This window comes from Sinocyclocheilus rhinocerous, unplaced genomic scaffold, assembly GCF_001515625.1.
Source record: "Sinocyclocheilus rhinocerous isolate Xijiao unplaced genomic scaffold, SAMN03320098_v1.1 scaffold275, whole genome shotgun sequence".
Lineage (NCBI taxonomy): Eukaryota > Metazoa > Chordata > Actinopteri > Cypriniformes > Cyprinidae > Sinocyclocheilus > Sinocyclocheilus rhinocerous.
In genome coordinates, this window is record NW_015659967.1 from 562,698 (window position 1) to 627,198 (window position 64,501).

At 37.9% G+C, this 64,501-nt stretch overlaps 1 protein-coding gene across 1 annotated transcript; it reads left to right on the top strand.

Moving 5' to 3' along the window:
* The first annotated feature begins 16,244 nt into the window (after window positions 1-16,244).
* Window positions 16,245-30,961, top strand: nptx2a (neuronal pentraxin 2a). Its single transcript, XM_016533774.1, has 6 exons — window positions 16,245-16,317; window positions 16,379-16,849; window positions 19,150-19,366; window positions 21,566-21,810; window positions 26,579-26,758; window positions 30,254-30,961. The coding sequence occupies exons 2-6, from the start codon at window positions 16,424-16,426 to the stop codon at window positions 30,479-30,481; spliced, it is 1,296 nt and encodes a 431-aa protein (XP_016389260.1). The 5' UTR covers window positions 16,245-16,317; window positions 16,379-16,423; the 3' UTR covers window positions 30,482-30,961.
* Window positions 30,962-64,501: the final 33,540 nt, after the last annotated feature.

Below are 64,501 nucleotides of genomic sequence, written 5' to 3' on the forward strand. Positions count from 1 at the left end.
TCATGCATTTTTTGACCTTTCGTTAATGCTTCAAGGCAAAGGAAACCAGTGTGCCCGCCACGCCATTATTTGTTGCGTAGTGACGGGTACAGGGCTGGACTGGGGTTAAAATTCGTCCCTGGACAAATCCAGCCTACCCGGCCCTCAAGGTCCCCTGTCAATGTTTTGCTGTGTTATAGGGCCTTCAATTGGAGTAAGTAAACAAATAAATAAATGAGGACAAAAACAAATAATGATATATTACTGAATTCACAGCAAATGCAACAAACTAATAGCCTACTGCATTTTTGTCACATAGAAATGCACTTGACAGTATAAGCATTGATTTTGTGCTAGAACATAGGAAATTTACTGCTAATAAATGCTGTCATCCTTTCCTCACCCTCATGTCTTTCCAAACCGGTATGACTTACTTTCTTCTGTAAAACAGAAAAGATATTTTGTAGAATGTTACCAAACCATTTTGGTTAACCTTGATTTCTGTATGGACAGACATTTCTTGAATTTCTCAAAATATCTTCTTTTATGTTCCACAGAAGAAAGAAATTCATACAGGTTTGGAATGACATGATGCTGAGTAGCCTAAATGAAGACCTCGAGTTCAGTATTTACACTAAATCTGCGCAGATTTGGCTTACATGAACTTCCTCAAGAAATTAATTGGTAAACATAATTTAACCCGCCAAATTGGCTAGTGATTTGACAGCGTTACCAGCCACAGCTGATTTTTACCTGCATTTGGCGGGTTGGCGGGTGTTAATTTCAAACCCTGCATATAATGTAAGCATTGAAAAGACTTTCCACTCAACATCAGTGAGTCAGCGGCATTAAATAGTGATATCACACCACACATGAATTTGATTACCCGATAATGACCACACGCTCACGCCTCCAGCCTGTACCACCACAAACACCTAACGCCCAGACATGTGTTGTGTGGGACGTCAGCACCCGTGTTATACTGTATGGGCTATCTATAACAGTAAAAGAACCAAAACCCCAGAAGACATTGAGCAAACAAATATAACAAACAATAGGGTAAAAACGACAAACTATTTCCATGTCGTCCACCTTTTTTTATGTAGGCTACAGACAGTTTAACTTAAAGATTCGCCATTAATAGACGCTGCTGCTGAACACTACTGAGAGACGCATAGACGCAGGTATTCACACGCACTTAATCTCTCTCCCTCTCTCTCTCTCTAATAACCGCATTAGACTGCATTAATAACTGAATTAGCCTGCATATCAATGGCTCAAGCTTCTGTTATTAGCTCTAAAATGACGTTTTGGAATTTGCAACGGAAGGTTTGGGATGAGGTGCGTAAAAAAATTAGTTCAACCCACACGAGATTTCAGGACGGAAACATGTCAAATGTCTTGAAACAAATCATCTGAACAATTGATGTGTGATTGTGACTCCAGGCCATTAAAATTATTAGAGAAATAATGCACTCCCGAGGTGGTTATGTGACCACGACTATATGGAATGGTCTTTCTCAGTTCATAAATTGATTTCATAAAATTGGTATCGAAAAAAGTATTGTTCAGGAACCAGTATCGAAGTCAAGGTATCGGTATCAGTATCAGTATCGAAAATTTTGGAATGATACCCAGTCCTAAAATGTGATCCTACTAATAATGATTTGCTCTTCATAAAGCTGATTGATGGACTTAATCACACAAACAGACTTAAGTTAAATTGTTGTTGTAACTCAAAGCAGGAATATGTATGGCAATAAACATACCAGCATGCAGGTGACCTTTAAGTTCAGCTCAAAAGGCATTCTTCACATTTGTGCCATCTGACTGAATCAGACCACTGTGATGCTGATGTATTTTAAATCCATGGCAGGATTCTTTGGGACAACATGTTCCTAACCTGAAAAATATAAAAGAGCTGCAAGTCACAAGATTTTTTAAGGTTCATGGTTTTTGACAGTCTTTCACTTCTTGAATGTAATGTAAATCCAAGACTGAAAAACAGACGTCTATATCTACAAAAATTGGGTGTTAAATTGGGATAGTTCAAGGTGAGTAAAAAATTAGCTAGTTCAAAAGCTAGTTCAAAACACATGCTATTTCATTTGAAGCATGTCAAATGTCTTGAAACAGATCATCTGAACAATGTCTTGATGTGTGATTGTGACTCCAGGCCGTTAAAAAAATTTGAGGAATAATGCACTCCTGAAGTGGTTATGTTGCCACGGCGCCGCGCCTACACTCTTAAAAATAAAGGTGCTTCACGATGCCATAGAAGAACCTTTTTGTCTAAATGGTTCCATAAAGAACCTTTAACATCTGAAGAACCTTTCGGTTTCACAAAAGGTTCTTTGTGGCGAAAGAAGGTTCTTCAGATTACAAAAACGCAAGAAAGAGATGGTTCTTTAAAGAACCTTTGACTGAATGGTTCTTTGTGGAACCAAAAATGGTTCTTCTATGGCATCGCTTGAAGAACCGTTTGAAGCACCTTTATTTTTAAGAGTGTATATGGAATGGTCTTTCTCAGTTCTCAAACAAATTAAGAACTACATTTGATTTTTATTGACGGAACGCAAGTGCTTATTGAGATAGAAAACACTGTAACGGTTTCCACTGATTAAGAAATATTTTTGTTTGCTTGGGTGGTAATATTAGGCCTATTATATTATATGGAAGGGGGGCCCAAAAATTTGTTTTGCCTATGTCACGAAAAGAGGTAAATTCGGCCCTGAGCACAACTGAACAACACTTTTGAAAACATGCATGTAGCAGTTGCCCATGAAGAAATACTGAAAACACGTGGTTCGCAGTGAGCCGCCACGGGACCTGAGCGATTATCAGAAGAGGTCTTGTGTAAGAACAGACTGCTGCTGTATATGTCAGACTGATGAATTATTAAAGCGGGAATGAGAAACAAATGGACCTACTAGCACGGACTTTCCAGAAAGTATCTGGAAACAGTTATTGTGTTTTAATAATAAATTATAAACTAGATGTTGACATTTTTTGAAGAAAATGTCTATCGTGCTTGTTGGTGCTAAACTTGCTGCCAGCGTATGTAGTCAGTTTGCATTCAAGTAAAAAAAACCTATCTATACCTCCATGATATTGTGGTGCAGAGAGTTTTATGGAGTTGCTGGGTGGTTGATGCTGTTTTGGGTGTGTTATAGGTGTCCCAAGTTAAAGAGAGCCCTCCCATTCAGTGTAAGTCTTTGTTATGCAATTAAGTGTACTTTACAGACAGGTGTATTTGATTAGGGTTGGAGCTTAACTCTGTGGGATAGTGGCCCTTGTGGGCCAGCATTGCCCAGCCTGGGTCAGAAAAAATACGCAATTCAGTGACCCACCCTTCATTGCCTCCCCAGTTACAGTTATACTGCACTCTAATTTTGCAGTTTTGCATCAAACTTTGAGTTTTTCAAGTCTAATGAAATGATGTTGGACCCAAAAAATTACACAGAGTTAGAGGAACTTGCTTTGTGGCATAAACAATGTTTTATGTTGATTACGGCAAAAAAATATGTTGTTCTGAATGATTTCAACATAATTGTTGAAATACTGAAATACTTCTCAAAAAGAAAAAAAACCCGATAATGCTGATGCAATGACAAAGTATCTGAAAAGTATGGAAGCATATTTCCATCACGGAATAAATCTCACAATTCAGACTTTTTTTTTTTCTCAGAATTGCGACCTTATATCGCACAATTGCGAGTTACTAACTGCAAGATGTAAACTCGGAAAAAAGTCGGAAAAAAAGTTGGATATCCTAGATATAAACTCACAATTGGGAGAAAAAAAGTCTGAATTATGAATTATAACATTACATTTACATTTATATTCAATCATTTTAATAATCTCTTATCCATAATGACTTACAAATGAGGCTAATAGAAGCAATCAAAACAACCATACAGCAACAAAATACAAGTGTGATAAGTCCCAGCTAGTCTAACGCAGTACACGTAGCAACGTTTCTTTAGTAGTTTTTTTTTAAAGTTTTTTTATATATAATAAATAAACAAAATAAGAAAGTCGATAGAAAAGAGATAGAATAGATAGAGCTAGTGTTAGATGGTCAAATTATTATTATTTTTTTAAATAAACAAAAAGAAAACAAGTAGATAGATAAGAGTAGATAGGTAGATAGATATATAAAACAAGTAAATAAGTAGATAGATAGATCAAACAAGTAAATAGAAAGATTAGAGAGTTCTAGTGTTAGAGGGTCAAGTCACAGTGTTGATAGAAAATATGTGTTTGTAGCCATTTCTTGAAGATGGATAAGGACTCAGCTGCTCGGATCGAGTTGGGCAGGTCGTTCCACCAGCAGGGGAACAGTTAAGGTAAAAGTCTGTGAATGGATGGCACTACAATGCGGTGTTCACTTGCAGAACGCAAGCTTCTGGAGGGCACACAAGTCTGAAGTAGTGAATTTAGGTAAAGGGGTGCAGAGCCAGTGTTAAATAAATTTGTAATGACCCTTTTTAGTAACACTTTAGTTTAGAGAAGACATATTCACTACAAACTAAGAGTTTTCCCTCAATAAACCACTAATTTGCTGCTTATTGATAGTAAGCAAGGTAGTTGTTGTCGTAGTTATGTTAGGTATACGGTATGGTTAAGGAATCTAAAATAGGGTCACACAGAATAAGGGCATTAATGTTTGCTTTATATATATACTGCAGAGTTTTGCTCCAGCTTTGATAAAAACACACCTGTCTATAGCTTTCTAACCCTTAGACTTTGGTTGGCTTGTTCAGGTGTGTTTGATTAGGGTTGGAGAGAAACTTTGCACGACTGTGGCTCTCCAAGACCGAGGAAGGCCACCCCTGAGCTAGTGTGTTTTGGGGGTTTCATAAGTGTTTACTGTCATAAGTCAAGAGAGTCCTCCTTTTCAATGCCCTGTCTAGGATTATTGTAATGTAAGTCTAAGATTATTAATTAATGTAAGTTTATATTATACAGTTAAGTGCACTTGAAATTCACAGACAGGTTGGTTGGAAATGAACTTTGCAGGAAAGTGGCCCTCCAGGAGCAGGGAAGAATTAAATCAATAAATTAGTATGTATTTCAGTTGGGGTAATAGATGCACTGAATTTCTTTTTAGAGCGGATACACTTTTCGAACCACACAACTGTTGCACAACTTTCCTCACTTCTACACACCACACTTTTTATCCTGTCTTGTTTACCACAGCCAGAAGCTGCCTTTCTCTGCTTCCTCTGCCATTTCCTTCAGAGACTCCATCAATGCCAATCCAGCAGTATACCAATGTCTTTATGTTACCCATAAAACCTCGACACCTGACCTCCACATACATTTGTATATACTCTTAAACATATATGCAGTATGGATCATATATTTAAAGGCACATATGTACAGCTTTAGAAATGTAAAAGAAAAGTGTGTGTCATAACACTTCAGATGGCAGATGAGTGCATAAACAGTTAAATTATGGTCTTTTACTCACACAGACTGTCATATGGACTTGAAGACTTTTTATTGCCACTTTTTGTTGGCCGTTGCTCTCCCACGGCAAACAAAATAAAATGGAAAAAAAAATTGCACTGTCAGTCAAAAGTTTGGAATTATTAAGTTTTTACATGCTCCTCATGCTCACCAAGGCTACATTTATTTGATCCAAAAATACAGTAAAAACAATAATGTTGTGAAATATTATTAGAACAGTTTCATAATTTAAAATGTATTAAAATGTCATTTATTTCTGTGACGCAAGGCTGAATTTTCCGCATCATTACTCCAGTCTTCAGTGTCACATGATCCTTCAGAATATTGTGCTGATTTAATGCTCAGTTATCAAGTATTAGTACTCAATTATCAGTAATGGTACTTATTATTGTCAAGTGTTTTTGCTGCTTAATATTTTTGTGGAAAATGAGATACATTTTTTCAAGATTCTTTGATAAAAAGAAAGTACATTTATTTGAAATAGAAATCATATACCCCAACATTTTAAATGTTAGTGTACAGTTTCCACAAAAAAAAAAAATATGGTAACACTTTATTTCGATAGTCCACTTTAGACATTCTATTAACAGTAAGTAACTTTGCAACTACATGTCAACTAGCAGTTAGTAGAGTATTATTAGACTGTCTGCTTAATATCTTCTAACACTTTCTTTGTCAACTTATTCTACTAACCCTAAACCTACCCTAACAGTCTACTCTGAGAATTAGTTGACATGTAGTTGACATATAGTTACAAAGTTACTTATAGTTAATAGAATGTCTAAAGTGGACTATCGAAATAAAGTGTAACCAAATATATATATATATATAATATATATTATAAAATATATATATTAGGTATTATTAAATATTATTGAATATTAACTGTTTTCAACATTGATTCTTGAGCAACAAATTTCTGAATAATCATGTGACCTTGAAGACTTTTTCATTCAGTTTAGCCTTGGAAAAACTGATAGAATACTTCAAAATGAGTTAAAATGATGTGGCAGCAGAACTTATACAGAAAAAAATGACCAATTATAATGCCAAATGAGGAAAATGTGCTAAATGAATTTGATGACATTGAACATATTTAATTCATTTTATAGCTTGAACACAATAACAGCAAACTACCAATTCCGTGAATTCAAAATTCTACAAATCCAAAGGAATTATTAAATATGCGTAGTTTGCATAGATGTTAATGTTTAAAATGCTTAGATTTGCTTAGGCTTAGGCACTGTTATAACATTAGTTGACTGTATTTAACATATGTTTGAGGTTAAAACCCATAATATGTGCTAAAACAACAATTTAATTATCAATACTTAATGAGATCACAGTGTTTAGGCAAAAGTTTCAGGTAACATTAAAGCAACAAGTAATACAAAATATATATATATATTACATATAAGTGTATCAACAATATTTCTCATACTTATTCTAATTAACCCAAGTATGAGCAGCAGTAAATCGTGTTGGACTAAGCTGAGACTACTAATGAATGATTTAAAGAAAGACTATAGGGAGCTGATGCAGAGGAACTGGTTCTGTCTGTTTAGTTGACTACAGGTCATGACTTGTGGTGTGGACATCAATATTTGATGTAAACCACAGAGTCAGTGACATAAATGTCAGCACACATGCCCCTCTGAGGAAGATATTTCACATTTTCAGGCCTCGGCGAGTATGAGAAAGTCTGTGGTTTTTGCCTTGTACTCAGAGAAATTGGTAATACTGAAAGTTCTTTATTGACGGCGCACTTCACATCAAAGCGTACTGGATTCTGCATGCTTTTGAAATGTCAATTTGATTTCATCCAAGTACTACTACCTCTCCTGTTATTTTATCTTAGGAATGGAAAACAAGATTCACAGGTGGACCATGATTATACATTATAGAGAAACAGGATTTATGTTCAGAGCGCTTTTGTCACGTCTGAATCTGCTGTATTCAATAGAAGAAATAGATATTTAGATACTCTAAGCTGTGTGTGTTCTTGAGATAAAATATTGCTATGGAGAATGCAGGTAATCTCTTGAAGTGCTGTATTTCAGCAATGTGTTTCATCTGCCTTCCCACTTATTTTCCTTCAGTGATTTACTGTGCACAATACTCGGATTTCACAGCAAAGAAAAATCTCTGCATGACTCCGGTGGCACCGGTGCCTTATAAAATATTTATATAAATTCCTGGGTTGCTTTTGTTGGCCAGTATTCTGACAACATTAGGACACTGTGAAGGGTTAGTTCACCCAAAATGTATTCACCATCGTGTCATTCTGAACCCATGTGGCTTGCTTTCTTCAGAGGAACACGTTTTGTTCACAATTCCATATATTCAAACCGCGGCTTGTCTGGTTATGAAACAGGAGGGTTCCCAAGTTATGATCTTGTTCATTTTCTCCATAGGGAATTAGGAGTTCAAGTGTGAACCTTTCAACACAGACTTACCACGAGCTCAGAGATTGGTAAAGAAATAGCTCCCCCAAAAGTGAAAATTCTGTCATCATATACTCACCCTCAAGTTATTCCAAACCTGTATGAGTTTCTTTCTTCTGCTGAACATCGAAGAAGACATTCTGGCAAACAGTTGCTGATAGCCAGTGATTAGGGAACACACATTTACTATTAATAAAGAGTAGTTCCTAAACTCCCTGTTTGCTGCTTATTAATAGTTAGTAAGGTAGTTTAGGTATTGGGTCGGGTTAACGGATCTAGAATAAAGTCATGCAGAATAAGACAATAATATGTGCCTAATTAGTACTAATAACCAGCCAATATGCTAGTAATATGCATGCTAATAAGCAACTATTTAATAGTGAGAATTGGTCCTTAAAATAAAGCGTTACTGCCATTGACTTCCATACCATTTTGAAGAATGTTGGTAACCAAACAGTTGAAGGTAGCCATTGACTTCCATAGTATTTTTTCCATACTATTGATGTCAATGGCAACCGTCAACTGTCTTATTACCCACATTCTTAAAAATATCTTATTTTGTGTTAAGCAGAAGAAAGAAACTCATACAGGTTTGAAATAACTTGAGATCGAGTAAATGATGACAGAATTTTCATTTTTGGGTGAACCATCTCTTAATCATATGCTTTTCTTTTTTTTTTTTTTTTTGAAGAAGAAATTGCAAAATACTGTAATGTTTTTTTTTATCTAAAATCAAGGACTTTTATGTACTGTCACCTTTCTGGTTTGATCAGAAATGTAATTCAAATTGATTCATGGAATGAGATTGTGAGTCAACTATCATGTTCCTTTTTTTTAAGATTTTCAAGTAGCTTCATGCTTCAAAATCAATTGTTGTGATGTTGTGATTCATCTTGGAGATAGTTGGTGTGGTTCATTACTTACAAATGGGAAAACTGCTTCCAGAAACCAGTCCAGTTCAAAAGTAGGTGTTCACTAGAATTAGAATGTACGTATTTCATAGATATGATTTTTAGTGAGTATTTAGTGAGAGTAATTTTGGTCTGTTTCTGAAGCTGTCGAACACTGAAAGAAAATTGTTGTAGAAAGTATTTTTTCTCTTAGAAACTGCTTGTAAATTTCACAAACAATTACAAAAAAAAAATAAAAATGGCAAGTAACACATTGAATTAAAGATGCAATTTTGAAGTAGAAAACCTGAAACAGTGTTTTCTTGTAAAACATCCTCCATCCTCAAAAAACAGTTTTATCTCCATCTTTAAATAGTCATTGTTTAAACTGTATAACATTAGAAGGCTAATGATATAAACAGCAATATAGCACATATGGACTATTATTTAGGAGCTTGACAAGCCATGGTCACTAAATACTTTTATTTTTATGGAAAAGAGCTGCTTGGACATTCTACTAAACTTCTCTTTTTATGTTCGAGGGAAAAAAAGAAAGTCATAAAGCATTAAAATCCCTACTCACCCTCATTTTTGGGGTGATGAATTCCTTTAAGAAAAGCTCCCAGACTTACACACAGATAAAACATTCAGCAAACTGCATTTTAGATAGATCTGTCCAAATGCTGAGCCAAACAAGATGAGCATGAGCTTTACACTGTGGCTTTAAAAGGAGAGGGTGATTAGAGACACACGGACCACAATCCATTTCACAACCCAGGCCAAACATCACAGAGCATAGAAAGAGCTAAGTCAGGGTGACATGAACCCATCATTTCAACTGTAGAAGGAAATCAATTTACTCCATCTCTATAAATATCTCTCTCTTTATCCCTTTTTTGTACTGACAACACTGAAGCTACCACTCAAAAGTATGTCACTTCTGCTCACTAAGGCTGTCTAAGTTTGATCAAAAATCAACCCAGTCTCATAAAAATACGTACCTCTGGGTACTTTTCTGCAACACCATTTTTACGTACACTGTAAAAAAAATTCCGTAAAATTTACGGTAGAAAACCGGCAGCTGTGGTTGCCGGAATTTTACCATAAAAAATACGGTAGCAACGTTTTAGGTTTTACGGTTTTAACTTAAATTTACAGTTAAATACCGTAATTTCATTAACTGATAAAATGTTATTATATGCACGTTTCGCCGCAGTTTCAAAGCGAAATGTCCACTGAGTGCCGCTAAAACACGGGTTCAATACGTGAACCCTGGCATGTTTTTATTACGTTGATATAGGTACGTATTGCTGTGTTTTTATTATGTTGCTTCAGGTAAGTATTGCTGCGGTTCAGAATTCAAATATCCAGGGACTGTCGCTAAAAGTTAATGCTCTATCGTGTTGGAAATATGCCCTACACCAAACCCAACCCTAAACCTACCCGATAGTGTTAACAAATGCAAAACTGATATAAAAACACATTTGTTGATGCAACCATGTCATTTGAACTTACTTATATGCAGATTTGAACCGTTTTGTCATAACATGATATTCTTCAAGTAATTGTGAGAAAATTACCACGGGATTCGAACCGGAGCTCCTCGCCTTTCAAGTACGTCTCCGTACTCTGTGAGCTACCGAACGTTAAACCTACCGTCGATGAAAACCCATTGATATGAAGCTGGATATGTGCGGTGCTAACGTTCAAAAGCATCAGTTTTCAAATCTCCCAGCATATTAAAATTGTTTTGAAGTCATAACATGATATTCTTCAAGTAATTGTGCGAAAATTACGCTTTATTAATCGAAACTCTGTAAATGTGTGTGAAAAGGAATAAAAGGTGTCGGAGTTTTACTGCCTCTAGTGTTCATTTCTTTTGGAAACTGCAGTGATATGTACTTATTGGTACGTATTTCGCGTCTCGTGAAAATGTGACCCGGGTACGTTTTTGCCATGAGACCAGGTTGCCAAAAATACAGTAAAAATAATAATATTGTGAAATGTTATTTCAATGTAATATATCTAGTGATATCTTTCTGTGGTGCAAAGCTGAATTTGTTGCACCTTTACAAGGTGTAAAGGCTCCGCCCTTTTCTGGAAAAGGGGTGGAGAGCAGCAGCTCATTTGCATTTAAAGAAACACACATGAAAACAGCATGTTTTTCACTCCCACCCAAAAAAGGGGCATTTACAGCATGGAATAATAAATGTTCTGTGGTGTATTTTCAGCTGAAACTAGGACTTATATTGCATTGTAAAAATGGCATAAAAGAACGCCTTTAATGTGTCATTACTCAAATGTATATTTGTTTTTTCTTAAACTTTCTTTAAAAAAATTACAAAAATAAATCTAACTGACTTCAAACCTCTGAATGATAGTGTATATGGGGGCAGCACAGTGACTCAGGGAGTAGCACAGGATAATTTATGACAGATATTCTTTCGTTCTTTCTTTTTTTTAGCAAACAGAAGCTGCCAATTACACTGAAAAAAAATGATACTACATTTTTTTTAAGGTAAGTGGTTGCAAACAATTTATTTTAGCTACATTTAAAAAAATAAAAACATGTTGAAAGTCGACTAAAGTCAACTAAATTTGTTTATTTAAATGTAGCTAAAATAAATTGATTGCAACCACTTTCCTTAAAAAAATTTAGTGAATTCAATGAATCTTTTTTTTTTTTTTTTCAGTGTATAGCGTTCCTCTAGACAGGACAGTATGTTGCTAGCAACGCCAGGTCATGGGTTCGAATCCCAGGGAATGCATGAATTGACAAAATGTATGCTCTGAATGCAATGTCACTTTAAAGCATCTGCCAAAAGCATAAAGGTAGATGTAGATTATTGGAATGAAAGCATTTGAATACACTGTAAATTTATGCATGCCACAAAATAGCAATGAAGCTTTTTTTCACAATACACTTCTTGTTGAAAAAAAGGAGAAGGCAACTTCTACTCACTACTGAAAAACTGCAAGAGTTACTTGAGTTGCTACTTTTAGTCACTTTCCAACAGTGCATACTACATAGTGTGGAAATAGTAAACAGCATATGCTGTTACGAGCACAGCCTTTTTCTCTCTCACACACACATGCGCTCAAACACACACACACTTCAACCAAGCTTGACACACTGTGCCCAAAAGCATTGCATCATGTCTTTGTTGAGATCTCTGGGTCTCTAATCCAAATCTCACCCAGCGCTTGCAGAACGGCAGCACCCTCAGGAACTAAAGGGTTATTTGATCTTGTTCTTTCTCAAATAACCCCGAGCAAATTCACATGTATATTGTAGGAATTCATCTTAAGAGCCTCTGTCAAAAGCCAAGAATGAATGTTTGAATACAAATCAGCATCTTTTAACAGACGAGACTGTCGCTTGAGTATTTACCTAATAAAATTGACAGTACAGCTGCTGGGGAGGATGATTGGCACAAAATCGCAACAGACAGGAGCCCGTCCCTGTCTACCTGTCAAAGTTTGGAAGATTTTTACTCAAGGGGACACATAGTTCTGCTGTAAATGAGAAAGCATCAGCATGTTGTGTGCATCTGTGAGTCCTGAGTCACACTTGTGACGCGGAGCGCTGATGATCATAGGTCGTGACAATACGCACGCGACACCACAGAGCTGTTATATGACACAGCTGAATGCCAACAGAATAATGCCGCAGATGTGATGTCAGATGGAAGACCTTGGGACTGCTTTTGCAGAGATGCATCACTAACTTTAGATGTTATGCGCTTAAAATAGATTTAAATACATTATAAATACATGCAGCTGATCTCAAGCAAACATTAAAGTAATAGTTGGTATATCATCAGACTTGACGAGGCGCTATAATTGAATGTCTTAAACATGAATGAAATATAAGAGCTGTTGTGGAGGAGAACATTTTCAGTGAATAATGGGTTATATCTCCGTCTCTTCTAAACACAGATTTATGGTATGTCTTCAGAAGACTTGGATTGTCATGCATATGTTTATGGCATTTTCATGTTGCTTTTTGCCATTTTTGAGCCGTTCTTCTTCAAAATATATTGGTGTGTTCACAGGAGAAAATCATACATGTACTTAATATATTTGGTGACATTTTCACTCAGAAAATGCTAATACATTTTACAAATAACTATAAACAGAGCTGAGTGGATAAAAAATAATATATTTGTGGTACACTGAAAAAAAAATATTGGTGTAAAAACAATTTGTACTCAGAAATTGCTAATAAATCTCATAAATAATTAGAATTGAGAATCGCCAACTAACACATTGAATTAAACATGAAAGACTGAAAAAGTATTTTCTTGTACGTACTCCAAATAATCTTTGTTTTATTTAACTTCGAAAAAGAACTTTTTCAGTGTAAGCTGTGCCATTGGGGCTAATTCTTACATGGGAATTACAATTAATTGTTGCTGCATTGTGTACACATTTACCAGTCTCTGTCAATAATTTAGTTTTGGCACAAGCTGAAAGACTTAGCGTCCTTTTTTGAGGCTTTGGAGAATAAGCTGTGTGAATACTAAGCTTACAGCAGTTTGGGTTCCAGTTTGGGTGGAGTCACAGGAGAGGTGGCAGCCGCTCGCTGCGTGTGTCTAAACGAACATGGAAACTGTCACCAAACCCGTGACCCGAGCCGCCCCGCACAGTATTACTGCCAGCAACAGGCCATTAAGCCTCTGCCTCTGAAGCCGCATAGGAGGAAGACAGTGGCCACATATAAACTAGGCGTGAAAAAAAACAACAACAACGGCAGAAGTTCATACAGTGGCCCCTAAAAATAATTGGAGACTTTCACTCTACATTACTCCCCAAACCTACATTACGTCCCAAAGCCAAAGCTACAATTTACTTTATTCTGTGGAACAAAAAAGAGGATGTTTTAAACAATCTTCAGGCAGACCTTTTCCATACAATGACAATACACTAAAAAATATATATTTTAAAATATAAGAATATTTTAAAGTTTGTTTGTTTTTTTGTTTGTTTTTTAAAGCACTTTTTTTACTCTCAAGTTATTTTATGGAAATTATTCATAGAAATTTAATATTAATCAAAAGTATTTATTTTCCCAAAGACAAAAAAGTTCATGGAAAGTAAATCGATAATTTATTATAAGACCATATCATACTTAATCAATATGTTTTCTTGTCACATAAATCAAAATGTTAATGTAAGTCAATATAATGTAATTTTAGCTTATAACAAGTTAATTTCAAGTCTAAATTAGCAATATTATTAACTATACCCTATAAGCCACACTTAAAAATTGCAACAAATACTAGGGGGCTTGAGTAAAACTTACTGTACAAATTTAAAATGTCTTTTAAAAAATTATTTTAAATGAATTACATTTAATTTATATTTCAATGACAGTTTTTAAATGTTTCCCCTTATCAACTAACATTTGATTTAAAACATTTGAGTTACAGGTTGACTAGCAAGTTTAAGTTATCGTCTGTAGTAACAAATTGTGCATTTGAAAAACGTCTTCAATACAACAGCTTTGTTACATATTTATTTTGTTTTCTTCCATTAAAAAAGAGCAAATGTTTTGTAAAATTGTGATTAATTATTTTAACTTGTAGCCACAGTTTCAAACAAGAGGTGCATCCAAATATGCGTACTTGTACACAATACGTTAGGTTGACCGTACATCCTTCTTTTCCCCAGACATGTCCAGGCTGGGATTTCTAAATTGGTCACACTTTGTCTTAAGGTCCAATTCTCACTATTAACAAAACGTTAACCACGACTTTTGCCTCAATGAACTCCCAATTTGCTGCTTATTATTAGTTAGTAAGGTAGTTGTTAAATTTAGGTATAGAGATGTAGAATATGGTCATGCAGAGCGTGTGCTTTATAAGTATGTAAAAAGCAAATATGTTAATAATATGCATGCTAATAAGCAACTTGTTAATAGTGAGAACTGGTCCCTATACTAAAGTGTTACCCCAGATTGACTCTAAAATGTCCAGGTTTTGGCTTTGTTTGTTTTGGGGTTAAGGGAACATTTAAATACTAATTTCTCACTACATATTACATCACAAGTGGAAAAAGTTGGTCAAAACCTACATTTATGTACAAACTGACCACCAACTGCAACTGTCAGAAGCCATCTTTATTTTTAGCTCTACGAATGCACAGGATTGTGAAGGATGCATCTATTCTGCCATTAAAAATCAATAAAATTAAAGAATCTTAGTGGACAGAATGTGACATGATCGCTGGATCTGGACAGGCCTTGTTGCCTTCCCACCTCTGTGTGGTGCCTGCAGAGGCAGCATTTTTTTTTTTCAACTTTTGGACGCAGCCTATATGAATGTGTATTTGCTTTGCTTTGACCATTCTCTGTAGATCCCACCTTCTCGCCACGACTGGTTGATTATGTACAACGCCTGCACACTACTGGTCAAACTGCTTTTCAGTTATTACCTTCAGCATTGAAGAAAACAGAGGACGTACTTCACCCTATTTAGTTTAAATATTGTGAGAAGTGTGTTCACTTCAAAAAAAAATCAACAAGAAGTGTACTTCAGTTCAAATACCAGAACGATGCTGTTATTTTAAGTGTACAGTGTATGGTATGTAATTTGACATGTAATTAACATAATAATTTAACATAATAGTTGAAGTCTATAGTGTGCAGTGTAATTGGGACACAGCTAAGTCCTTATTTTTGTTATTTTAGCAGAAGTACAAGACAAAAAAAATCTCTGTATGAGGGCATATATATTTATTTTGACAGTGGGGGACCAATTAAAAGGCTTAGAACCACCTTATCCAGAATTAACTTCACTTTTCTAAACCTTTTAAGTTTAACCAACTGTTGTCAAGGTGGTTTAACTTGACATATGAATCATCTTTGGACCCGAACATAAGGTGAGGAACGTTATCTCTCCAGAACACGAGGGTTAAATTGGCCGAGAAGCAGTTATTGGCTGAAATTGCAGGTTATTAATGAGCTCTCTGCATCTGCTCGGCGCACTGTTTATTCAACGCGACATTCACGGGAGGCCAGAAAAAGCCACGGCAATATAATTTACAAGCGTGACTCGCATCAAGCGCGAGTAAGTGACGTAGATGAAGCTCAGTCAATCCGCGCGCTTCTCCAGTTGAGCCAAACTGCGCGCGCCTCAGTCTCTATATTAATCCGGTAAAGCGCCGCTGTCCGTTCAGCACCACCGACTGTGTGTGAAGAGACTTAAAGCGCTGACAGTCGGCGTGTAACGCCAGAAACCGCTCTGGAAATCGCTCTTCGTTTGGACAGCTACTTGTTTGTGAGTGATTCTGTTAACCTGACAGGTAGTTAAATGCGTGTGACGCGTCTGTGAGAAGGACTCCAACAGTTTGTTTAACATATTCACTGACTGTGCGAAGAGAGCGGCACTCGGTTTGTACTGGGAAAAGCTTTGGATTTCCAGGCTAACTACAGCTAATCTGTGTTGTTTCGGTTTTGTGCTTGTTTTGAGTGATTTTTATTAGCGCGACGTCCTGGAGCTTTAGGCATTTTATTTAAATAACAAACTCAAATGTTTTTTTGAAGATCTTATTTTATTGTGGAACCTACGCTAAACGTCTTTTTAGTCTAACTAACTTGAATTTACTCCAGTTTTTAAGAGACAAACGGTCGTAATGAGAGCTCTTTTTGTGGCACTGCTGCTTTTATACGCGTCGGGGAGCGGGAAAGTGGCTGGCGCGAAGGGAAACCGCTTCGTGTGCACCGCCGTGCCAGCGGGCACCGACCTCAGTTGCCCGGTGGAACCGACCAACCGGGTCCAAAGCACAAGTCCGCAGGAGGAAGAGCTGCGGAATACTATCATTCAGCTTCGAGAGACCATCCTGCAGCAGAAGGAAACTATCGTCAGTCAGCAGGGCACCATCAAAGAGCTCAACTCCAAACTCGCGCGCTGCGAGGCGGACGCCAAGTCGCGGGGCAGCGCGCGCAGGAAGGATTATAGTAAAAACACGATGGGCGATCTGCCGCGTGACCCCACCGAGACTGTGGAGCAGCTGGGCAAGACCATGCAGAGCCTCAAAGACCGTCTGGAGAACCTGGAGGTGAGAGTTTATGCTGATGAGTGATCATGGGCACCTAAGAGCCATCTGTGATGCTTTTAAGGAAAATAGAGCTCTAATGATCTGTGAAAATTGGTCTTGCTTATTAGTGACGCTTGATTTACGCCTGTCAAAACAAGGTCATATGAGCCATGTTACGTGGAGGGAGGGAGGGACTTTTTCTATTTGAATTCACGATTTGAATGAAATATTAATAATGAGCTTTGATATTGTAGATGGGAAGTAGTGAGCAGATACAGACTTAGCAATTATTTAAAAGATATACTGAGAGTGCAAAGAACTTTGCTCGTCACTTTTAAAATAAAGATTCTTAATTGGCATCGATGGTTCCATTAAGAACATCTAACATCCACGGAACCACTAAAAGTTATTTATAGTGAAAATGATAAAGTTAGTTATTAAAATGTCCTTCAAGCTGCGAAAAAAAGCGGTTCTTTTAAGAACTGTAAACTGAACGGTTCTTTGGGGAGCCCAAAATGGTTCTTATGGCATCGATGCACAAACCCCATTTTGGAACCAAGAGTGTTTTAGTTGAAATTGCAATCAGTGACCACTGCGTTTTTCAATGACAATGCGGATAGCTGCACACAAAATACAAAAAGAGCAAATTATACATTCACAGAATTGCTGAAACTAAATGCACCAATTGACAAGGCTGTTGGAAGATTTTGGTGCATTGCTCAATTGACATATCACTTCTTGTTAATAGCCAAGTGGATATGGAATATTACCGATATGAACTACTTGAATTCATACAGGGTCACTGGATCAAAATGAATACTAATTTTCACTCTGGTGGGGTTAAATTAGTTTATTTCATTTAACTCTACATGTAATAAACTAATTTAACAAAAAATGGACCCACATGGTGTCTTCAACTACTATGTACAATTATTGTGTACATAAATGTTTTTACAGTGTGCTTATATTTAAAAATGCCTTCTTGTAACTACATCTCTAATTAATTCCTGTAATTACAACTACAGTATAATTTGGTAACACTTTATTTAAGGTGTCCTCGTTACACATTTTACATGTACTTACAATAACAATTAATTATGCATAATTATTGCAAGTAACCCTAAGCCAAACCCTAATCCTAACCATATAGTAAGTACATGTAGTTAATTAATATTACTCAGTACTTAAATGTATAATTACACTGTAACAAGGACACCTTAAAATTAAGTGTAACCTATAATATCACTGTTGACCCTTGTTCTTAACCCACCCTTAAAGCATACTAATAAACCTGTTCCTAACATTACATTCTTCACACCTCAATAGTCACAAGTGTTTTGTAGTACAGCACTGAATACAATACGTACATTGTATCTACAACATAAAGAGATATTTCTATTTGATTTAACCCATAAATTTTTTTTTTTTGTGCTCTGATGTCTTTAGCATTTGAGTCACATACCGTTCCAAACACCATGATGTAAATGAATTCCATACACTCTGTAAAGTGTTTTTTTCGCTTCTGTCCTGCAGCATCAGTGGAATAGTGAGCAAATCTGAGAAGACAATTATTGGCAGTATTGAGCATAACAACATTCCGTGTCAAATTAACCACATTTTGGAAACTTCCCCAGCTCAAATGTTTGATTTTGTTAATGTTTTTGGTAACACTTTATTTTAAGGTGTCCTTGTTACACGTTACATGTACTTACTATTATAATAACAATTAATTATGCATAATTATTGCAAGTAACCCTAAGCCAAACCCTAATCCTAACCATATAGTAAGTACATGTAGTTAATTAATATTACTCAGTACTTAAATGTATAATTACACTGTAACAAGGACACCTTAAAATTAAGTGTAACCTATAATATCACTGTTGACCCTTGTTCTTAACCCACCCTTAAAGCATACTAATAAACCTGTTCCTAACATTACATTCTTCACACCTCAATAGTCACAAGTGTTTTGTAGTACAGCACTGAATACAATACGTACATTGTATCTACAACATAAAGAGATATTTCTATTTGATTTAACCCATAAATTTTTTTTTTTATTTGGTATAAATTAATGTAATTAAGTTGATTCGGTGATTTTAAATTATATTTTTGACTTGAATAAACATTTAAATGTTACATGCATCTAAATATAATTTAATATTAAATATAATTTGATGGAAGTACATAGTAGTGGGACCCCCTTAAAGCGTTCAACATTAATTCAGCATCTCACAAATCCCCAGCAGTTCATTATGAACAATTTCTGGCTGTAACAGCATGAGGCAGATTAATATTTGGTGTCTTTTGTCCTGCAGCAGCAGCTGCGTGCCAACACATCAGGTGGGATGTTTCCCAATGAGCTGAGAGACCTGCTGAAGCACCGTCTGACTGACCTGGAGAGCCAGCTGCTGACCAGAGTGACCGAACTTGAGGAGGAAAAGAGCCAGCTGTATAACGAGACGACCGCTCACCGACAGCGCACCGAGAACACCCTCAACTCACTGCTGGAGAGGATCACCGAGCTGGAGAAAAGTACGGCTGCTATCAGACATGAATTATTCAGTCAGTCATGTCAAATGAGATAGAATCCATTATTTTCTCTTACTGATGTGGTGCCCTACCAGTTCAAAACATCTCTTTTCACCTGCTGTCCCCAGTATGGGATAGGTAGACTAGTCAAAGCCCTTTCTCACTCAATGTAAGCGCCATACACTTTGAACTCCACATGAAACCATTGCAGAAAGCGCCACCGAAGGGCAACGAGCTGGTAAAAAAAGCAAGCATGAGATATACACATATTCACAGCGAAAATATGTATTTGAGCTTAAAAGAGAAAAAAAAGTCCTGCCGATTGTTTTGATATATCACAAAACAAAAGCAGTCCTTGAGGGGAAAGCATACTAAACAAACATCGCATGACAGCAAACAAGGTATGAGAAAGTATTGGGGGAAAAAAACAATAAAACAAACATAAATAACTAAATAATTCAATAAATATCGTTCAACACTTTGAAGTCAGAAAGGGTCTTGAAAGACATCTTTGTTCTCACCAAGGATGCATTTACTTGATTAAAAATACAGTAATATTGTGAAATATTGTTTCATTTTAAAATAACTGTTTTCTGTTTTTATTCCTGTGATGTAAAGCTGAATTTTCAGCATCATTACTCCAGTCTATCATAGTTTTGTGGAAACCGCAATACTTTTTATAAAAAGCATTCATGTGAAATAGATTTTTTCTAACATTATAAATGTCTTTACTGTCCTACCTGATCTCATGAAGAAAACGTACTGTACCTGTGGCAACTTTTTCACAAGACGTGAAAAATGTACGAATAATTGTATATCACTGCAGTTTCCAACAGAAATTAACGCTACAGGTGGTAAAACAGCGAGCATTTGTGATCGTTTTTGTGCACAGTTATGATTACACCTCCATATGTTTAACTTTACGTCTGAAACAAGCTTTCTCGGTAGCTCAGCCGTCACAGAATTGGACTTAGACTGCAGAATCCTTGGGTACGAACCCGTCAAAAACCTCATGATGAAAGAGCTGAAAGATAAGAGATCGAAAAACAAGCTAAAACGGCATGCTCGCGATTGCATTTTTACATCACATTCGCTTTTGTTCATATTATCTGGTAGGTTTAGGTGTAGTACAGATGGTATGTTATTTTAAAATGTCACAGAGCATTAGACTTATAGCGCCACTCAACGGACATTTCACTTCAGAACTGCGGTGACACTTACAAAAGCAACGTCACATAAAATGTACCATATGTACATTCATCTGTTCCGGAGAAAAAAACGAATACTCTTTTAGCGCCACTCAGTGGACATTTCACATCAAATATGTCACGAAACGTACATGGCGCTACGTATTTCGCATCTTGCGAAAAAGTTCCCACAGGTACGTTTTTGTCATGAGATCAGGTTGTTACTGTCACTTTTACTTAATTCTAATGCTTCCTTAATGAATCAAAGTATTGTTTTTTAATCTTACTGACCCCAAAATTTTGAATGGTAATATAAACTAATAAACATGGGTAAATTTCAACTAAGGTGTAAAGTTATGGGGAGCAGTCCAGGCAAAGGCAGCATTGCATCCATCATGCAGATTGCTTGTAAATCATTGGCTGCACTTTGAAAGGTCACTGTTGAAACTTTAAACGCTTGACCAGCGCTCAACACAGCATCAGGGGAAACCTTTAGCTAACGCTTCACTGCATAAACTTCATTGCATTGGGCCAATTTTATGTTGAAAGATGAAACAAAGGTTTACAGATTAACAGATTTAGTTTTGTGTGAGAATGTCTGCATGTAAATGAACTTGCTATTTACAATCATTTGTTTGCCTTTACTGCTCCTTTTGTCCTTTTTGGATATGGGATTTATGCAGGTCCCATCTGTTAGAACTGGATGGCCATATTGTCCTGTTGTATTCAGAATTCAGATCAGTGTTAGCACAAATCGAGCCACTTTTGCAAAGCGACTGATTAACGCCAAAGCATCATCAGCAGCTACATCATTATTTCACCTTACATAGCCCCCCAGCATGTCATTTCATATTAGAACAATTACATGAGCCTGCGTTGATCGCTCATTTCATTCATTGAGCCTGAAAGCCTTACTCAGATTCAATTTGCCGAAATCAAATTAACACAATCTCAGGTCAGCAGTTTGCATCTTCCTGTCCTTCAATGCAAACCTCTCCCTCGATTCTCTTCGCAGGTAACAGTGCATTCAAATCTCCAGAGGACTTTAAGGTGTCTCTGCCTCTGCGCACCAACTACCTGTATGGCCGCATCAAGAAGAGCTTGCCAGAGATGTATGCCTTCACCGTGTGTATGTGGCTCAAGTCCAGTGCCAGTCCTGGAATCGGAACCCCGTTCTCTTACGGCGTCCCGGGACAAGCCAATGAGATTGTGCTGATAGAGTGGGGAAACAGCCCCATGGAGCTGCTCGTCAATGATAAGGTGAGCCTTTATGAGATACAGCAAAGCTATTCCTGTTTTTATTCATTGTGTTTCTTTGGAACAATGTTAGATTTCCCTAGTATTGAATGTATAACAATCTCATTAAATGAATAATTGTTTTGTTGGCAATGAAAACAAACTTGGCATTATATCATAGGTGCTTTAGTCTTAAAAATAACACTTGTCTAAATGTGATTCATAGAAAAATATGGTAGTTCATTTTAAATAGTCCCCAAAGATTTCTCAAATAAAAGGTTTTCACAGCCTGATTTTTATTTTAATAGAAATTACATGAAGGGGCTTGAAGGTCAAATACTAATTAAACTGCCATGTGTTGTGAGATTTCATCTAAAACTATTTTAAACTGCATGTATTGTATCAAATGTATAATTGTTGTGTAGTTTTCTTGAACTTATGTTAATTGAGAGGCTACACTGAATATTTGTACTTTTAAAAATTCATTTGTCACAGCTCAGGGCAACTACTATGCTCACACACACACATACACTATTTGTCATACATGCAACACAAAATTTCAAACAAGTTTTACCATGCATAGCTCAGAGACATATATAAAATTGGAAAATTGCTCATTACAAGGATTAAAGGATTAGTTAACTTCCAGAATGCAAATTTCCTGATAATTTACTCACCCCCTTGTCATCCAAGATGTTCAAGTCTTTCTTTCTTCAGTCGAAAAGAAATTAAGGTTTTTGAGGATAACATTCCAGGATTTCTCTCCATATAGTGGACTTCAATGGGACCAACGGGTTGAAGGTCCAAATTGCAGTTTCAGTGCAGCTTCAAAGGGCTCTACACGATCCCAGCCGAGGAATAAGGGTCTTATCTAGCGAAACGATCAGTCATTTTCTAAAAAAATAAAATCAAGTATGTATTTTTTAACCACAAATGCCCGTCTTTCACTAGCTCTGTGATGCATATCCATGACTTCACGCATTATGTAATCATGTTGGAAAGGTCACGCGTGGTTAGTACTTAGTCTGGACACTCCGGTTCAAAAAGGTAGGGTAGGGCAAAAAACTCCATATCATTTTCTCCTCCAACTTCAAAATTGTCTGTCTCATTGTTTTACCTTTTTTTGTAAAGGGCGTTTGACTTAGGCTAGTCTTTGCACATTCGCTTTGTAAACAATGGGTCGGTACAGAACCGATGGTCACCTACATCACGTGTGACCTTTCCAACATGACTATGTAATGTGTGAAGTCGAACTAGTGCAAGATGAGCATTTGTGGTTAAAAAGTATATACAGTTGTGCTCATAAGTTTACACATGCATTTTAACAAAATAAGAGAGCTCATGAAAATTGCATGTTATTTTTTATTTAGTGCTGTCCTGAATAAGCTATTTCACATAACAGATGTTTATATAGACTCCACAAGAAAAAAATAACTGAATTTATAAAAATGACCTCGTTCAAAAGTTTACATACCCTTGAATCTTAATACTTTGTGTCGTTTCCTGGATGATCCACGACTCTTTTTCTGTTTTGTGATAGTTGTTCATGAGTCCTGCGTTGGTCCTGAGCAGTTCAACTGCCTGCTGTTATTCAGAAAAATCCCCCAGCTCCTGCACATTCTTTGGTTTTCCAGCATCTTCTGCATATTTGAACCTTTTCCAAAAGTGACTGTATGATTTTGAGATCCATCTTTTCACACTGAGGACAACTGAGGGACTCATATGCAACTATTACAAAAGGTTCAAATGCTCACCGATGCTCCAGAAGGAAACATGATGTTTTAAGGGCCGGTGGTGAAAACTTTTTGAATTTGAAGATCAGGGTAAATGTACCTTATTTTATCTTCTGAGAAACATGTAACTGTCGTCTGTAGCCTCTGAAGGGCAGTACTAAATGAAAAAATATGATATTTAGGCAAAATAGGAAAAATGTACACATCTCCATTCTGTTCAAAAGTTTTCACCCCCCTCCCTCAGCTCTTAATGCATGGTTTTTCCTTCTGGAGCATCAGTGAGCGTCTACCAGAGGCCAGAATGTAATAAAGACTGGTAAGGCAGGCTTTTTTTTTTTTTTACTTAGGCCAGTAAACAACCGCTCAGAACACTGTAGTGCTTTTTGCACCAACACCCAAAATGCTGGCGGGGAAAGAGTTAATTGTAAAAATTAATATTTGTAGATTTTTACAGGATACTCCACTAGTTTTGAATACCCAGTTGATCCATTCATCAAAAATATTTGAAATACCATATAAAGATAAATCATGCAAAAAAAAAGTACCTAAAAAGTTTGCCATACTATTATTGGAAGACATTTTTAAAATGCATGAGGACCTTTGAAATTGGATTTTTGCAATTGGATTGTTTTGTACAACTTCAACAAACCCATTTCTTAAAGGTATTGCATGTTGACTATGCATGTTGGCTGCAGAGAGACACACAAACGATTTTCAAAGTTAGTTGATTAGCTTTCAGAGGCTATTGTTGCACAAGACCCTCGATGATTTCAAAGTTTAGTATTAAAGCACACATAAATGAATTAAATATGTCCTTCGTGGTTCTAAATCAAGAATATGAAACTGAGCTGCTTTTCTTTGGGGAAAATTAGCTTCCAATATCTCATCCGTAAATGAGGTTAGCATGTCTCAGTAACCATAGATGCTGTATCTCTGGATCATTGTGGAGGAGATTGCGCCATCACTGGTTTTTGTTGAGTGTAACCTGAGGGTCTTGAGAGAGCGAGATATTGGAAAAGAACGAATGAGCTCTGCTGCCCTGCTAATTCCCCTGATACCTCACTCAGGAAGTGTCAGTTTGGTATCTTGCTAATTGAGAGAGGCATCTTGCCCGGCAGCCCTGCACAACATGCATTATACATGTACAGTGTGTGCGTGTACTCATGTGTGTGTGTGTGTGAGTGTGTACGTCAAGCTGGAAAGAACAAGAAAGTGACGAGGATCGAGAGAGAAGCTGCCATGCTGAATGTGATTACCTGTCGAGTGTGTCTTCAGTGCTTTTTCCCACTCCAGTGAATGCATCACACCTCAGTGCTTCGTTACTTCTGTCTGAATGTTGTGTTTTCATACTTTCTTAACTTAAGTGCATTAAAGGCCTAGTCTCAAGGTGCAGTAGCTGTCAAACTCACTGTGCGTCTAGCTTGGAGATTAACTATATAAACTATTTTAAAGTATGTGGGGCGTCAAATACAACTTTATAGAGGGCAGTTTATGTTATGATGATTCATCCAGACACTTTATAGCCTCCCTTAAGCTGCGCACTAGACATTGAGCATGCAACATTTCTACAGACATTGCAACGGTCATAATATGACGTCAAACATAACACAATTGACAATGTAAAAATATGCAGTCTACTCTACTTTACTGCAACGCTGTAATCCAAACCCTAAGAGGTCACACGATGACGTGTGAAGACGATGTAAAATGAACTTGAAGGTCAGAGTTCCCTGAACTTAAACTTTGGAACGCAGCAAAATTCGCATAAGCTTGTGTTTCCTATCTCCCCCATTTGCATCTGTATGAATAGAAGTCAATGGAACAAAGTGCACTCAGGAATAGTTCAACCTAAAATGAAAATTTCCTGAAAATTGACTAAATTTGAGGAAATTTAGCATTTCATCAGTTGCTCACCAATGGATCCTCTACAGTGAATGGCTGCCGTAAATAACATCACAATAATCCACAAGTAATCCACACCACTCCAGTCCATCAATTACCATTTTGTGAAGTGAAAAACTGTGTGTTTGTAAGAAACAAATCCATCATTAAGACGTTTTAACTTCAGACCATTGCTTCTGGCCAAAATATGAGTCCATAATCCATAATATTGCTTTCTCCAGTGAAAAAGTAATCTCCTCTGAATCAGGAGAGAAATATGCACAGATCAGTCACCATGTACAAGCAAAAACTGTCCAAAACAGTATGAAAAACAAACATGTTGAGGGATTTTGATGTGAGAGGACAACAGGGGATTTTTTTTTTTTTTTTACTGGAGGAAGCTTTATTATGGATTATGGACTCATATTTTGGCCAGAAGCGGTCTATTTCCTGTTTTCAGTAGTCTGTGTCTGAAGTGCAGCTTACACAGAAGTCATTTCCAAACCAAGCAGCTTTCTGTTGGTCAACATGACAAATACAAGTGACTAACATTGCAAAATCTGTGTGAGGAAATTTTTCATCCTTGCATAAAATTCCAAATCATATGGATTACGATTGAAATAACTGTAATTCGCCATGCAGTTAAAAACTGCTGAAAAACAGTTTCTTTCACTTATTTTAACAATCTGAACAAACCCACTCTCTTGAGTGTTAAATTTGGTGCGTAACACCCTGTTGTGCTACGGACATGAATGTCACCTCAAATTGTGCAGCTTGTTGAGCAGAGGTGTGATATTATAGTTCTAAGCAATCAGACTCATAGACTTGCATGTAAGGAAGAACTTGAGTCATATCTAGGGATCGAGGCTGGACACTTTTGACAAGGCCAACCACCCGGAACAGCCTTAGCAACCACATAACAGCTCAAAACACCTTAGCATTGTGACAGCGACTAGCACACTTACACTTTTTCTTCAGCAAATCTAGTTATATTCTTTGATGGGAAGTGAGTTAGAGTGAGGCATTTCAGGATTATGTCTGTAGGGACACAATGGAGGAAACCGGCATACATCTACTGAATAATTACTGTGAAAGCAGTTACTTCTTCTTAAATATGCACTTTTTACCATCAGTTTCCACAGTAATAACCCCCTACGGTTTGGACCTTTCTGTCACAGGTAGCTCAGCTTCCTCTCTCCGTGAGTGACGGCCGTTGGCATCACATCTGCATCACCTGGACAACCAGAGACGGCTTCTGGGAGGCCTATCAGGATGGAGAGAGACTAGGGACTGGAGAGAACTTGGCCCCCTGGCACCCAATTAAACCTGGAGGAGTCATTATCCTGGGCCAAGAACAGGTGAGTGCATGAGGGTGAGAGAGAACGTAAAAGAGCTGATCCCTCACGAGGAAGACATGCAACGATAATAATAAGTCTTCACACGCGATGATGAGAAGACGTCACCTCTCAGCAGCACTGAGGGCTCAGGGACTTCTTGAGAGAAATGTTACATGTGACACAGATAGCAAGCACACAAAATCCACATGTGACACATAATCTGCTGGTCACCTACACTGAGCTACTTTGATCATTGAGTGCATTCACACGGCTTAACAGTGCATAAAAAAGCACAATCTGTGACCTCAATTGCAAGAAGTGATAGAATAATAGCTGTTAGCTGGGTCAAATCCAGTCACATTTGTTTACATAAACCTTTATAAAATACAGATTGTTTCAAAGCAGCTACACATTAATAAGCAGGAAAATATAACAGGGTGACTGTTGTGTAATTCATCAGTTATTAAAAAAAATTATATTTCAGCTGTAAAGCAGCTCTACAGAAGATAATAGTGTCATTATTCAGTTCAGTGTTGATTCATTTCAGTTCAATAAGTGTCGATGTTGCAGAGTTAGTTCAAATGCTGTTCTCATCTGATAGTGTCAGTGCAGTTAAAGCAATAATCCTGCTGAATATTAATTGTCTTTTAAACCCCTGGCCCATTCCTGTTGTGCAGTAAAATTGGAACTCTTTTCAAAATGAATATGCTTGTGTTGTAAGCTACATATTTATTTAAAATACTCTTTAAAATAAAGGTTCCAAAAGGTGTTTTTTCATAGTGATGCCATTGAAGAACCATTTTGGGTTCCCCAAAGAACCTTACAATAAACGGTTCTTAAAAAAACACTTTTCTTAGTGTGAAGAACATTCTAATAATCTTAAAGAACTTTTTTTCCACGGGGCGTCGGCGTCGACGCTTGAAGTAGGGTGTTTCTGAAGCTTGGTGCTGACGCGACCGTCATAGTGACAACAGTCACATTAGTTTTCTGGTGTTGTATGAACGCGATTGGCTAGCGTCTGCACCAGGGTATTTGCATAAGGCGATCTGATTGGCTGACGCCTGCGTTGGCGCTTGAAAAGTTTAAACGTTTTCAACTTCTGCCTCGAGCAACGGACCCATCGCGACGCGATGGACCCACAATTCATTTCGGCAACGCTTGACGTCACTCCATTCAAAGTAAACGAGTGGCGTTGACGCCGACGCCCCGTGTGAATGGGCCGTTAAGAACCTTTTGTGCAATGGAAAAGTTCCATGGATGTTGAAGCTTCTTCATGGAACCATCAGTGCCAACAAAGAACCTTAATTTAACTGCATTGCTCTGAAGGATTGACAGTTGTCTTATATTCAAAGTTCATTTTGATGTTTGATATGCTGATATTATCATACACATTCTGCCATTTTATTAAACAAATGGATTGTTTTAGAACTAATAACGACCAAACATCACAGAATTCATCAACTTCATTAGTAATGCTTTTACTGCTTTTGGCAGTGCATACAGGGTATGAATTTTAATCAGTTCCCTAAGGATTGAACCTACGTCCTTGTCATTACTATTCTCATACTCTACTAGTTAAGCTACAAACTCTAAAAAATGCAGTTATTTTGTATATTTTTTATTCTCTGCCAACAAAAATAGACCTACTATGGCCAAAGCATAAGGTGTAGAGTGCCGCCAATAAACGCACAGACTGAAAACCTGTAATAAACACTGAAATTTAGAAAAAAAGGAAAAAGCTATGTAAATCAACAAGATCTTACTGTCTGCATTTAAAGTATTTTTAATCAGCATTCTGACTGTTTCAGTTCCAGGTCACTACTCAACTGGTTTTAACGCAAGAAAAAAAAAACCTGCGTTCTTTATTTCAGGCAGTTTCAAAATCCTCTCTTTTCTCTGCTTCAGTTAGTTTTCTTATATTTAACAAACATATTCCTCAAAAACGGATAATCAAAGTGGTCTCGACACTCAAAGAACCGTTTGAACTTGCATGATATGCGTGATCTCATTCATGCCTCATTCCCAACCCAGCACCAATGGGCTACTGATTATGAATGAGTATCAAGCCAAACTGGGTCATATCAACTTGGCTTCCTTACGCAGCAGGCTAAACCCATGGATTTGGCTGATGTTGGGTTGACTGGCATTAAAGGAATATCAGATGTCTGTAGAATCACACCTAATGTGTTTTTATTCAGCCTGCTAGCTACAAAGTATGTAGACAGATTAACTAACTTCAGGTCTCAACAGAATTTCCCATGCAGAGGATTTTAGTGTAGTCTCCTGTGAGCTTCCATCAGTTAGCATTAGAAGGTTACATACTGTAGCAGACAGCAAGGCGGCTCATTAGAGTTTGGATCAGAGCAGAGTCCCAGTTTGCTGAGTTTTTAAAAACACTGATAGTCAAAGATTTTGGAAATGTGTAAAGCTACATACTGTATTTTCAAAATCAGCTGGTAATACAGTTTGTACGTTGCCTGAACAATTAGTTGATTAATAAATCTTTCCTGAAAGTGAAATTAGGAGGATCTTGGTTTCTAATGGTTCAACACAGGACTATGATCAAATTTAAAACGCAGCCCTTGTGACAGGACACTCAAAAACACAATGGCTTCTGCCTGAATGTGTATGACTTTAGATGCAGTGCTCTAAATCAGTGCTCTAAAGATATGAAAGCAATGAAATAAAACGAATGGGTAGCACTTTATTTTACAGTCCTGTTCCACATAATATGTACTTAGGTTACACTTTATTTTAAGGTGTGCTTGTTACACGTTACATGTACTTACTATTATAATAACAATAAATTATGCGTAATTGCATGCAAGTAACTCTAAGCCAAACCCTAATCCTAACCCTAACCATACAGTAAGTACATGTAGTTAATTAATATTCTACAGTTACAATTACAATCTATAATATTCTGTTAATAACTCAGTACTTAAATGTGTAATTACACTTTAACAAGGACACCTTAACATAAAGTGTAACCCGTATTTATTATACTGATGGCAATAACTAGGTACTTACACTGAACCTACCCCTAAACCTAAACTTAACCCATGTAGTTATTACCCAGTACTTTCTTAGGTAAGTAAATTGTAAATAAACATACTGTAAAATAAAGTCCATCCAAAAACTGACATATAAAATGTTTCACAGATAGAGGACAGTATGTCTGTTAGCACTACTATTCAAAAGTTTGGGGCTACAAGATTTTTTTTTTTAAGATATTGGTATTTTTATGCAACTAGGATGCATTACATTGATCAAAAGTGGATACTTATAATGTTAAAAAATATATCTATTTCAAGTAAAAGCTGTTCTGAAGTGTCACTGAAGTGACTCTGAAGACTGGAGCAATGATGCTGAAAACTCAGCTTTGCATCACAGGAATAAATTTCATTTTAAAATATATTCAAATAGAAAACAGTTAATTAAAATTGTAATGATACTTCATAATATTACTGTTTTTACTGTATCCCTAGTTTAGTGACGTGTGCTGTTATTCCACAGGACATCGTAGGTGGAAGATTTGATGCCACTCAAGCCTTCGTAGGAGAGTTAAGCCACTTCAACATGTGGGACAGAGTCCTGCGTCCTATAGACATCTCTGCTATGGCCAACTGCTCAGCCTACATGCCTGGCAACGTGGTGCCGTGGGTCGATGCCAACGTGGAGGTATTTGGCGGTGCCACAAAAGCAGCACTGGAGATTTGTGAAGACCGTCTCTTCGATTCCTAAGGACACGTCTGTCAATTTGGAAGCATTCTCGTTGAAGAGGTAACCCACGTCCCAATACTGCTCTGGGAACTTACAAAGATGGTTCAAAAGAAACACACGTTAAGAAAGGATTATTTCGTCCTCGATTCTGCTTTATGTTTGTTGAGACTTTGCTGTCAGCCTGACCAATAACTAAAATGACTGTGATTAATTAGAAAAAGAAAAAAATCAGTCTGCACATTCAAGGTGAAAATAGAGTATTTGTGGCTCTGGCTGAAGCGAAACTTTCTTGTTGATATTATATGTGCTTTTCTCTGTGTCGCGTCCTTCAAAAACTTCTTCTCTCCACAAACTCATGGGTATTTTAAGAACTGCAGTAAAAGATGGATTTTTTGCCATTTACGCTTTGAGCTTTTGTCATGTTGTGTATAGGCTGATGCCCTTCAAACCCCTGAAAAACTTCAACTGCATAGTTTCAACATAAGCTTTATTAAAACTTAATGAATGGGTGGAGAGGCATTCAGACAGAAGTGTCTTTATGTCTGTGTCGGTGATCCAGAGATTAGTGGAGGGAACATTCGCTTTTTAAAAATCTTCTTTAATATCGCCATCCCTCAGCAGCTGCCGTCTCCAGCAGATCTGACATCCAGAAACCTTAAAGTAGCAAAGCCGCCAAGGACTGACCTGCGGCTCTCTGAAGCTCCCAGGAGAAGGTCTGGCTGCAGTGGTTCACCTCGTCAAGTTTGATTTCATTCAGTTTGTGAATCCCAAATAGTGGTGTCTTTGAAACGTTTATGAAGGATTTTGACATGAACAGATCATGGCGTTATGAGATTAACTGTGAGAACTCGACCGGGAATGTGTGCTATACTTTTTTAATAATATTTCATTGAAAAAAAAAATTATAATAAAAATGTTCGTTGAGATGAAACTGAAATACTGATAGGCACTAATGAGGTTGACAGCGTTTGCACTTGTTTGAGCGCAACGTCAGGAAGTTTGTTTTATCTGACAGTTTGATGCTACAAATGGGTGAATCTCACGAAACCAGTCAAGGTCATATTTCCCTCCAAAATCAAAAGGAAAAATATATTTTGCATAAGAAAATGAAGCCTATTTTTAATCCCATTTTTGCATTGTAACATTATTTTAATTCAAATTAAGCGCATTTCCCATAGATTCTCATTAGCGTAATGCAAAATATATATATTTTTTATTGTGAAGTGTTTATGGTAGTCCTGGTAGTATGTGTAGTACTGCCTTCATTGCTTTTTTACGTAAATATAATTTTACTGTAATTTTCTTGAAATAAAAACAGTATTACAGTCATTACAATAATGAGAATCAACTCTGAGAACTCCAAAAAAAATAACAGAAAATGGGAAATGTGCTTATTATCATAAAAATAATGTCACAAAACAACAACAAAAAAGGAGTAATGGCCCTAAAGAACAGACCTGGAGATGTTTTCGTGAGATTCACTTGTGTGCTTTCTGATTTTATTTGTGCTTGATCTATTTAGACGACTTCAAACCATACATTTGTGTTGAAGTAGAGCAGTGCAATATATATATGGGGCACTTTATGTAAATGTGGTCCTCGGCATCGTTTCTGTGTTTTCACGTCTAAATGCACCGCTGGGCCTGTCGCTCTCACTCCGTCTCGCTGTGTTACATGGATGTTTTCATTTCATCTTTCAACTTGTTGTGCACAAAGGCCAGATCAAAGTCTGTGAAATTCACTGTGGTGCAGCGTTCTTACACAATAGACACTAATAATGCATTAGTGTGTTCCCCTTGTCGACACGTGTTTGTATTTGGGCTACAAGAGCTCTACCCCTCTGCACTGGAATGAGATAAAACTCTTTTGAATACTCAGTTTCTTTCATTTGAATGTAATCTACTGCTATTTTGTGTCATAAATGTACCTAGAGGAACAAAAATCTCGTATGTAAATGCATTTTGATCTGTTATGCTGCCTTCGGGTCCTGTTGAAATCATCATATGTTAAACTACAATGTCGTACTAGCAACCAATGGGAACCTCTGAATTTGGGAATTCAAGAATCATGGTGGAAGCTATGCGTCCATGTTATTCTGACCAAATCATAGTTATGAATATACATTTTGGATTTGAAGGCAGCATTAGGGCAGAATGTTTACTTGTTTATAATCTGACCTGATTTTGTTCAGAATGTAACATTTTTGTCCAAAATGAATGGCCTTTTCTGAGCACCGACTGTGCTTTCTGGGTTTTTCAAGGATTCAACCCCTAATGTAAGACCACGGCGTGAACTGGCAAGAGCGAGGAAAATAATAGACCAAAAAATGCAAAATCTCTCTTTCCTCGTATACAGAGCAACCTGGGGATGTTGTTCAGCATGAAGGAATGGTTGAATGTCTTTCTTCACCCAATAAATGATTCTGAAAACCACACATCAGAGTTCTGGCTCGGGGAATATTTGAATCTTTTACAGTTGCTACACAGTTCACTTTCTTCGTTAGGGTAAACAGGATTTCTGTTTATCTGCAGTGTGCTCTCTATCAGCTTCTTTTAATACTTTTTGAAATAGCCTACAATATTAAAAGCATATTAAACCTCCAAAAAAAATCACATGTCTGGCATTATTAGTTACAATTTTTGACACAATTTACACTACTTTTCAAAAGTTTAGGGTTGGGTAGATTTTTTGTTTGAGATTTTTGTTGAAAGAAATCTTTTATACTCAACAATACTCCATTTGTTTGATTAAAAATGCATAAAAAAATGCACAATTTAAAAAACTGTGATATATTTTAAAATGTAATTTATTCCTATGAGGGCAAACGCTGAATTTTCAGCATCATTACTCCAGTCTTCAGTGTCGCATGATCCTTCAGAAATCAGTCTAATATGAGGATATGATAAGAAACTTTTCTTAGAACTATCAGTTCTAAGTTCTCTTAATATGTTTTTATTAATATAAAAATATTTTTAAAATAATAATATTTAACCCGTGATCCTTTTTATTTTAACTGAATGTTCAAAAGACAGATTTTTGTAACACTATAAATGTCTTTTCTGACACTTTTAAATAGATTTAATGCATGCTTGCTGAATAAAAGTATTCTTTTAAAGAAAATTGTCACTGACCTCAAACATTTGAAAGGGAGTGTGTGTTAATCCCCTTTTTTATAAACCAGCGTTATCTGAATATGATTATAAAAGGGTACTTGCTTAAAAAAAATCAACTGTTTAATCCTCAAACCAAATAAGTGCCTGCGAATATAGAACACTTTCTGTGGATTAGCCAGAAATGGACAAATCTTCTAATGAATCATTGGTCTCATAATTTCCATAAGTAAATAAAAATGTGTTTGTTTCAGAAATGGAACAAAGAATCCATCTCTACATGATTGGTCCTAACCTGTCAGTCTGAGCTCATAATTAATTGTCTACTCGTTTTATTACCATCATGAGTTGGGGTTGAAACTAGGGCGATATGGTTGAACAAATGGACACATTAATGCAATATTCCATTCAATTCATTATAACAGAAATATCAATGTCTATTCAAAGCTGTAGATGCTGCCCTGCTGCTGGTTTCTTTTTCCCCTATTGTCTTTCCTCTGCAATGGGACTTGTGAAGTCTGGCACAGTCCATTTATCTTTAGAAATAAATGTTAAAAACCAGATAAACCTTCTTATAACTTTCCAGGTTTTTGTCCTGAAGTCACGTGCCACTGCCATGTCTCTTTGACATTTGGCACAACTGTAGCTGTTGTGGATAAAACCTCATATGATAGGTTGTGGGTTCAAACCCTTTCTATGTTGCACCTCTGATGTCTTCGAACTCTTCTCTAGTGAATGAGTGCACTGTAAAAAAACAAATTCTGTAGTTTTTACAAAATAATTTTGGCAGCTGTGGTTGCCAGAATAATTTTGTAAAAAATACAGAAAAACTGTAAACACATTTACGGCCAAAAACTGTCAATTTTACAGTATACGCAACTTACAAAGTCTGACAAAGTGAAATATAACTGGATTGACCTGTAATGAAATTGTCTTGTGTGCGTGTTTCTATTCTGGACATGTCTAGACTCTGCTTGTTATCTGACGCAGCACTTCTCAGATCACACAGAAGATGGGTTTTCTGGGAAGTTGTGTGGATTTTCTTCTCATAATGGAAGTGAGATGCTGTGCTGTTTTGTTGGCGTCCACAGAAGCCTTGAATAGACATAAATGGCCGTTTTTTCCGGTCCTCTGTTTTAGATCAAGTTGCTTCCAACAGCTGCAAAATCCTCATCCTGGCAAGACGCCAGGTGGAAATGAAAAAAATCTGCGGATTATGAGCAGAGCAATGTAGGTCGTGCTTTTCCGGGGCTCTCTGTTTTAATTTGCACTCTCGGGGTTGTCACTGGCATTAATTCACGGGTTTCCTTTTCCCAAGCCGTCACATTGTAATTGCTTTAGTGCTTTAACTATGGCAGAATTACACATACAATAAAAAAAACAAATGACAGGAGGAAGATACTGATGAAGCATTGTGAGTATCTGACAGCGCTATTGTTGGGTTCGGCTGCAGCCGCCCCATAGGAAAAAAGCATCACAAATGAGATGCTTTATATTATCTCAGTTTTTCTCCCATAAAAGATGTTAAATTGAGAAGCAATTATTAATGCTTGCGTCTCATTAATCTCAGAAATTTCTCCTGAGTAAACAACCCCATTAATCACACACTACTGAGAAGTGTCTCCTTTAGTGCTTCAGAAGAGATCTTGAGAGTTTCTCAAACTGCAAACACTGGCCAGGGAATTAAAGAAGCAACATTAGGTTTATACTGATTGAAAGTGCTTCATTGTATGGAATATGCACTTGTAGTGTACTTCAAATCTTAAAAGTATTTTTTAAACTGTATCTTTTAAACTGTATACATATAATACAATATTAATGAAATGAAAGGCCACATTAAGTGCACATAAAGAGATTTTTTTAATTACTTGATTTAATATTATATTTAAAGTTGATGTATTTTAATTGTAATCACAGATATATTTAAATACATGACACAAGTTTCAATATAACTGACATTAACGTACACTGAAAAATGGTGTAGAAACAGTTTTCACTCTTTTGAATTTTGGTAAATTTAATACTTAATTACAAAGAAACAAGTAAAATTGAATTAAACTGGAAATGTTGTAAAAAGACTGTAAAAGTATTTTCTTGCTAAACTTACTCCAATATTTTATTTTGTTTGTTTTCATTTTATAACTTCAAAAATATTATTTTTTTTACAGTGTATATTTTGGTTTACCATAAGTCCAACTTAAGTATCCAAAAAGCACTCTAAAGTTTATCTAATTGCATTTAAAGGGATAGTTCACCCAAAAATGAAAAATTAGCTCATGATTTACTCACCCTCGAGGCATCCTATATGACTTTCTTCTATCAGACGAATACAATTGGAGTTATATAAAAAAATGTCCTGGCAGTGAATGGGTGTTAAGATTTTGAAGCCCAAAAAAGTGCATCCATCCATCATAAAGTATACTCCACACAGCTCTGGGGGGTTAATAAAGATCTACTTAAGCGAATAAATGCGTTTGTGTAAGAAAATATCCATATTTAAAACTTTATAAACTGTAATCTCTAGCTTCCACTAACTGTCGTGTTCACGAGAGAGTGGCATTCCAGCGGATATTCTTTTAAAGTGTATATTGTTTCCGTATGCAAAAGTCTATTTCTTTTTCACAAGGGTCTATTAAATATATACTTCACAGGGAAAAAAAAAACTCTTTTCCATCTTCTATTAACCTAAATCACAAAGCACACGGCATATTTGGTATAATGCTAAATAAAATATGATATGCACACTATACATTGGGCACATATGGTGAGGTTAAAAATGTGAAACTACAGTCTTATTTCAAATGCTGTAAAAATCATGGCCACGGTTTTAATTATAATTTCCCTTCATTATGCATTCCCTACGCGGGACTTTACAGCATGGAGAAGGAGCACAAGTTCTCGCTGTTGCCTAGAGGTTGTGTTGAAGCTGAGAGTGGCCGAGTATGAACTAGTAATTAGCACGCACAGTTCTGTATCCATTTGGAAAAGGGCAAATTTGACAGTGGGTGGGGGCAAATTAAAATGCCACAGTTTCGGTTCCGCCCTCAGACAAAGATCTGTGAGTGAAAACCTGGCCAGCTAACATGTGTTTCTCTGTAATTACAGTCAGAGAGAATGTGGAGCAGGAGGATGACCTCTTCCAGGCACACAGAGTCTCCGCTCAACAATCCTGTTCCATGAAAACCTACTCACAAAAGCCCTTTCAGCTCAACAACTCTCATTAAATTATGAAACATGAATATCATATCCTCCCTTCTTCACAGCCCACAAAGCGCTCTTGCTCATCCATTCTTCGGTAACCAGCGTCTCCAAAAATGTAATCTTTGCTTTTTTTATTTTCCTTCCTTACATAATTTATGTTTTTGAAGTTTGTTGCTTACCCTAGGTGTTCTGTTCAAAACAGCTTGTGTGGTTACTATTCTGTTTCATGTTCAATTCACCCTCAGAACATCAAGTTAACCCAATTTAGATTCAGTTCAGGTATATAACAGTTCTGGTCTCACAAACACACGACTAGGTCCATTTTAATGGCAGATTCAAGACCAAACAGTGCAAATGAACATGTAAAAAATGGAAATGAAGCCTATTTTAGCACCACGATATTTTCATGATAATTAAGCTCAGATCCCCCTAAATTCCCATTACAGTACTGCATCCAGATGTTTTATTTCTATTTTATTGTGTAATGTAATTGGCACGAGGTAATTATCATTAGATTCTCATTTTAAAACAATAGTATTTAGTTGGGTTTATTATTTTGATTAGGTTAAAAAAAGAACTAAAAAATACAGCTAACTAACACAATAAAACACAGTAATAGCGTTTATAATTTTGTTCAGTATAAATGAAATGGGTAAGAAACAGGTAAGATTTCTGCAAAAAAAAAGACAGTTTGACTATTTGCATCTAAACTATTTTATTTAAATAATCATATTTTCAAAATGCATTTATTCAAATGCCTAGAATCAGCATAAATCTGTTTATTGTGAAAATGAAATTAAATGTATTCAGTTAAAAAGTATGAACATGGTTAAAATATGGCTATTAAACAAGCAATATTCAGGTAAAATGTATGAGATTGAAACCTAGTTATTGTGCATTTAAAACAGACTCAGTTTATTAATACTTTTACAGAAATAATACCTGTGTCTTACCGGTTTCATTTATGCATGCCTGACAGATATGTATCAGATTAATTTGTTCATGCTAAAACTGTAATCCAAATAGATGGATTTATCATATGCAATTCAAATACATAAACCGTATGCCTGAATATTTCTTGAGTGTGAAATAAATGCAAACATAGTGTATGAATACCTTTTTAAATAATTTTTTTTTTCACATTACAGTCATGAGAATGATATTTTCATGCATCACAGTAATGAAAATATAGGTATTGCCATGGAAATGAAGTAAAACATGCTCAACCATATTTTATTATTATATAAATAAAAGAAATTATCACCTGTAGATGATATTAGGTGGCAAAAAAAAAACATCAAAACTTGTACAATGTATGATTTTTTTTTTATAGAATCTTCATGCTTTCGTCAAAGCTGCTGTGTGTCATGCTTCAGTCAGCTGTCACAAGAGCTCATCTCCACAAATAGCACACAGCTAAAAGTATCATAGTCCATTTTGATATTCCAACTGACATTAATCCTGATTGCCGGATGTGGAATCCAGCCGCTGTGTGATTTCCCAGATGAGAACTAATCAGAAATGATCGGGGACAGATAAGGACATTACCTGGATTACGGATCCCCGCGAGGATTGCTCAGATGAAACGCTTCTTGCGTTTGACCTGTGCCCTCCATGTGTTTAAAGCCTCTCCGCCATGACATTTCACCAACATCAGACTCTCATCAAAGACACAAAGCCTGCCGATTCAAAAACGCTTGTTGTTAATGTCAACACTGTCAAAGCTGCTCAAACGAGTGTGATCTGCCCTAAAATGAGCTTGTCATTGTCACACTGCCACTGCCTTGGTGACTGAAAGACATTTGTTTCATAACTTCACTGAAAAAGCATCTTTATAAAGCCACTTCTTTCCTGCATAAGAGTGATGTGAATTAGATTTCTATATCTCTATTGATGAGAAAAATGAGAAGACTCTCTTGTAAACTCACAAGTTTTCAATGCATATAAAAATATGCATACGTAGCAAGTAGTACAATATTACATCAGATTTCTCGTCAAGAAATGCCAAATGAACCTCAAGCTGGCTGCACGACGTGGCCTTGGTGACTGAAAGACATTTGTTTCATAACTTCACTGAAAAAGCATCTTTATAAAGCCACTTCTTTCCTGCATAAGAGTGATGTGAATTAGATTTCTATATCTCTATTGATGAGAAAAATGAGAAGACATGTACTCTAAAATACACTGTTAATGCTTATTGACTCAAACAAAGGCAAAATAAAAATAACTCCTGATTATTTGTGCGTTCTGCCCCCAGGCTCGACCAAAAACAAAGCTCTGGCTATGAGTCGTGGTCATTTGGGAGTTTAAATGAATTAAAATCGAGCTCAGACAAAGTAAATATTTAACGCACTACACTGTTGTTACTACAGTAACAAAGAAAAGCCTGCTGAAGGTGACTTTGTGTTTGTGTAGAGATGAATATCAATGCCTACATGGGTCTAACATGAGTGAGTACCTGCTTTGTACAGCCTAAACTTTTTACTGCGTTCGTAATGCAGCGGCTCTTTCAGATCATCAGTTTGTATACGTAGTTGGGCTAAACTACTCAACACCTGCTGCCGCTCAATGCCTCTGTTCCTCCAGCTGCAGGACACCATTTCGTATATTGTTCATTATCAAAAGCCAAGCCTCTCAAAGACAACCCACAAGCCACATCCAACCCAGCAGCCTTCAACAAACTTATTTATGGTTTTTACCATTTTATAACTACCCCCAAAAGTCAGTCTTTAGGCAGCGATCTTTTAATTCAACATCTAATGATGGGGTGTCAAACTCATTTTAGGTTGAGGGACGGAAAATGTCCCCTTGTGTGGGCCGAATTGCCATTTGTTAAACCTTAGTTTGTTCACAGTTACATTAATATTAACCATACAACCTACAATATAATTTTCATGAAAACTAGGGAAAGTGTTATGTTAGGAGTGTGCAATATTTAAATAAAAATTGTATCTCAATATTTATTTATTTATTTATTGATAATGATATTAGACCATATTTTATTGTGTGTATTTTTGAGATAGTACCTTGGTTGGTTTAAGCATATCATGAATAAATAAATATGAAACTAAAACCACCAGTAGGTGGTAGCAAGTCCCTGTCCTAATCAGTGATTCATTGACTCGTTCAGTTAAAAGATTTGTTTAAAACGGCTGATTCGTTTAGAAACGTAGCTAGTGACTGTCTTTATAAATGGGCCATTCAATCATTTACTCAAATGATTTGTTCAAAAACACAGATTCATTTAGTAACAAAACACACAGCGTTGCTCGGAGATGCACAAATGTTCTACTCTAGCTGTTAAAAAAATTTTTGTTGGTGAAACTGAGCAAAAACAGACAATATTGTGACTTCAATGTAAATCACTTAATACTAACATATTGTTTGTTGAACTGTTGTATAAAATAAATTCATTTGTGATCGCGCTAATATTCGGGAAAACAACACTGTTGCTCGAGTGATATTACTTAACTATATCGTGACTTAAAGTGCCCCTATTATGCCTTTTCGAATATTACCTTTCATGCAGTGCGTCATGTAGCTGTATGTGAACATAAACTATCTGCAAAGTTGTGAAGCCGACAGTGCACGATAAATAAAGTTAATGTCTATCAAAAAAAAGAGTCGGCTCGCAAACGCCTAAACGAGTCGTCAGGAATTAGAATCTTATTCTGTTACGGCTGTACGTCACGAAGTAATACATTTGCATAATGTCTGCCCACGTTCTTCGTCGCCAACTTGCCCGCCCACAAACACAGTAAAATTTCCGTGTGGTTAACATCATGTCGATAAGATGCTGTATCCTACGCTGTGAGAGTAAATTTGTTTTATCACATCTTATAATTACCACAAACTTGTTAACACTCTTTGGGCACAAAAAGTATTCTCGTAGCTTCGTAAAATTACAGTTGAACCACTGATGTCACATGGATTGTTTTAATGATCTCCTTGCTATGTTTCTGAGCCTTGATCATGGTAGTACCCTTGCTGTCTATGGAGGGTCAGAGAGCTCTCGGAATGCATAAAAAATATCTTAACTTGTGTTCTGAAGATGAACGAAAGTCTTACAGGTTTGGAATGACATGAGGGTGAGTAATTAATGAAAGAATTGTAATTTTTGGGTGAACTATCCCTTTAATATTATCTGCAAGTACAGTTTTTTCAGTAACACTTTATTTTAGGGTCTCTTAACTAGTTGCTTATTAACATGCATATTACTAGAATATTAGCCATTTATTAGTAGTAATTAAACACATATTAATGCATTATTCTACATGACCTTATTCTGCATCCCTAATCCTACCCAATACCTAAACTTAACAACTACCTTACTAACTATTAATTTATTTTAATTAATTTATTAATTTCCCTCAACAATTTATTGAGGGAAAAGTCATAGTTAATAGTGAATAAGTGTTCCCTATTCTAAAGTGTTACCGTTTTTTCTCATAAGTTCATACAAGCACACATCTCTTCAGGGGTTCTAGTTGTATATATACACATGGGGTGTTCAAAATCCTTCCTTATTTATTTTTTGAGATTTGTGTTTTAAATCTCTGATATTTCAGTGTGGACTCAGACTTTCAGAGTTCACTGTATATGTAAATATATTGCAGCTCTTTGCATCAGTTGTGCTGTGAATGAGGCTCTCTTGGCTTCTGAAGCTGAGCCTCTGATCAAAAGCAAGGCCATTTCAGTAGCTAAGTGAATGCATTTGTCCATATACAGTCCTCTATAGAAGCAACAGCCAGCCAGTATGTTCCAGTAAGACGGCTCCAGGTCTACAGGATAGATGGTGCCATGTGTTCTTCATACGAGGGCTCAGGGGGGAGGTCAGTGACGGGTGCTGTTTTCTTCTGACACTCATTGATCTGTCCCTCTTGGTGTCTGATGACTGATCAGTGTGTCAGAAACCTGAGACAATATGAAGTTTCAAGGTCACCTTGGGAAATGCTTCTCACTTCAACTGTTTCTCAACTTTGCTTGTGGAGAATCCATTGCGAGACTCCACTGAAGCTGTTGTTGTGAGCATGAACCATCTTAACGAACCAAAATAAACCTTGACACAAATTCCCTTATCAAAAACCCCTAAAGGAATCCTGAGGAAATGCTGATCCGATTTTTGGAAGAGCTTGAATGAGAAAAGAGCATCCACCTGTTCAGAAAATAAGGCCAATTTGAGTTTATTTCTGACTAAACTTACTGCTACCAATACTGTTGTATTTTTTTAGTATTTTTTAGATATGGATAGATATAGCACATATAGCAAGCTTCCATATCCAGCATATATACAGTATATATATATATATATATATGTGTGTGTGTGTGTGTGTGTGTGTCTGTGTATAGTATATATAGTATGTATGTATAGTATAGATTGAGAACTGGATATGGAAGCTTATTTCCACCATAGAACAAAAATATATTTAAAAAAAAGGTTGTTGTGACAGAAATGTAAACTCTGAATTCGGAATAAAAAAGTCCGAATTTCAAAATCTAAACTCAGAATTCTGAATAAGAAAGTCAGAATTGTGAAATGTAAAACCAAAATTTCTAGAAAAAAGGCAGAATTGTGAAAAAGTCAGAACTGCAAAATCTAAACTCAAAATTCTGGATAAAAAAAGTCAGAATTGTGAAATGTTAACCACAAATTCCTAGAAAAAGGTCAGAATTGTGAGATGTAGACTCAAAATTTGCACATTTATAACTTGCAATTGTGAGATAAAAATTGCGAGTCTGAGAAAAAATGTAATTGTGAGATATAAACTCTCAATTGCGAGAAAAAGCCAATTAACTCTTAATTAATTAACAGTTAACAGAGTCGTTGCAATTAAGTTGTAAAATTAATGCAATTAAGCTTCCATAAAATAGATCCTTTTTACTCTTTCTCTTTTTTGTATTATATTTTCAACATGTTTAAAAGGCTTGTTGATTAATAAAAATTGTATTCAACTGCATTAACTGAAACAGAACATAATTATTTTTTGTTTGGTTTCATATATTTATTTATTTTTTCAGTTATCCAGCCATGTGTACTTGATTCAAAAGCAGAAATCTTGTTTAACCCTGTGACAACAGGTTCCAAATTATGGGAGAAATCCTGTTATTTTTCTTTTAAAACTTTTTTTTTTTTTGACAAGAACATAAGTAATTGAGGTTTGTTAGTCCAGAGTTCAAGGCAGAAGTTGCCAATCGATGCTTGTGAAGAGCAGATCTGACCTCAGAAAACCATGGTGTATCCTGTGAGCCTGGCTCACGGATCAATCAGCTGGCACCAGGAGAAGACATCAGTTAGTTTGAGACGCGATATGGGCCCTTCCACTCAGGAAAATACATTTTTAAACACAACTTTTCAGCACAGGTGAAGTTATTCCTCTGGCTTCATGCTTCTGTAGCCCTGTGACTATATATCCAGACATGAAACATCAATCCAAATCCTTTCCCTTCCTCGCTTTGACATTCTGTTGTACCCCTCTGCACTCCCCTGTGGCGGCGTGTTTGTAGATTGAGAATCAGGCAAGAACTGGCTTTGGAACCGGCCTTCGTCTCGACAGCCAATCAGCACGCAGACCAATGATCTCATTTCGTCTTGTATTTCTGCTCTAGTTGCAGCATTCCCTCCAGAGAGTTCCAGTCCCAGGAAACACACTCAAATACAATTCACATACACACGCACAGACACACACACACACGGAGGCGGACAGAGAGATCAAACGTGAAAACAGGAGCTCGTACGGAGCGAGGCTGCGCATGCAAAAGCAGTCTATTGGTTAATTTAGTCAAACTGTGATTTGTGTTTGTGGACAGGGTTTGCAAGCAGAAACACCTGCAGTGTCGTCCGCTCCCTTCTGCTCCACACACCTGCACTTCACTGATTTCACCTCAGACTGAGTGACACCTTCTGTGCTACAAGGAGAATATTTCATAACACATCAAAATCAAACATTAAAGGCAAGAATCCTTTTCAAATTCTGTCATCCTCACATAAATTTTATGACAAAGCCATGTGTGATTCATCTCCTGACGTCTTTTCAGACTCAAAGAATGATTTTGGATTGATAAATGGGTTTACAAAGCGCTAATTCTTCTAGCCATATTACAGATACGGTTTAACCAAAAATTTGACTTTGACTTTTTATAAAATGTAGATCTATCATAAGGAAATTATCAAAGTTCAATAACTTTTACATTTTCCAATAAAAGATAATACATTTTTTACAGGATTTGTTACATTTAATTACCCCTTAGCCGATATTAGCCGGGTTTCCATCCAAAGCTGCGAATTTAACTTATTTGTAAAACTGCAATATCGCATAAAACATTTGCGAACAAGCATCGTTTCCATCCAACAAGTCAAAGAGAACAAAATCGTCACTTCCTGATAAACTGGCACTATAAATCACTAAGAAAAGTAGGAGAATATAATAATTTTCATATATAATAAATTACTTGTGCCTCAGAGCGAGCAGACGAAACACAATGAATGCGGTCATTGCTTTAGGAGGTGGATGCTGCTGTTTGGAAACGCAGTGTGTGACGTAGTTGTGTTGAAAGCCTGAAACACACTGCATGATTTTGGCATCATGCATCATGAAACAATTGTGGCAATTTCTGTGATTGTGGCGCCTAATCAGTGGTCCTATGCCGTACAGTGCGCGAGGTTCAAAGACGGCCGTTGTCACGGTGTTGCGACCAAAGGTAGCCTGCAATCATTTTCTGACAGCGTCAGAAATACAGCATGATCATCGCACAGTGTGTTTGCTGCTACGACCCACGTCTACTGACCAGCCAATAAAAATGCGACATGAAATCAACGCGACATGATGCTAAAACATAAACCTATTTACCTCAAGCTCTTATCCCTTCCTCTTTCGCCGCTTCCACTTTTTTTCAGCACACACAAAAACTACAACTGTCATAGTGTGATTCATCATGCTCTTTTTGTTTACCACTAACGCATGCTGATGATGTTTTATTCTTCTATTGTAACGTGTGTCGTATCGTACAAGTCAATAGGTGTCATAGCGTACAGTCTACACACATGTCGTACCCAAGTTTATTAGATCCATGTCGCACATTGTGATCTGCAATGATCTTATAGGATTGCTAAAATCGTGCAGTGTATAGAAGGCTTAAGTTTGGGTGAGTAAGGGCAAAACACACAAGATATAGTACCTTCAATGCCCTGTAGATGGCGATATCACTTCTTTTGTAGCAGAAATAAACTGCTGCAGAAAAAGTTAGGTGCCATGCAAATTGTAAAGAGTAATTGCATTATAGTCATCTCAAATGTATTGGCGTAAAGAGTACATACAGTATACTTATTCAAAGTGTAGTCAAGTAAAAAGTAAAAGTTGCTAATACCTTGAAACTACAAAGTAGCCAAAAAGATACAGTAATTTATAGTAAACTAATTACATTTACTCAAATACTTTGCACCACTGCATCATTTATTCATCCCATGTCATTCCAAACCTGTGAGTTTCTTCTGCAAAACACAAAAGATATGTTGAAGAACCAAACCGTTTTGAACCCCATTGACTTCTATTGTATGGCAAAATAGATAAATACAAATTAAATTAAATTAAATTTAAAATACTCTTTATTTTTCAGAATATTTCAGAACACCGTCGACCTGCCTTCTTCCCATAGTGCATCCTGCTACAATCTCTTCTCCAGGTAAACAATGCACATGTACTCAGCCTTCACCTATCTAAAAGAAAACGTTTTTCATCAGTCCAGGCGACCCTTTTCCATCGCTCCATGGTCCAGTTCTGACACTCACATGCACGTTGTAGGCGCTACTTGCAGTGGACAGGGGTCATCATGTGCACTTTGACCGGTCTACACAGCCCCATACGCAGAAAAATTATGATGCACTGTGTTCTATGACACTTTTTATTCATGGCCAGCATTTTTCAGCAATTTACCCCAGCAGCTCTTCTGTGTTATCAGACTAGATGGTCTAGCTTAGGTGCATCACTGCATCACTCACCACTGCCTATCAGGACACTATAAGACTTGGCATTTTGGAGATGCTCTGACCCAGTCGTCTAGCCATCACTATTTGGCCCTTGTCGGAGTCACAGAAGTTTTCTCTTGCCCATTTTTCTTGCTTCCAGCACATGAAATTCAAGATCTGACTGTTCACTTGCTGACTAATATTATATCCCACCCCTGAAATGAATATTAGAAACACCCTCACAGCAGCATTAACTAGTTTTATTGCTAGACACAATAATGTATAACCTATGTGACATATTATAAAGAATATATTATATCCCGGGGCTCTGCTGAACATGTTTAGTTTGTGAACATGACCTGAAGACTAACTGCTCAAGTGGATATGCAATTTAATATCTAGATATTATTATAAGTGGTTTTCAGACATTATTTAATGCTGCACTTATATGTTATTATTCATATGACTGCAGAGTTGCGCCTGTGGCATCTCTATGGATTATTTGTCACATCTGATGAATTCATGCTTTGTGTTTGGACCCCAGACCTCTAAAGGACGCTATGAGATTGTGAAACTTTAGTAGCAATTATTAGGAATAATTCTGGTAGTTATTGTACATTGGTATGATTTTTTTGTACATTTTTCTCCTTTCTCTCCATTTTAAACATCTCTATTTTGCATAGACACAATCAGTCAATCTCCACAGCTCACATTTGTGCTCTTAGGCTAAATTCAATCAAATGATGATGTGACGTGGCTAATCAAATTGTTGCTGCACATGTTTTTAGATGAAGAAAACTGTGCACATGAATCCAGCTTTGAAAGCTGTGATTTGTTTTTGGTTTACAAATAATCATTCTTTTGCTGATTATTCTTCCATTCATTTCTTACGTCTTATAAGCAACTCTCTTGAAGGCATAAAGTCAGTACGTTTTTGAGGTGACTGGTTAATTGTGACGTCATTACATGCAAAAAATTTGGGTAATAATAGGCTACTGAATATTAATTAGGTCATTCTGATGTTACTAGGAAAACTTTCTGGTCCATCCGGTCACGTAACCTAATTAAAACTGATTCGATTTCAGCAAATCAGTGGGGTGCATGTCACGTGATCTAATTCATATTCATGAGTCACACATTTACTTTAGGATAAGATTCATAGGACTATGTACAATGATGCAGTTTATGTCAGACCAACTTTATGATTGCTCAGATATTGAACAGTACGTGACATTTTTTACTTTTTTGATAAATAAATTGTCCTTTTAAGTGCATATTTATATGTCTATATGTCTCTCTCTCTCTCTCTCTCTCTCTCTCTCTCTCTCTCTTATATATATATATATATCCCCCGCCGTACAGATCGCGTTCCGCATTCCCCTCGGTAAATCGCGTTCTGGGGGGGTTCCCCTCGGTAGAAATCTGACCGCGTTCCCCTCGGTAGAAATCACGTTTCCCCCTCGGGGGCCCCCCTCCATCGTCGGGCCCTTAGAATCATCCTAACCTTTTCCCCCCTTACGGCGCCCCTGCGGTAACATAAACATGCTATATTACAGTATAAAAATTATAAGAAATATTCCAGATGAAGTGGATTTGATATTTTATAGTAGTATTGTAGTTTCTAATGAATCTGCTCAATGAGCTTTGCCTATGTTTTGAGGTTTGCTTCAAAGTGTCTGATTCAAGCATCTGATTTTGTGTCTTTAGATCTGCAGAAAATGAATCGATAGATAGATAGATAGATAGATAGATAGATTTTAATAAATAGTGCAGTGAAGTACAACCCTCCACAAGGGTATTGTGTGTGTGTGTGTGTGTGTGTGTGTGTGTGTGTGTGTGAAAGATCCTGTTACACCGAATAACACATTATCATAGATGATGCTCACCTTATATAATGAGAGGTCAGGGTCAAACAGAGCCGTTCATGCTGCTCCATCACATGCCGTGAAATTCACAGAAGCCTCCAGGCACAAAAGCACCAAGGCCTCCTTTTTTACTGTGATAAAGAAACACACAGGTCAAAGTTCAAAGACAGAAACACTCTAGAGACCTTGATGCTCGAAGAAACTGAGGCATCCACAGTCAAACTACAGATAACCAGACAAATGATACGCATATAATAAATTAGATATTTTTAAGAAAGTATACTTGGCCTTTTACATGTCATTTGATCATTTGAGAAATTGCTCTTTGTAATACAGCTTTGTAATACATGTGCCTAATGCTTCCATGATAACTCTCATTCAGATGAAATTCACAGTAAGTCAGACTGAGAGAGTTGCAAATTTTATTCATATAGGCTACGACATACACACTGCAACTAAATACAGTTTTTGTTGTTGTAATGAGAACATTTATGTTCTGTAAAAACTCAAAAATATTTAGGCCTACATTTAAGATGTAAGTATTTGAATTGCATATAAAATTTTCATCCACTTGGATCACACACCATTTTAACACAAACTAATAAATATGTGATGCATATTTTGCCAGTTATACATGAATGAAACAGATGAGGCACAGCTAAGATTATCTATTTAAATAATTATTTATTTAATAAAATCATCTTCAGAATAATTTGATTTTATTTAAATAATCATCTTAGAATCAGCATAAATCTGTTCATTATGTTAATTTTTTGAGTGTGGTTTTTGTGCACTATTCATTGAAAAAATCTGTCAAATCTGACATTAAGATTTTCAGTGAATAGCTCCTCACACAAAAGTATCATATGATTTCATAAGTCCTCTTCATGTGAAAAATGACCAGTGCATTCTTCAAAGCATCTCCTTTTATGTGCCACAAAAAGAAAGTCATACTAGTTTGAAACGACGTGAGGGAGAGTAAATGACAGAATCTTTTATGACACTGGCTTAATTAGGAGTCGAGATGTGTCTCTTCTCCAGGAGGAGGTACTGGCAAATCACAGAGTCGGTGGTAGGTGTCTTGACTCATTCACATATTTTGACACCAGTCTGTCTTTCTCCACCGTAGTTGCTCCCACCAGCCCTGCGGTAATGAGATAAACAAAACACACCGCTTCTGTCGACTGCAGTTTACTAATAATTGTCAGACGTTATACTGTATGTCTCCAGTCGCTAATGCTGTTTTGGTCACTGTCGGCATCTGTGTTTGTTGTTTACAATCTCGAGAGTCGAGACCCCAAATTATGTCAGTCACTGCAGGATTTATTCTGTACACATGAAACCAAAATTGAAGCAATTTAATCCCTGCATTTAAATGTGATTGTCACTCCCACAATGTTGACGTGACCAAAGTTAATGTTAGCTCTGTGCCAGATATCTAAATTCTCATTATCTGAAATGAAACAGTAAAAGAAAGTGTCAAATTGCAGTACTAGGGCACTCAGCAGTGGCTAAATAGCCTCACTCAGCAGCCATAATACCCTTTTGCTAATTTCCAATGTAAAATGCAATGTTTAGAGAAAAAGAAAATTTCTACACTGTTTGTTTTAATAATATACATCCAATTTTGCCCTATATCATATATGATATTAACTATATATATATATATATATACAGAATTCTGGCATGAAACTCTATGTATTGGCAGTAGTAAGTCTTGGTACTTGCTCTGCAGCAGCAGCAGCAGCAGCATAGCAGATCTATAGAAAACAAACCTAAACTTATTTTTTTGCATCATGCAGTAGGGTCTATGTACAGTTTATTTCCCTGAGCTGCATCATCCCCAGTGAAATGTGCTGTCGTTTATATCACAATCAAAGTTTCATGTGACTGGAAAGCCTGGAGTTTAGCTCCAATCCTGACTGAACACACCTGAAACAAGCTAGTTAAGGTCTTTAGGATGATTAGAAACTGCTTAAAATCTTCAAATACAGAAACGGAACACCCCTTCACTAAAACAATTAAAAACCAAGACCAACTGATGTGTTGTTTGCTCACTTGACATTTCAGATTCCTAAACCCGATTCCTGCAGGAACTGCTGTATTTCAATATACTGAGATTGCATGGGCACTGACCTTATAGTGCCGATATTCAAAAGCATCTGGCTCAAAGGGTGGCTCACACTTCCTGATAATTCCTCAGAAGCAGAAACTCCAGATCATGATAGCTGCTCATCCACCTGTGACAATAGAGAAAGATGTACACAGTCTGTTTTACTCTTTTCTCACTCTGCTGTTACAGTCATAAATGATCTCATGTTACCATTTTACAGAGAACTCTGGGTGGTTTCGTACCTGCTGAGGAGCCGCTCTCATGGGAGCTGTTTGACACTCAGAGACTGAGACGTTGCAGGAAATGAGAGCGCGGACAATGAGGAACATGGGGAAGTTTTATGAGTTTAGTACACTACTGTTCAAAAGTTTGGGGTTGGTTAGATTTCTTTTTTCACCAAAGCTGCATTTATTTGATCAAAGTACAGTAAAAACTGTAATAATGTGAAATATTATTATAATTTAAAATAACTCTTTGAATATGTTAAAATGTAATTTATTGCTGTGATCAAAGCTGGAATTTTAGTATCATTACTCCAGACTTCAGTATCACATGATCCTCAGAAATCAGTCTAATATACTGACTTGCTGCTCAAGAAAAATGTCTTATTATTATTAATGTTGAAAATAGCTGCTTCATATTTATGCGGAAAAGGTGATACAGAAAGTCCAAAAAACAGCATTTATTTGAAAAAATATATTTTTTTGCAACATAATTTACAAACTCACCCGTACACAGAGGATTCTGTATATTTACTCCTGAAGTGTGTGGAAAAATGTATGATTATAGGCTAACGTATGTTTTATCAACTTTATTCACAATGCATCAGATGTTTTTATGACCTTCTCGACAGCTTTAAAGGTGGAATAATGGATGAATCCATATCCCTGGAACCATCATCACCAACATCCTTGATGTATATGTGCACCTGAAATAAACATGCATGTCGACTTTGAACCTTATAGATAAATGTGGATCAGTATCCTTTATCTTGCAGGACAGAACATCACCGAAGAACGAGTTTGTGTCATAAACGTTACTGGTAGGGGTACCATCACGCTGAGAGCGCATGATCTTTATTATTTTGCCCAGGTCTGGAAGATGAGGGTGCCCAGGGCATGTTCAGCTAAAAGAGAGGTTTAATAATACACAATAAAAGATAAAAGAGAGTTGATTGATTGGCTTTCATAACAGATGCTTTCAAATTACATTTTACATTGTTACCAGTCTGTCATTGTTACACAGTCACATGCATCTGATCAAATTCACTTGCATGTTTAACCAAATGTAAATAAATCCCAAGGAGAGCACAAAGTGTCCGTGCTCCTGCACACTCGTGTAACGGGGGAGGTTGATACATGTCCTGGGGCTCAGAGCCATGGGGGCACACAAAGATCACATGAGGGACCTCCTGAGCATGATCTCAACTGTGGATGCTTGAAGCAATAAACAAACCCCATTTTGTGAAAGATATTCAATTTTTGTGTAATTCAGTGTTTTTTTTTTTTTTTTAAATAGTTTTAGTTTAATAGTTAATAACAGTATAAAAAAGTGATACATCAGGCTTTTATGGCTCATATGGTCTGGCATAGTAAGAATGGAGCTCAAACTCGAAGAGGAAAAAAATTATTTAGAGATCCATAGTGAGCAAAAATATGGAGTTTGGTGCAGTTGCTGATATTTATATGGCCAAAATAGATTAAATTCTGATAGCTAGTAAATCAATTTGATTTTTATAATAACAGACTACTTACATAAAATTCATATAAATATCAGCTGTCACTCTATATCCTTCAATAATGTCATCATAATATGTTTTATGCTCAAAGCTCTGTAGTTTTTATTGTGGGGGCAAAACAGTGATGATCGAGAGATAAATAAATGTTCCTCAAAAGCCTGATGATCATATTTGATAATCACACGTTAACATGATTTTCTAAAACCTTAGTTGCTTCAGTCCAGCTAATGTTTATCTTAAAATATTACTATCAATATAAAAGCTGTTCTTACTTTCACTTATAAAAATCATGAAAGATTTCACAGCATAAAGACAAGCAAAATAAGGCCTTTTACTTGCTACTGTAAAAAAAAGCATAAACTATCAGACGACAGAAGGCATATAGCAGATTGTGTACAACAGGTTTTTCAGCAAGTTTTGATTATGTTTAGAGATGTTTGAAATTTGCATATCAGACATGATATAGTTTTTATACTTTGATATACTTTATGGTTAAAGCATGCTTACAGCTTTTCTGAGTATTGTTTGTGTAATGAACCTCCCTTTGCAAGTTTTTTTTTTTTTTTTTTTTTTTTTTGTAAAGTGGTGATTCATTCAGTCCAGAAGCTCTAGAATGTGAACGATCTCTCACGTGTTGGAGCCGCACGGCCTCATAGCTAAATATTCTGCAATAGAAAAGCCATTCTGTATTTGGCTGTAAAAATCAGATTGCTGAGAGGCTCTGCATCTGGTGGAGCAGAACTCAGCAGATGTCCTCCCATCCGTCTCCTCACCACTTACGACTTAACACTGGTATGAACTCTTCTCTGAAGCCCACTTTAACAGCGTATCAAAGATACGACTGCAACATTCAGATGATTAACTGGCAATAGACATAAAAGCTTTAAAATACCGACAGCAGTCAGTGGTTTTATTCCTTTTAGCTGCACATGAGCAAATGTTTCAAGTGTGGAAGAACCATTGGCTCTGAAAGCTCAAGGCTGTGCAGAATTTAATAACTGGGTTTTTTTCATGTCATTGTTTGTGTGACTATTAAGGTGCGATCACATTAGAGAAATTAAAAAAAAACTATTGTCCTGAAGTACAGTTCACACATAAGTCACTTTCAAACCAAACAGCTTTCTGTTGGTCAGTGCAGCCAAATTTGACATGACCAACTTGAACATGACCAAAATCGAGGTTACGTATGTAACCATGGTTCCCCAAAGGGAACGAGACGCTGTGTTGAACGCTTTGGAAATGCCCCCGGCAAGACCCCGTGCTGAAGCATGTGTGAAATCAGTCCAATAGAGAAGCGAGACGTCACGAGCGGGTTGACGTGAGCAACCAGGAAGCATAAAGGCGCATCCGGTCAATGCACATGTTAGCTTTTGCAAAAGTGAGTGCCTGCAGGGATGCAGGGAGTATGGCAGGGAGACGCAGCATCTCGTTCCCTTCGGGGAACCATGGTTACATACGTAACCTCGAGACATTCCCCTTCAGGAACTCGAGCTGCGTCGAACGCTTTGGGAACGAGAATACCCACTGTGCCATACGAGCGAGCCCCTGTCTGATGTGTGTCTGGTGAGCACATCAAGACAAGAGAACTTGGGACCCCGGGGTTGGTGTCAGGTCCAAACTGTAAAACTGGACAAATGTGTGTGGAGAGGACCAGCCCGCCACAACACAAATATCCTGGAGGGCCACGCCCACTAATAAGGCCTTGGAGGATGCCATGCTCGCACTGGACAGAGCAGATTGAGTCTTTTCTGGCCTGCTTCCTGGAAAGGGGGAGGACAGAAGGCTTGCAGTACTATGGGACCCGGCGAAGAGGTGGGCACCTTAGGGACAAACCCGGGTTTTGGGTAAAGAAACGCACTAACCATGCCCGGGGCGAACTCCAGGCATGACATTGTGAATGCCTGAATGTCCCCTATCCTCTTCAGCGAGGATATAGCAAGGAGGAAGACTGTCTTCAGCATGAGGAGCTTGTCAGAGACATCTTCAATTGGTTCGAAAGGAGCATTGCACAAAGCCTCCAGAACCACTGGCAGGTCCCATGAGGGCACCTCGGTGCGCTGTACTGGCCTCAGCCTCCGGGTGCCACGGAGGAAACGTGTAACTAACGGGTGCTTCCCCACTGATTGACCACCCAGAAGGGCGTGGTAAGCAGCTATGGCCACCACGTAAACCTTCAGAGTGGAGGGGGATAACCCTGCGGAGAAACGCTCCTGCAGAAACTCCAGAACTGTACCAACTGGGCAGTTGACTGGGTCTTGCAGTCGCTGTCCACACCAAGAAGTGAAAAGCTTCCACTTCAAGGTGTACAGTTTCCTCATGGCGGGAGCTCTGGACTGGAGTATGGTCTCATACCATCAGTTGATATGGTCTCATTCCTCAGTTGAGAGACTCAACTCAGGGGCCACACCCTCAGGGGCCACGCCCACAGCTTCCATAACTCCGGGCGGGGGTGAAGGATGGTGCCCCCTGCATGAGAGAGGAGGTCCCTCCTGATCGGAATCTCCAGCGGAGAGCCGTCGAGGAGGGACACAAGATCCGAGAACCATACTCGGGCTGGCCAGAACGGGGCTACTAGCAGAAGACAGACCCCATCCCGGCGTACTCTCTCCAGAATTCCCAGGAGCAGAGCAATTGGGGGAAATGCGTACAGACGAAGCCTCGGCCACGTCTGCACCATGGCTGGATGCGTGAAGGAGAACCAGAGCGGACAGTGTGTCGTTTTCTGCGATGCAAATAGATCCACTTCCGCCTTGCCGAACTCCCTCCAAAGTAGCTCCACCACCTCGGGGTGGAGCCTCCATTCCCCGGGCCTCAGCCCCTGTCTCGACAGGATGTCTGCTCCCTGAATAAGGTGGCCAGGGATGTAGACTGCTCTGAGTGAGAGGAGCTTTCCCTGAGCCCACAGGAGGATCTGGTGTGCCAGCCTGTAAAGGGGGTGCGAGCGCAGACCCCCCTGCCGGTTGATATAGGAGACCACCGATGTGTTGTTTGTGCGGACAAGCACATGATGTCCCCTTAAGTCTGGTAGGCAGTGTTTCAGAGCTCAAAACACGGCCAGCATCTCCAGGCAGTTGAGCGGCCACTCATGATCACCCCCCAGCCCGTGAGGGAGGCGTCCATCATTAGCATCACGCGATGACAAGGAGCCCCCAACATCGGGCCTTGAGACAGGAACCATGGTTTCTTCCACACGTCTAAGGCATGTAAGCATCGCCGCATGACCTTGATCGTACGGACCGGGTTGCCCCTCGGGGAAATACCCTTGGTCCTGAGCCACCACTGCAGGGGTCTCATGTACAGCAGACCAAAAGGTATCACGTTGGACGCAGCTGCCATCAGACACAACAGTCTCTGAAACTGTTTGACAGTGAGTGACTGGCCTTCTCTCACTCCCCTCACGGCTGTGAGAATCGCTTCGATACGAGCAGGAGACAATTGTGCCTGCATCGTCGTCGAATCCTACACCACGCCCAGATACAGTAAGTGGTCCTCTGTAATGGAGAAAGCAAATTTTTTTTGGCGTTTAGCTGTAACCCCAGCTCTTTCATATGGGCGAGGACGACATCTCGATGTCGAGCCGCCATCTGCTCTGACTGAGCTAATATCAACCAATCGTCGATGTAATTCAGTATGCGGATGCCTTGGAGTCACAGCGGAGCCAAGGCAGCATCCACACACTTGGTAAAAGTGCGGGGTGAGAGTGACAGGCCGAACGGAAGAACCCGATACTGGTATGCTTCGCCCCTGAAAGCAAACCTCAGGAACTTCCTGTGTTGGGGAAGGATGGATACATGGAAGTATGCGTCCTTGAGATCTATCGTGACAAACCAGTCCTCGGACCTGATTTGAGACACGATTTGTTTGATCGTGAGCATCAAACAATCGTGAACCGAAACCGTTTGATAGCGCGGTTCAGAATACGCAGATCTATGATCGGATGTAACCCCCCATCCTTCTTCGGAACGATGAAGTAACGGCTGTAGAACCCTGACTCTCTCTTGAGAGGAGGCACACGTTCTATGGCCTCCTTCCTCAAGAGAGTGTCTACTTATTGTTCCAATACCAGAGCCTGCTCGGGGCCCACCATTGTGGGAATGACCCCATTGAAGCGAGGTGGACGAGAACCGAACGGGTCTGCTTCTGGGTCTGGCGGTACGAGGAGCTGGACGGCTGGGACTGCTCTCGCTCAGCAGTCCCAAAGACCTGGTAACGGCGAGAGAGAAAGCGCTGGAATGCCGCCGCCTGTTTCTTCGCCTCCTGAAACCTCTCGACGACAATATCGACTGCGCCGCCGAAGAGGCCAGAAGGCGAGAGTGGGGCATCCAGGAGGAAGAATCTGTCCTTGTCTTGGAACTCGGTGTCGCTCCGTGGGTGTCCGCAGGTGTCGCTCCGTGGCCACCAATGCTGCCATTGAACGGCCAATGGCTCTGGCCGTTTCTTTGGTGGCCTGACGCAGTTCAGCGACTGCATCGGATTCCTCTCCCTCCCTCTCATACAGGTCTTTGAGCAGGTCGGCCTGGTACGCTTGTAACACCGCCAAAGTGTGCAGACACTCACCAGCCTGACCTGCCGTCATATACGCTTTCGAGGCCTTCAAGGATGAAGCTGAGGACGGGGAGAGATAGCTCGCGAGCGTCTGCTCCACTGCCGGCATCGCCCCATATCCCTTCTCATTCAGCCCCGTGATGTTGGAGTAATTAGACACGGTCGGGCTGAAGAGTCGAATATGGTTTCTCCCACGACCTTGACACCTCAGTGTTGAGATCGGGAAAAAATCTCCATGAAGGTTGCGATCTGGCTTTAAGGATGCGCTCGTCCAACTTGCTTTTAGGACGAGCGTCCTGTTTCTCGGCTGGCCACTTGATGTTTAGTTTGGCTACAGCACGAGTCACAACCTCCAAGAGCTCCTCGTACGTGAGGGACTGTAGCGGCGAGTCCACTGTCTCCTCCGTGTCTACGCTCATCACATCAACCTCCTCGGAGAAAGATAGATGAAGCGCCTGGCTCTCTCTCTGGGTGGAAGAAACCGCGGGGTGGGCTTCCAATCCCAGAGAGGGAGCCGTGGATCTAGCGGGTGAGGACCGAGATAAGGACGAGCCTGTCTCGGATCCCTCCACTAAATCCACTTGCGATCCCCGCGATAACAGGCCCTGCTGAGGCCCTGCTGTGCCTCAGCAGCAGCAGGGCCGGACCCAGCAGGATTGCGAACCTGGCCGCTTTTATCTAAGACAGCCAGGCGGGAGCGGAGCACACGGAGCGGGAGAAGCTCACAATCGTGACAGTCAGCCCCCTCGAGAGCTGACCGTGCATGTTCTGCTCCCAGACAGACGACACACAAATCGTGTGTATCCGCACCCGAGAGATAGCGACTTGAAACGCTGTCCATTCGCCACACTTGATTTGCTTTTACACTTAGGCATTTGAATTCTCGCTTTCTATACAGAGTAATTCCTGACTGACTGAGTGCTTTTTGCTTACACAGACACATACACAGACACGCTCGCTAAAGAGCAGAAGCTAACATGTGAGTTGGCCGGATGCTTCCTGGTTGCTCACATCACCCCGCTCATGACGTCTCGCTTCTCTATTGGACTGATTTCACACATGCTTCAGTAGGGGGTCTCACCAAAATTTATTTATTTATTTTTATATTAATTTATTAATAATATTTTGATTGGTCCGTTTGATTTATTCTGGACAGGCTCTGTTACATTCACCCAAAGTACAGATTATGCAGAAGATTCACTGAGGATTGAGAACTGATTTGATATGATCTGAAGAAAATCTTTTCAGAGCTGATCAAGCAAATCTTTGGCCTGTGTGTCATTATATAGTATGGATATATAATGCATAATATTAGAAGCAAATGTGCTGTTCACAATTCATAGCTTGTCAGATTTTATGAATCCTAATCTTGTGATGGAGAAGAGCAGAAGGCACAGTCTGTTTTACTTCAAAGGAATGAACCATGTGCCTCTTTCTGTTGTCTGGTGAATGAGGGTGGAGCTTTAATTGGCTGCTTTGTTTCATCTCTTAATATTGCCAATGACAAAGGCACAGATCACTTATTACAGACATTAAACATTCATTTTATTAATTTTCTACCATTTTCTAGCATGTTTGAACATTTAAATTTTTTACAGAGCATTTGGGGCTGCCTCAAAGACTCATTAAAGAGTATTGAGGTGGTTCATGCCAAAACCAGTGACGGATGCTGTAGAAAGTAACCTTTGTGTGACCTTTAATTGCCATTTATTTTCTCTGCTTTAAATTCAGTGACATTCTGTATGGATGGACAGATGGATGGTTACACAGACAGAGTGATTTTTCATCAAATGGGAGAATGTCTGATTTTCTGGAAAGTTCTATGAAGTTCTATAGCTTATTATAATGTACACTACACTGTTACATTATTGATTCCAACAAAATGTTCTCTTAATTCAAGAAAACAAAAATTCAGATTGCAGCCTTGATCTAAATAGAAATGCTGTCAAATAGGGTCAGCAGTTTTTTGTTTTTTTTTTGTCTTTGTTTTGTTTTTAATGTGATTGTAAAAATAATTTCACTGTATTCATGGTTTCTGCTGATGGAGAAATGGTCTAGATAATTACAGCAGCAGTACACATCATGGTGCCATCAGGATAAGGCTGTGTTTCCAATTTTGTTGATGCAGTGTAAACATATTATATAATATCAACTGTAATGTGAAAGCATTGCTGCATCTGGCTCTTAATCTACAGTTATTTTAGCTTGTATATTTACATATATCTTAACCATTTAAAAGAACATCATAAAATGCCATAAACATAAGAGTGACAATAAATCTGTTAACATTTCTTGTCAATGTCATGCACTGTCTCATGTAAATGCAGTCTTTATTCGTGATTGTGGTGGCCTCTTGTGGTAGTAAATAGAAACGCATACATTCATATTCATACGCATGCCAGATATTGGAGAAAAATAAATAGTATAATTAAAAGCATTCAGCTATATAGCTATATAATATATAGCAATTTAGCTATATAATAAGATAGGTACATTTATCTTCAAAATATGTTCCACTGAAGAAAGACACAGTTTTGGAATGACGGGGGTGAGTAGCTAAATGATGACAGAATTGACTTTTTTTATGGTGAACTAACCCATTAATGGTTTTAACATTCAACACAGTTATTAAAATTATAGAACTTCATCAACATACATAATTGTAAAACTATGAAAAGCCACGGATAACGCTCAAAATGATAAACGCAGCAAATTATAAATCGAATGTAAAATAATAATTTAGATACCATATGAAAACTTACGTTGCTTGATGAAGGCGAGATGTAATTTTAAAATTTAATGAGAGGTCTTTGCCGATGGCTGAGATGCAGCTGGGTTTATATTTACATATATCTTAACCATTTAAAAGAACATCATAAAATGCTTCATCACTTCATCAACTTCATCAACATACATAATTGTAAAACTATGAAAAGCCACGGATAACGCTCAAAATGATAAACGCAGCAAATTATAAATCGAATGTAAAATAATAATTTAGATACCATATGAAAACTTACGTTGCTTGATGAAGGCGAGATGTAATTTTAAAATTTAATGAGAGGTCTTTGCCGATGGCTGAGATGCAGCTGGGTTTGAGCGACTTGGTCGTCATGGAAACGAAGTTCAAGAGCACCGGTGAGCTACTCTCTCGTCCCTTAAACTCTAAAGAGAAAGGAAAAAATGAAATCGCATCATATGACCCCTTTAAGAGGCTGAACAGTGAATTTAACGTTTGGATTTACACATAGTCTAGGCATATTAAGAGCTGAAAAAAATAGAAATTTAGAATGTCATTAGAGTCTCTGTTGATGTAATGGTCAGGTTTCCAGATTAAAGACTTAAACTTTAATTAGAAATTAAAAACTGAATTAGAAAAAAATGAAGGAAGACTTCTATAAGCAATACAATGTTGTAAAATTTGTATCCTGAATCAAATCGCAGTGAGATTTCAGAATGAGATCATTAAAAACTTACGTTGCTTGATGAAGGCGAGATGTAATTTTAAAATTTAATGAGAGGTCTTTGCCGATGGCTGAGATGCAGCTGGGTTTGAGCGACTTGGTCGTCATGGAAACGAAGTTCAAGAGCACCGGTGAGCTACTCTCTCGTCCCTTAAGAGGCTGAACAGTGAATTTACAATGGCAGTGAATTTAACGTTTGGATTTACACATAGTCTAGGCATATTAAGAGCTGAAAAAAATAGAAATTTAGAATGTCATTAGAGTCTCTGTTGATGTAATGGTCAGGTTTCCAGATTAAAGACTTAAACTTTAATTAGAAATTAAAAACTGAATTAGAAAAAAATGAAGGAAGACTTCTATAAGCAATACAATGTTGTAAAATTTGTATCCTGAATCAAATCGCAGTGAGATTTCAGAATGAGATCATTACAGTCATCTATTACTTTGAAGTCACTAATCATCTGGTCCAATTTAATTGATATGCAGTTTTGGATTATTTGTTCAATGTTTTCAGTTATGTTTTAGTGGAACATCCTGCTTCTTCTCTAACAAAATGTGTGTATTTCCTTGTATTGAAGGATCTAATTTGAATTATTAACAACAACCATACGTATGACTTCAAGATAGCTAACAGGCATCTGCTTTGTACTTTATTCTGTTTCTTCATCTGTAGCATATTCTTCCATACAAACTGATCTCTCTCTCAATTTTTTATTTTATATAGCCTGTAACCTTATTAATTTAGGCCTACTTAATTACCCTTGTTTCATTTCTTCTTAAAAAAAATGTTCATCAGTATGTAACTTTATTTTTTATTATTTTCTTAAGGAAAGAGGTTACCTTTTTCACTTGAACACCTGCCCACCAAAATGTCTGTGCATGGCCCTGACAAAGAGCTTGAATGAGACTTAAATAAAGTACACTTAACTACACTTTTTAATAAAATGATGGTCATATTAGGTGTTTTTATTGAGAATACAAGTGCTTGCGATCACCACATTGCACATTTTAATTCATGTTTGTTACAGTAACTTTCGTTTACACACATTACAGACCATAATGCATGCCAATATAGTCACACCTGTAAACATAAGTGAAGCGTGTGTCATGCTGACCATATGAAATAAGGGGGGGCTTGGGACAAAAATGCCACCACTTCACAATTAAACTAAATCTATTCCGATAGACAGCAGCATTAAATTTAGATGTGCTCATGTTGCATATGCCTTTTTAATAGTTTTACAGCGTTGCGCATTATAACCAATCACACACGATTCCGTTGATATTATGAATGCAATGACCAATCAGAGGTGTTCAGGTGAGTCATCGCTGAAACGCCAGAATTTTGTTCAGTGCGCGCGCTGGCTGACTGGATTCTCTCATCATAAACAACAAATGTGGATGTGGATGTAGATGTGCGTACGATAGTAAGAGATTCATTCATCATACAGTTAGACAGCAGTGATTATTCAGCTTGCTTGCTTATTTATTTTTGTTTGTTTGTTAAACTAGTGCTAGACTGTAGAAGGCAAATAATGTTCTTCTGTATATAATTTATTCGACTGAATAACCATAGAAAACGAAAGCATTATACTTAGTAACTTAAAATGTACAGGTGCATCTCAATACTAATTTATTGAGATGCACCTGTATTTAATAAATTGTGATGAATTTAAACAATACAAATTCAGTCGTATTAAAATATTTTATGACATGACACCCATTTCTGGTACTTGCCTAAAAAGACGGGTTTATGATGTGCGTAGTTAATCGATTACAATAATATTTCGCTACTTTTAGCCTTACTCTGGAGTTGGTTTACCTCAGCCCGCCTATACCAGTAAACGATTTAAATCGACACTGATTAATAACAAGCACTGATTTATTTATGTATGTATGTATTTATTTATTTAGCGCCAAAAAATACAATAAAAGGCACAAGCTACAAGCTAGTTGCTCATTTAAGCCTTTCTCGTTTTGCACATTTTGCAGCCTATGGTTGTTACTCTTTCAAAATGGTACTGTTTACCTTACTGGGAGTAATTGCTTTAATTCAGAGAGAAAGAAAAAAAGTCAACAACACCGACTCAGGTCAAGACGAAAAAGTGGAGCAGAGTGATGTACCACCTGTCAGGAGTACTGATGGTAAATGTTATGTCCATGTTATGAGAACATGTACCTCCTTTTACTTGAGACTGCACAGATCTCTACACTTTTATATGTAAATGTTTTTTGGAGACCACAGTAAAGAATTTAAAGGGGTTCTATTATGCTCTTTTACAAAGTCTTGATTTTGTTTTGGGGGTGTACTAGAACAGGCTCTCATACCACTTTAAGGAGCACAGCTTCTGTTCAGTTTTATAATGTCTGTAACTAAATACAACACAATAAAACAAACATGAATAAACATAAATTATAGACTAAATTATACTGCAGAATTCAGAAACAAACTTGACAAGATACAGGACATTTAATACCTTCACACTCATACTTTAATGCATTTACACAAAAACGGAAACTCATTTCCTCACTTCCCGCAAACTACAGTCTGTGCCACATCCGACTGTAGTGCTGATGTCCCACAAGCTGCAGTCTGTGCCACTGACGTCCTGCAAACTACAGTCTGTGCCACATCCGACTGTAGTGCTGACGTCCCACAAGCTGCAGTCTGTGCCACTGACGTCCTGCAAACTACAGTCTGTGCCACATCCGACTGTAGTGCTGACGTCCCACAAGCTGCAGTCTGTGCCACTGACGTCCTGCAAACTACAGTCTGTGCCACATCCGACTGTAGTGCTGACGTCCCACAAGCTGCAGTCTGTGCCACTGACGTCCTGCAAACTACAGTCTGTGCCACATCCGACTGTAGTGCTGACGTCCCACAAGCTGCAGTCTGTGCCACTGACGTCCTGCAAACTACAGTCTGTGCCACATCCGACTGTAGTGCTGACGTCCCACAAGCTGCAGTCTGTGCCACTGACGTCCTGCAAACTACAGTCTGTGCCACATCCGACTGTAGTGCTGACGTCCCACAAGCTGCAGTCTGTGCCACTGACGTCCTGCAAACTACAGTCTGTGCCACATCCGACTGTAGTGCTGACGTCCCACAAGCTGCAGTCTGTGCCACTGACGTCCTGCAAACTACAGTCTGTGCCACATCCGACTGTAGTGCTGACGTCCCACAAGCTGCAGTCTGTGCCATTGATGTCCCGCAAACTACAGTTTGTGTCACGTCTGACTGTAGTGCTGACGTCCCACAAGTTACAGTCTGTGTCACGTCCGATATTGTCCCTGCAGCTTTTTTTGTTTTGGCCACGTCCAACTACTACCCAGTCCCTAAGCCTAGGCTATTTAAGAAAAATAAAATAAATAAATAAATACATTAAAACACATAAAATTAAACAGATACATTTAAAATTTAAATTATATTATTACAAGAACAGTCTCATTTATAAACTGCTTAAAACAGTTTTTTGCTGGCACTTTAAATGCACACTCTGGTAGCAGAAACGTGCAGCCCACATGTAAACAGATGAAAGCAGTAATGAAGATAACATGAATAGATTATCAAGAAATGTTTATACTACAAATTATATATAAATTATATTATAAATTATATTTACTTTTTAAGATAAAAGTTTTTTGTCCAAGATGTCCAAATGGCTGCAATAAGGACCATAATCGGCAGATGGCAGCATTTATCTTGTTTCTTTCCAGGCGCACCTGTCAGAGCGGACCGTGAGTGACGTCGCACACCTCACCTTATCTTTCTCGCCCCTGACGCAGATTCTCACATTCACGCGCTCATAAGTTTGAAGCAAAGCCTCTCTCAGCTCAAATCTAGCAGCCCGTTATTGAGCAAGACCGCGGTCACTTTCTTTAGGAAATCTATAACACGGCTCTACAGACGGCCGTCTTGCTATGAGGGCTTGAGGGAGGCGATAAGCGTGCTGTCTTGGTTATTTGGGAGTTTTTGGCGATCCGAATTAACGACATTTGAGTGCGCGAGCTCATCGCGAGAGGGGCAGAGGAATGTCGCGCGATCCAGACGAGGTGAATAAACTGACCGAGAGCACTTACAAGGTGAGAAAAACCACACTTACTCACGAGAAAACGCGAGTATTATTCACCTGTTGAGACTACAGTGGCTAGGTTAAGCGTTGACATCCACCCATGGAGAAATTTCATCGAGCACAGGTTGACAGTTTGGAGATTTATGGATTGAGCCGGTCATTTTTCTGGTTAGGAAACTTTTAACCTGGTCAGGAAACTTTCGGTCAAACTGTAGGCTATTATGTAGAAAAGGCCATTTTATGTTTAAGCTGGTAAAGTTGAAAAAGACGGACACGATTCTCTTCAGGTTATTCAAATTTCGGGTTGTCGTTGAGCCACAGGTGGGTCTTTACCGGAGCACAAATGGCTCTTTTGATATATTGACACACCCAAATGAGTCAGATATGAATCTCAGATTCAGATCCAGGGATTTGGACACACACAAGTATACTGATACTCTTTTTTTATTTTTTTTTATTTTTTTGCCTCATGTCGTGGCCCTTGTTGTGAATCATGCTTTATTTCCTCAAAAAAAAAAAAAAAAACCCTGGCACAACAAATTTGATAACATGTTAAGGTCACACCTGATGATACATTATTTAGTTTCTTCTGTAATTCATATGTCCTAATCGTAAAAAATACCATTTCATATAATATTCTTATGTTTTTGGAGTGGAATATGACCTGGGCTTGTTCTTCACATTTTTTTTTTGTGACATTCACTCAGGTGGTTTACTGATATTGAGTAAGGGTGTATTCACACCAGGAATGTCCGCTAGTTCGCTTGCTTTGGTCCGGACCAAATACAATGCTGTTGTTGTTGTTTTTTTTTTGTTTGGTGCAGTTCGCTTTCACACTGCCCTTTTTTGCAAGTGGACCAGAAATAGTAAACAAAACCACATGTGTGCTAAGGTCATCCATTCATTGGACAGAAGTTCTCAAGCAGGGAAAAACAGGAAGTGCAAAAACAGGCTAATCATGGAGATCTTT

What these genes read in the sequence shown, in the direction of transcription:
- nptx2a (XM_016533774.1), top strand. Translation starts at nt 16,424, where the DNA reads ATGAGAGCTCTTTTTGTGGCACTGCTGCTTTTATACGCGTCGGGGAGC. An exon ending in ACCGTCTGGAGAACCTGGAG is followed by an intron (nt 16,850 to 19,149) that starts GTGAGAGTTTAT and finishes TTTGTCCTGCAG; the next exon opens with CAGCAGCTGCGTGCCAACAC. An exon ending in TTATCCTGGGCCAAGAACAG is followed by an intron (nt 26,759 to 30,253) that starts GTGAGTGCATGA and finishes GTTATTCCACAG; the next exon opens with GACATCGTAGGTGGAAGATT.